Here is a 72,089-nt window from a genome sequence, read left to right as displayed (position 1 = left end):
TTTTGAACATTTGTTTTGCACTGGACAAATTACAGTACAGGAGATATCCACAGGAGCAGCCGTTGATTATGAACTTGGTCCCATGCATGGCTCTAAAACATGCCACGTGAATTTAGAGGTTGTTGGGTATAATATCATGGATAGCCTACCCGAGTGTTGAATCATCCTGATTTTTGGGATAAAGGCTAAACAACGGGTTATGCACCAATGGTTGGGTTGATTTTTAAAATTCCACAAATATCCTGTATTTATATTAAAAATATTATTTAATGTATCATAAATGTCAAATGCCATGTGATGTAGGGAAGGACGTGAGGTCGAGCACTGTCTTCCTCATGAGGATAACTGTTCCGAATCCACGGAACTTCTCTAGACTCATTGGGAAACCTCGACGAGGAAAAGAAAATAGAAATAATTTTAAGAAATTCGAAATAATTTGATTGATGATGAAAAATGAGATTACACCCCTTTCAATAGGGATACTAAGCTATGGAAGAAGTTTCGGAATTAAACTACAACTAAAACTCTTAGAATTCGCGACTTACTATAAATAGGAAACTTACTATATATAGACGGTCATGATTCCTACTAGTGCGCATGGGTTTCGGCCAAAAATAGTAAGTGTCCTATTTGACCAAATCATGAAGTTCCCCTAATTATTCTAAGCATTTTTCATGTTAGACGCAACTTCTAAAGCCCAACGGATGAAGAGTTATACTCAAACTAAAACTTCCTATAAATAGTAAAAACGAAATTAAAACATGAATTTGACCTTTGATCTGATGGTATTTCGCAAATTTGGCATAGGCAACCCGACGTAGCGGGATTGGGTAGCTAAAGTATCTCTTCCTACCCCAAAATCATATACGGGACGTCTGATAGCTCATTCTAGTTTGCGAGATACATCCGTTTTAAGTTTTGACGATCAAGTTCACTTCTGTCGTCGACCGAGCCTTTTCTGATATATCTTGGCTATGAAATTGTCTGTGACTAGCTCTACATCACCATGACACCTTGAAACTAATCAAAGGGCAAAATTGTTCGCTTGCCCTATTATAATGAGATTACTTACAGATGTCTCTATGTTCTCTACTAGTAGAGATTATAGTAGGGCACTACTCAAAGATCACTTAACTAATGACTCCTAATCTTGAACTTTCATGATAGTCCACACGTGGCACTCTCATGTAAGGCTGGCACTCATTATATGGTAAATCAAACAATCTAAATTGTGAGCTAGATTGTGAATGACACAAATCTCTAAAATCTCGGCGATCAAGTAATACTTGATTAAAAGTAAAATAGTGAGTTATCCAAATTCTAAGAGCAAAATCAATGTTTGTTGATATACCAGACAATAGAAATATTAAAGGCAAGAATTATAATTATTATCTTAAAGATAAATCTGCGGGCCAGAGGCAAGATCTTCAAGGCACCAGGACTCGGTAACTCCATTCTCGGAATACAAAAAATCTCCTCAATGATAGATGGCTAGGATTAGGTTCACGCATGATCATAGCCACAAAAACTCGAGTTATCTCTTCTAACTTTCCAACAAAAGAAGAACAATAAAACAATAGTACAGAGAAAAAAAAAAGAATTTAACATGGTGTGCCTGATGGGTCTCTGCACACACGTGTCAACTTTTTTATATGCACGTGACATGAGTCAAAGACACTACACCACATTATATCACCCTGCACCTCACCATAAGAAAATGAATCTAAGATTTTCTTAAGCCACTTTCTATCCCATGTCAAATTAAAACCAACACTATATATAGGACAAAATGCGATAACCAACGCTACATAATGGAAAGGGAAAAATTAAGTTTTTTCTTAATTTTTTCAAACCTACTTATTATAGATTTGGGGTTATGCTTCCATCCATAATTGGGTTAGTGATTTAGATGGTTTAGATTGCTTTACAACTATGCCATGCGCCTCAGTGAAACATTGCTGCCATTTTAAAATGGTGGCAAACTCTCATTCCCTAGGATCCTACTTCGGACTCTTGACTTAGGAGGAAAGGCTAATATTATAGTTTAACAGGTGAATAATTTTCACTGTGTGGGGCACTGATGGACCGTTATCAATGCCTTTCAAATTTGAGGAGTACAAGTATATTGGTAAATTAACATTACGCAATCTACCCATTAAATAGACTTACAAGTTAGCTGGTAATCAACACCCAGATCCATAGCTCAGGTGCCAGACTGAGTGAAAGATACCTCGTTTCAACACTGAGGTCTTGGCATCGATTCCCTAGTGGGGGTGGCTAACAGTGAAGTGTGATCTGACAATGGATGTACTAACAAGCTAACAAGAAGAAGGAAAAAAAAGTTAGCATAAATAATCCGAATTTTATGTTGAAAAATTTTTCATAAAAAAACAATGGCACAAAGTGACGAGTAATACACTATGAAAATAAAAATTATGAGAGAGAGATTACCAGTTTGACAAGCCCAAGTTATGCCTTTGAAATCCTTAGGAACAAATTAGAAAGCCTAGAACACCTTTTCTACTCCACAAATTTCAATTACACTTGATATATATAGCATCATATAGAATCACAATCGATGGAACTTTGATGGCATCGGCAATCTATCGAATAAAATACCAAAATATTCCAGCAACAAAGCATGAATTTTTTAGATAGCATCGAACATCTGTCGATGGCATCGAGTGGTCTATCAATGGCATCGACAAACCCTATTATTTACAGATTTATGACATCAACAACAGATGCTTACTCTCTCATTTTCTCAATTTAAATTTTCTGTTATATGCTCCATTAAAAAGGGATTTGGATGGTCTGGATTGTTGTACAACTGTGTTGTTTCCAAGCTAGAAGGGTCACAGCTATTTTTAAATGGAAGAATATTACATCTTGTCTCACCTGGACGGGAATAGGTCCAGGTAGGGACTCTATGGGGCCCACTGTGATGTATGGGTTTTATCATGCTATTTATCTACTCTGGAAGATCATTTTAGGGTATGAGCACATAAATAAAGCAGATCCAAAAATTAAGTGGATCACACCACCGGAAGCAGCAGTTGTGATAATGATGCCACAATAAAAACTTTCCTAAAAACCAATGTTACATTTATTGGCTATAGAATCAGTTTTAAGGTCCTGTAGGTTTAGATAAGATAAAATAAAATATGAGTTATATCTAAAACTTTTACTACCTGGCCAATTCTTAAGAACATAAGCTAATGGCTCCCATACTACTGCTTTGATCTGGAACCTACATGGTGAAAACTTCTACGGCTCCTGTGAAGTGTTTTATGAATTGTTTTTTTTTTTTGGTTCGTTCTTCAATCCACACAGTGTGGTCCACTTGAGCCTTGTATTTACCTTCTTTTAGGCTCACACCCTAAAGTGATCTGCCAAAATGGATAGACGATGTGGATAAAACCCGTACATCACAATGGGCCCCACTAAGCCATGCCTGGACCGATTCAGCGGCGGCAGGATACGAGGAGTATTCCCTTATAATCCCTATGGAAGGATCACAGGAATCTTCCCTTATAATTTTCAGCCCTCCTAACCTCCATTTCCTTCTCATTTCTCTCTAACTCTTTCTTCTCTCCTCTTCCTAGCAACCCTCCACCATCCCCACCCCTCCAAAATTTTCAGCCCTCCTACCTCAAATCCTCTCCCAATCTAACCCTTCCTAGTTCATCTCACCCATAGATTCATCTCCCTTGGAGCTTCTAGTTGATGGTGGTGTAGATTTCAAGCTTGATCCTTAGTTGGGTGTGTATGTAAATTTCAATTTTAGATTTCTTTAGACTCTTATTTGTTCTTCATTCTTTCTTCATGCTGGACCTTGTGGGGCCCATCAAGTGATGGTGGTATCCCCAAAACTCCATGGATGTGGCTCATAGCCCATCCTACATTGCATGCAATGGACCATTCTCCATTGATCTTTTCATGGCCTTTTCTTTCCTTGATCAGGGATCTTTGGGTCATCTAGACCCTTAATCCTTGGTAGAGATTGCATCTCCACCATAGATCCTAAGTACAAATCCTATGATCATGTAGATCTTTGTATATCATGTGATAGTGGAATGTGTATGCATGTGTGATGAGGGGAAGGGCCTCAATGTGGCGGAGACCCTTCCATTGTGGCTGATCTTCCTTCTTTTCTTGTTTGACATCTCTGATCATGAGTGTGTGGCCCACCTTGTGACCCAAAACCATCCAGGCCATCCAAAGTGGATGAACGTCAATGATAGTCCACCCTTGGACGTGTGGCCCCAAAATGCACTGAAAATAGGTACATGCAAAGGTGTTTTGATGGTGGGGATGGTCTGAATGTTTGTGGGGCCCACTAGGGTGGTCCATACCATAATTTTCTGGGATTAAATCCTCTTTTAAATAGTGTTTATATTTTATTATTTTTAGTTATATGTTGCTGTCCAGAACTGTCTGGACAGATTTTTGGGTCTTCTTGAGGCCTAATTTTGGACATTTAGTGGGGAGATTGGTACCATGTAATGTATGTTTCTTGAAGGTGTGTACCCTACCTATTAATATGCCAAATTTCAGCCTCAACTGACCCCATTTGGGCATCCAAAAGGGTGGGCCAAGATGGTTGGTAAGCCTGATTTTCTGCTATGTAGTCCAGCAATATAGACTGTTGTAAACTGAAATTCATAAATTATTTTGATGATGGTGGGCTGCCTTTCTAGGATCTATCTTGTTATATACATGATGAGGGATCTTGGCCTTCAATTTCAAGAATTTTAGAGGCCCTGGACCCACTCCATTGGAGTGCCCAAATTCAGGACAGCAACATGCATTGCTGAATTTTCTTCCAACCTTGCTGTCCTCTTTGTGTTTACAGCAGTTTTGGGCCCAGCCCAATGGGGCTTTGTGCATGATTTTTTTGGGGCCCACTTTATGATATTATGGAGGCCCATTGGGCCATGTTAGTAGGGCTAACAAGCTGGACCAAAGAGCCTTGCTGGACGTCCAACTGGTGGACGTCCAACCTGGCTGGCCGTCCCTAGCCCATAGGCCCACCATGTGTATGTGTTTTATCCCAGCCATCCCATCCATGGGTGGCCCACGTGGGGAGGGTCCACCCTAGGTGGACGTCCCCTGTGGGGCCCACTTAGGACATGAGGAGCCCACCTTGTTGTATGTGTATGGCCCAGGCCGTCCATGGCCTTGGACCGCCCAGGCTTGGGACGCCCCTACCCTTTTGGGTTGCTGCTGGACCTGCAATCTAGCAACAGGTCCACTTAGTTTTATGGCAAAACCCCTATTTCTAATCTGGTGGGGCCCCCTATGAATGTTGTTGGCCCTTATGGGATTAATTCCCCACCTATTTAGACGAGTTTTGGATTTCAGCAGGCCCAAGAAGTTGGGTGGGGTAAAAGTTCAGTAAGGGTCTCAAATAAACACTGTTTTTGGGTTGAAATTGTATTAGATGTGGGGCCCACCATATTGAGGAAATTTGGGTAATTATTGCTCCCTTATATTTAGTATATTCTTAGGCTTAATTAATGCATGTTTGGGTCACCATTGATGATCATTTGTGGGATCCAAACTTAGACTGGATTTTGGGAGTTCCTAGTGGGCCCAAATTGGGCTGGAACGTCCCAACTTGGTCAGCCATGTGTTTGGGCTGACTTCCACCATTTTGATGGACTTATGGACTGAGATAAGGGTGGTATTGGGCCCTTGGTTACTTACTTAAATTGCTAGTTATTGGGCTGATATAGTGGGGCTCATTTCACCCAACTTAGACTTATTTTTGGGCCATGTTTTTGTGCTCATGGGCTGCCCATTTAGTCCAACTAAATGCATAGATTTGATGGCCATTGGAACTTGGGATTTGGGACTTGATTCCCTTCCTTTGACCTATGTTGTTATAGATGGATTGGACCCGTAGTTTTTAATGCTTTATATGGGACTTATGTACATGGATTGGATGTGGGCCTTAGGCCTTGTAGCTTATGGTTTGCGGTTGGATACCTTGGGGCAATGGTGGTTGAATGTCCCCATTTGGACCCCTCTAGACCCATTTGTATCTAAGTATGCCCACCTTAGTCTCTTGCCATGCCTATCTTTATATTGTTTAGACCCATAGCCTGTATGCTTAGTCTCGTGGGCTACCCCAGGTAAATGGGCCCCCATTAAAGATTATGTTCCTTATGAGAAATTGACTAAGTACTTAGACCATTCCTGGGTAGGTAAAGAGTACATCTTCTCATTCACCTCATCGGCACCTTTATTCATCTTCATGGCTCACTCCCATACGCATCATATGCATGCTTAGTTGAGGTATGATTGGTCATGGTTGTGCCACTGTGTAGGACATTTTAGTATTCCCCTAAGGGACGGAGTATTCCCCTCTTAAGCACGATGAATGCTTGGGATCGATGCATGGGTGATTGTGTGATTCATGCATCTAGCATTGCATAGCATGTGAATATTCGCCCTTGTTTTCTCAGGGTCGTAGCCACCATAAGTTTATTCGTAGATGGCCGTGTATGGACACCGAAAATGATACTTGAGCATTTGAGGTGCATAGAATATCCCTGCGTGAAAGCCCTTAAACTTTCACGGTACCGAGAAGACACCTCAACGTCGAGACCGAGTGGAAATCATGAGCACCCGAGTGCCTTATACCGTTAGGCCGCGACTCTCACTGTTGCGAGGTCGATTGAGATGGGGTTTGGCCTTATCCACCTGAGTGAGGGGGTATAGCTAGGCTGAATCTGACCAGCTCGTAAATGGGTCTGCTACCATTGAGCCTCGTTGGTGATTGGTTGTCCACAGGAGGGTAGTGAGGTCTCTTACGCTCGTTTGACTATACGGGTCTTGGAGAGCGGCAGTCATCCTGCAGTGTACTTGACCCTGGTGGATTCCTTATGATGGAACTATACTTGATGTGTGGATTAGTTATGAGAACTGACATTACTTCACATTGCATTGGCAATGGCTGTATAAGCCTTACGTTACATCGCTTTGGTATAGCGTCCAGTACTCATGTATTACATTACATAGCCTTGGTACGGCTTACTGCATTCATAGCTTAGCTTCGGTACGGCTAGTGGCATTGGTATCATTCATGGTTTCCTTTGCATCCTCATATTTCTTCTGAGTACCATTGTCACATACTTACACTGCCCTTTAAGCTTTCTATAAGCTTATACACGATTGATGCGTGTAGAAGATCCTAGGTCGGCGCAATAGCGGTGGAGCATTGGATTGGCGCGAGCTAAGGACCTGTTGCAGACCTTTCATTTCCCTTCTTTCATTACGTATTTCCTTTTAGGCCTTTGTACCTGTAAAGTTTTAATTCTTAGTGGATTTTTCAATGTGTTTCCTGTGGTTATATTCCTGAGATTTACTTGTTATGATCTTGGGTATGCTCGATTTGGATTAGATTTATGCTATGGAAATCCTCCTTATAGGATCCCAGGATCGAAATCTATGCTAGGAGCCGAGAATGAGATACTACGGAGGCTGTTGCGGCCAAAACCGGCTATCGAGTTCCTTGCGAGTCCGGGGCATGACACTTTCCACAACACATTCATCCATGCCCTCATTATCGAAGTCCTTATACACGCATGCCTCTGCCCGAGCACTTTCACCCCAGACAGTCCTCATCGTCCCTACACCAAGTGACTCTTGAGTCTTGTAACCATCAACTATCCTCCTAATCGGTCCATGGTCGACGGTGGCCTACATGATACAAAAAGAAATCACATGTTCAATTGTTACCAGGTAATTATAGTCGTAATATGCTTAGGGAGAATGAAAGTAATGCAGGAAACATAATAGTCAAGGAACCTTGTACTTCTTCCACGCATATTCAGCCTCATCGTAAGTCCTGAAGGATTAGTGTCTACAACCACTGAATTGGTATACTTATGCGTTGCACTCCTCCCAATTGTGATATATCCCTGGGACTCTTCCCACAAACACCACGTAAAACTTTTACTTCATTTTCCTGCATTTGGCAAAGAAACTAAATTACATACTTCCTTATCAAATAGAGAAACCATTGTTGCTGTTAAGGCATACAATTAATAGCCGCATATACAAAAACATATATGTCCACCGATTGTAACACTACTAATGAAATGAAATTCGACCCAGAACTTGTAACTATAGTGTAATCACACTTCAAATAACATTCCTGTTCGAGGGAGTTTGTAGCAGATAACTCCCTACTGAGATATTTCAAATTTGCCCTGTAAAATAAAGTTATTTGATTAGTATCATAAATCGAGCAGGCATGGTTTAATGATCACACATCATTACCACAAATGCATGAGCCATAAACCATACACAACGTCCATCCCTCGTTTCAGTGCACATATTGTTACCCTGATGGAAACTGTCCCCTATTCAAGCAATTTTACTCACTGACACCTGCTATAAACCTGCAACAGTTTCTGGAAAAAAAAACTACCATCTTCAAATAAAAATGTCAACATAAGAAGTTACAATTGCTATTCCAATAGCAATTGTAACATGAAATATTCAGTAGCATCCCTAATCGCGCACAAAAAATCACACAGATAACAGTCCCTAAACATTAAAAAAAAAAGAAAGAGAGATAAAATTTGTCAAAAAATAGAAAGTCAGCAGCCAGAAAGCTAGTCCATTTTCATTTAGGGTCATTGCGATCGTGTACAAGTTTCTGTATCCACTCATTCCTCCTCTCGTGGCCCATTTTCATAAAAAAAAAATTGCACTGACTAAATCAGATTGCAAAACCCTTACAGCCCGAAGTTGGTCCTCATGACTTAGTCCCTCTACTTCTTTAAGAATCCCCAGCAACCGTTGCAGATGGCTCATACTCTTGCCCTGCATCATTGTTATTGTCAGGGACTTCGCCGCTTCAGCCATCTCTCCCATCTTGTCACCTATGTGATCACTCGGCTTACCCTTCCGCTGTTGGCTCATGTCGCTTGCTGTTGAGTGACTGTTTCGGGACCCTATTGTCGTCTCCATCAGGCTCTTGTTATAACGCTTTACCCGATGAGTAGATCCCTCGCCATAGTGAATGCGAGGAGCAAGGACCTGATCATGGTCATTATCGAATGAGAGACGAATAGTCTCAAAAGCCTCATCTTCCGAACCATCATCTGAATTTAGTTCACGTCAGGTGCAGCGTCTCCCCGAAATGGGTGACGAGTAAGCCGTATTGGTAAAGGAACTATGTGCACACTCATTGCCAAAGATAAACACCAAATCATCATATCTTTCGATGTGCTTCCCGCGCACTCTTTCAGCATATGGGTGAGACTGTAGACAGAGTGAAGAGATATTTATCAATGCGTATTATATTCAACATGTGTAAACAGACCTGAATACTCTCACAAAACTGAAATACAAAATTTACCCAAACTTATCGCAATATAACCTTCCCAAACATCGTCGATAGGTACAACCATCTTCTCATCTAGGTCCCAACCAAAACCACTTGCACTAAGCATGTCCTTGATTGCCCAGTAAAGCCTCTTCAAAGTGCAAAGACGATTTGAAATATGACGATTTTTCAAGAGAATTTGACATCTTTCATGGATTTCTTTGATAGTTTCCTTGTGTGCTTTAGGTTTAAATCCAATGTCACTCTTGAAGCCAACGTTAACTTGATCCACCAACGCATTAACCAGGGAATTGTCCATTGGATCAGACCATTGTATCCTAGGAATTTTTCTACTGGTAGATATCCTTCGATTCAGGTTTGTTTGACTTTTAGGTAAAGGACCTTTGTGTGAAGGCATCGAAGTTTCTTAGAGGGTGTTACAACTTGATCGGTAGGTGAAGCTAGACTCTTACATGATGAACCAGCCCCCTTCGCAGGCGACGATCTCTCATTTATATTTATAGAAACCTTCAATGAGCTCTGTAGGAAATTCATTACACCTACGCCACAATAACAGTTAATAGAAACATGACAGTGATGTCAAAAGTAGGCAGCAATATAGTCATGCATAATTGAATATTATAATTGTATGATGCTAATTTAATAATGTGCTTAACATAGGAAATATTTGTCTAAAAATTTTTGCTTTCATCAAAGCAGATCATTACATAAACCAACAAAATTATTAAAAGTGTTGTCATGTGCGTGAAAGACAATCATTCCACATTCTCTCAGCAATCTCATCTTTCTTACTCACTCATCTCTTGCACAACATGTCACCCAAGATAACACTCGACCTTCTTCTGTATTATGGAAAAACTGGCACTGGTATTGGTCATTTCATCTCGACGACTACGGCCATACTTTCAGGCCCATACCATCATTGTTCTGACTAATCAACATCTCCGCCAAGTGCTGCAGAAGCTTAAAGCATCAGGAAGGCTGACAAAATGGGCGATCGAACTCAGCGAATTCGACATCAAGTACCACCCCCTACAACAATCAAAGGCCAAGCAGTGGCCGATTTTATTGTCGAACTGGTTCTCGGAAGAGATCAAGGGTTCGATTCGAGCATTCAGTCCAGACTAACGTCCAATCCAACCAATTCCTCTGTGTCGATCTCAGTTGAGTCTGACCATTTAACATGGACGTTGTATGTTGATGGCTCATCCAATTCTAAAGCCAGCGGGGCCAATATACTTCTGGAAGCTCCAGATCACACATGTGTAGAGTATGCCTTAAGATTTGGATTCCAAGCCTCCAACAACGTAGCAGAGTATGAAGCACTGCTAGCTGGGCTTAGATTAGCAGTAGCCATGGGAGCCCAACACCTTAAAGTAGACAAAAACTCACAACTCATCGTCAATCAGATAGCCGATGAGTACCGGGCCAAAAAGGAACACATGAAAGCATATCTACTAAAAGCTAGAGAACTGATCGGTAAATTCCAGAAATGCAATGTCGGTCTAATTCCACGGGCAAAAAAACTCTAAAGCGGATATGTTGGCAAAGTTAGCTACCGCAGCCGAAGACAATATTCCAAGATCGATCCCGATTGAATTCCTTTTCAAACCAAGTGTCAACGAACTTGACCCAGTTGCCGCTCTTCCGATAGGCTTAGAGTCAACCTGGATGGATTTGATTCTCAAATTTCTTAAGGAAGGCAAGCTACCTCAGGATCAGTCGGAAGCACACGGGCTGCGGACCAGGGCAGCTCGCTACACTATGGTCAGTGACGTCTTATACAAAAAGGGGTTCTATTTTCTTTACCTTAGATGCCTCCAACCCGATGAAGCCAAATACGTCCTTAGAGAAATCCATGAAGGAATTTGTGCGAATCATTTTGACGGTTAAGCCTTACTTCACAAGGTCATTCGACAGGGGTATTAGTGGCTGACCATCCAGGCAGACGCTCAGCAGTATAGCCGAAAATGCGACAAATGTCAATGCTTCGTAGCTATACCTCAACAGCTACCTGAAGAACTAACCCCTATGATAGGGCCATGGCTATTCGCCCAATGGGGGATTGATATTATCGGTCCCCTGCCGATCGAAAAAGGACAGACCAAGTTTGCAGTAGTCGCAGTCGATTATTTCACAAAACGGGCTGAGGCCGAGCCTCTGGCGAAGATCACTGAGCTAAAGATCACAAATTTTGTTTGGAAGAATATCATTTGTAGATATGAGATCCCTCACGCGATCGTTTTTTTAATAATGGAAAGTAGTTTGATAACAAACAGTTCCGAGGAATGTGTGAAAACCTCTGGATTTAGAACGTTTACTAGTCGCCACGCCATTTACAGGCTAACGAACAAGTTGAGGTGGTCAACAAGATCATTAAAAATCATTTTCGGACCAAGCTCGAGAAAGCCAAAGGATCATGGGCTGAAGAGCTCCCCAACGTTCTCTGGGCATACCGAATTACCACCCGAACGACTACAGGGAAGACTCCCTTTTTCTTAGCTTTCGGTGCTGAAGTTATCACTCCAATCGAAATCGGACTTCCAACTGCCCCAACCAGCTCCTATGACGAATAAAAGAATGTCGAGCTAATGGCATTAGATCTTGATCTTCTTAAGGAAAGAAGAGAACAAGCGCAAGTCAGGACCGCAATCTGGCAACAACAAGTTGCCCGTTTTTACAATTCCAGAGTGAATGTTAGAAGGTTTCGAGTTGGAGACTTAGTTCTCTGCAGAACCTTCCAAAATACTAAGCTTGGCTTGGGAACCCTAGGGCCGAATTGGGAAGGGCCTTAGATGGTAACAAGCATGAGCCGACCTGGGTCATATCGAATTGAAGACCTGAAAGGCTGGCTCCTTTCACATCCATGGAATGCCAAGCATCTCAAAATCTACTATTCCTAGACGACAAACCTGCTTCGTATGCAAAATCTACCATGTATAGCCCTCGTCCAAGTTATTACAATAAAATCTTAGATTTTGTTTTCTATTTCCATGTCTACAAATGATCACCTACTAAGCCCCTGCAGGGGGTATCCCATCGCATTTGGGAAGAACAACCTCCATTAACGAGCCAACCCCTCAAGAGGAGGCTGGATTCCACACCACTGACATTCATATGCTCGACTTGCAAAAAACTACTAATGGCTCCCCTTGATTCAAGGAAAAAAGAGCTCTAACTGACTCTGGAAAGAATGGTCAGACCTTCGATGACTATCACGACAAAGGCATAAACGGACTGACCTTCCTTTCAAGTCAGACCTTTCAACTTAGAAAATTTTGCATACAAACACTATATTGGGCCCAAAATACAAAAAGGAGGGTAAAAAATAAAAAAGTTGGTGCTTAAGCCTCGAGGGGCTGCTCGGTAGGCGCATCCTTAGGAGAGGCCTCAGAGTCAGAGCTGGCTTCCTCGAAGGCCAAGAGGTCCAGCTCGGGATTAGTTCCCTTGATCTCTACGAGACACTTCTCGAATGCAGCACGGTACAAAGTGTCCTTGACTTCCAAGTACTTCTCGGAAGACTTGAACTCTTCGACAATGGCTACCCAAGCCAAGGATATAGCTGCTTGGGCCTCTGCTTGGGCCTCCTTATGCTTCACCTCCATGGTGCACTGCAGCCCCACATTATCATCATTCTATCGAGTCGCCCTTTCAGAAGTGTCGGCAAGCAACTTCTTCTTCGCCTCCAGCTCGGCTCTCGACTCAATCGCTCGGGCCTCCATGGCAGAGCGAAGTTGTTCAGCCATGGCTCGAGCTTGGTCAGCCTCAAGGCGGAATTGCTCAACCTCAACTCCTTTCTACAGCAACCCTACCTTTGCCTCCTTTGTTCTTTCTCGCAAACTCGAGAATTCGCGATGTACGCTCAGTAAACTATTAAGGAAGAAAGAAGAATGTCAGAATGAGCTGAAAGAAAAACAACAAGCGTCTAAAAGACTAACTAACCCCAAGAAAGGTCTTCGTTAGTGACCCGAGGATCACATCTAGAGGTGAGTCTAATACATGGACGAACTCGACATTAGACATATGCCGATCCGCCCAAGGCAGAAGGCCCTCCAGAGCCCTTCGTACTGTTTTGGGAGGGTGTTGGCCCTCCTCCGTTTGAGGTACGAAAGGCTCAACCGAAGGCCCGACAGTTCCTTGGGCCTCAATAGGGCGAGCCTCCTTAGGCAAGGTCATCCCGGTTGGACGAGCCTCCTTAAGTAAGGTCGTCTCAGCCACTACTTCGGCAGTAGTGGAAGCAGGCTCTGCAGCCGTTGTCTCATCGTCGATCTCCATGATCGTGGGAGCTGAGGGACCGACCCTCCCTTTGCTTTTGGAGGTCGTTTTCTTCTTCTTCTTTTTCGAAGCTAACTCCCCAGGAAGGGGTACCTTGCACTTCGAAATAGGCTTTGGGGAGGGTCGAGCTTCAGGCATGTCTACATCACCAAGAATGAGGAGGAAGTCATTGACAAACTTACGAATCTTCTAAGTCCTAAGGTCATCCAGGATTTGTACCTGTTAACTCGGAGTCAAGGCCCGATTTAAGCAGAAGCTCGGACTGTAGAAGCCTTCTCTAAGATCTTTCTTCAGCCTTTACCGACCTTGTTTCCTTGATCCGAGCAAGAGAAGCAGCCTCAAGCACATGAGGGTACTTTGGAACGGCTGCGAAAAGAGGCATGCACGAACAAGTTAGAATGTTGAAGATGACCAAGCAAAAAATGAAGGAAAAAATCCGAATAATACCAACCTGGAATAAAAAAGGCAGTGGGGACCCAACTGCGGTGTAGGGTCACTATTGGCACTTCCCAACTTCCTGAGGCTCAAAACTATTTGTCCTTCCAGTTCTTGCTAGAAGTCGGGACGTCCATAATCAAGGCCTTCCTGGTCCCCCTCCAAGCAGAGAAGTACCACCAGCCTTCATTGAGTGGGCTAGACTTTACTTGGTACAGATAGAAGAACTCGCTCACGGCAAGGTCGAGCTGGCGAAGCTCGGACCAAAGGACATAGCAACCAATCCATTCTTTGGGAATCAGCTGTCCTGGAGCCAACTCCAGATGCGCGAGCACCTGCCTTACTATCTTTTGCAGAGAGAGCCTTAGGCCGCACTGTAGGGCGACCTGGTAGATGGCCACAGCTCCCTCAGGAGGATTGTTAGGAAGCTTGTCACGCCCCAAACTCAGAAATCGGATTCACAGGAATCCCGATCGCCAAATCCGGTGTCGACAACCTCCGTGTACCCATTCTTAGCTCCTAACGTTCATATGCTAGATTCCGATCCTGGGATTCTACAAGAAGGATTTTTTTTTGTACAATTAACTCATAATAAGCATAACCACAAGATTACCCAATTCACAAAGGCAACATCATCATCACATATCCACTAATATAATCATTTGAGTACAATGCTGAAAGGGAAATACATAAATCGAAAATCAAGCTCCAGAAAACTGTTATATACTCCAAGTTCAACACTGCTGCAACCTAACATCACCTGCATGCATCTATCGTGCATAAGCTTATAGAAACTTAGAGGGTGGTGTAAGTGTATGCACAAGGTAAGTGCCAAGTATTCAATACAATGTCATAATCATACAATATTGAAAATACTGGTAATCCATAAATCGTATAATGTCGGAATAAGTAGAAATACTATTAAGATCATGAATTATCAGAGTAAACAGAAGTACTGACAAGATCATAAATCATACGATAACAAACTAAGCGGAAATACTAACAAGTCCGTGAGTCATACAACATTAGAATATGCAATACAAATCAACAAGGAAAATGAGGAATCATAGAGCCAATATCGGATGCAGAGGATGCAACGCGATATACATTTCTGATGAGTAACGTAAATAGTGTCAGCCATACCTAGACCATGTAAATGCAGAAACACAATAACCCAAATTGCCATATGCCGTGGATGTAACGCAGCATGCAGTGTAAATGGAATGTGCTAGGGTGTGAAGTCGGAATGGTAGTATGTAGTATCGCAGGCTATGGGATCCATCACAAAGACTTCTATCCAAATTACTCATATACCTAATTTGGATAGTCAGACTCAATGTGGTAAACTCCTGATCTCAGGTTAGTCGCGCTCCCTAACCGAAATCTTGGCCATTGCAAAGTTACACGTAACAAATCGTTGCGCACCACCAGCCCGAGTGGATAGTGAATGAATGAGCATGTAACTCCTGCTCAATACGTCCACATATCAGTACAGTTCATCTCTGGGATCATCACCGGGGTCTAGTACACTCTCCACCAGCTTGCCGCCCCATCAAGTGCACAACTGGATAAGTGGAATAGACCTCACTATCCGCCTGGCTAGTAGTCAGTCAATATCTTCTTGGCACGTCGATAACGGACCCATTCACGAGCTGGTCAAATTCAGCCTAGCTATGCCTACTCCCTCAGGTGGGTAAGGCCACACCCCCTCCCAACCGACCACGACACAGTGAGAGATGCGGCCTACTGGTATACAGCCCTCATGCGCTCATATATATCCACTCGGTCTCGACGTTGAGGCATCCTCTGGTACCAAGAGGGTTTAGGAATTTTCACCTAAGGCCAATATGGCAGCCTGATGTTAGTAACAGATTTTCGGTGTCCCATCTGGCCATCCACGATATGCCTATGGAGGCTACGACCTTGACGTCGCAAGGGCCTACAGTAATCATAACACACAATGAAAGATGCATGAGTCATACAATTCAGTTATGCATCAATCCTGTATATTGAATGCTCATGTGAGATAACCTCCGCCTATTAGGGAGTCTCATATCATCCTGCCTAATGACATATGCAATGGTCAATCACATCTCATAACAAACATATAGATGATGCGTATGGACATGTATCATGATGCTATGCTGTCACATACTCATAATCGGTATCAATGATCGACCTCGACAATGTGGACCTTTAACCAACATTGCCCCCAAGGAATGAGCCACATAGAGTCAAACATATAATGGGCCCACACCTCACACAAGGGCCTAATATACAATATGATGGGCCTCACTCAAGAGTTTAATATACATCACGATGAGCCTCTCACATGGGCCTAATATACATTACAATGGACTCTATCGCCTGACCCTCAATGCATCACAATGGGCCTCATCACATAGGCCTCATATACATCACATTGGGCCTTAAACACGGGCTAAATGTATATCACAATGGGCCTCAAATATGGGCTGCATATACATCATATTGGGCCTCGACAATTGGCCTCGATATGTGACCTCGACAATCAGAATCGGTAATTGATCACGATAATCAACCTCTATCGCTAATCGGCGATCGGCCACGACAATCGGAATCGATCAATAATCAGCCTTAATAATAGGAATCGGCAATCAGTCACGATAATCAACCTCGATTGCTAATCGACGATCGGCCACGACAATCGAAATCGATCGATAATTAGCCTCAATAATCAAAATCGGCCTCGACCAAACGGAATCGCCCTCGACCAAACAGAATCACCCTCGATAATCTAAATCAGCCTAACAAAGGGCCTAAGGGAAGGTCACAATGTGGACATCTAACCATCATCACCCATCAATGTGGTCATTTAACCAACATTGCTCTCGTGGAATGACGCTCATAGGGCCAATCGAATAAGGGCCCACGGCCTAGCACAAGGGCCTAATATACATCATCATGGGCCTCAGTTACATCAAATGGGTCGAATCAATCAAATGGGCCGAATACAGTGGGCCGATCAAATGGGCCGATGCAGATGGGCAGAATCAAATGAGCCGAATCAAGTGGGCTGATCAAATGGGCCGATACAGATGGGCCGAATCAACTGGACTGATACAAACGGGCCGAATCGAGTGAGCCGAGTCAAATAGGTCGAGTCAAATGGGCCGAGTCAAATGGCCGAGTCGAATAGGCCGAGTTGAATGGGCCGAGTCAAATGGGCCAAATCAAATGGGTCAGTCAAATGGGCCAGGTTGAATGGGCCGAGTTGAATGAGTCGATCAAATGGGCCCAATCAAATGGGTCTGTCAAATGGGCCAGGTTGAATGGGCCGATTCAAATACCCCGTTCATCTATAGTTAGAGATCATTTTAGAGCATTATATAAAAAATGAATCATATCTGAAGGATCATCTGGACCATACTTCACTTAACGGTGGCGATATAATTCCCACTATTAGAAATTTAGAGGGCCCACCATGTCATTCATTTCCCGTCCAGACTGTACATAAGGTCACAAGGACCTAAACAGGGAGGAAAACAAATATTATATTGATTCAAAACCGCTGCCCAAAGGGGGTCTCAATGGTAGATGTTCAAGTCCACTGTTTTATGTAGTGTGGTCCATTGATACTCGATTTGTCTCATTTTTCTTCTAACACAAGCTTAAGGCGAGCTTGCAAAAAGGGTTGAAGGGTTTGGATGCAACACATGCATCATGGTGGTTCCCATAGGGATGGACAGCATGGGTAAAGTACATATCTCATGGTGGAGCCACACTAAGGTATGGAGCACATACATCGGGTCCCACGTGGGGCCCACCATAACGTTTATTTTCCACCCAATCTGTTAATAAGGGCACACGGAACCGGATAGAGTGGAAAAACAAATTTCATACGTGTCCAAAACTCAGGTGAAATCCAAAGGATTTGGATGGTAGATGTTTAATTCTCACTATTTCTGATAGTGCAGGCCACCTGAGTACCACCTACGGCTGATTTTTGGAGGGGGCTCACTGCCCTAAAGGGCCCATCAGATGCACGGTGTTGATGTTCAACTCACATCATGGTGGGGGCCTGAGATGGGGCCCACTTTCCAGCGTCATCCAAAGTAGCGGACGTTGCTTGCTGCAGCGTCCAGAGACGCTGACAGCAACAGCGTCAGTGTTGCATTTTATTTTATTTTATTTTATTTTATTTTGAAGTTCTTCATAGGTGGGGCCCATATCAAGGGGATCCAGTCCGTCGGCTGGGTCCCTGGGGTTGGGACGAGCTTAACAAGTCCAATATTGGGTATGTTTTGGCGTATAGGAATCTCAAGTTGAATTTTAATGGTCAAAACAACTATTTTCTATGCTATGGCCCACCAGATAGTTGGATTGGCCTCATCTTTCGGCTCAACGCGTAAAATAAATTAGGAAATAGGATGGACGGCTTGGATTATTCTCATACCTCATGGTGGGGCCTGCATGAGCAGTCCACACTTCAATGTTAACCACCCACCACCAATGTCAGTTCACACCTCACTGTTACCACACAGGCATCATGGTGGGTCCCACATGGTCGTGGTCCACCATGGGATTTATTATTTTAATATAATATAATATATTATATAATATTTTATATCATACATATATTTGTATACGTGTGTGCACGTGTGTGTATGAGGGTGAAGGGTTAGCTTGTTAGTATACACCCATGTCAGTACACACACTCCATGTTAGCCACCCTTACTAGGGATCGTTACCAAGACCTCAAGTGTTGAAACGAGGTATCTCCACTCAGTCGGCAAGTTAAGCTATGGATCTGGGTGTGTCCAGACCCTCCAACAGCCCAGAGGTAGGTGCATTTATGGTGGACGATGCGGATGAAATACAAATTAGTGGGGCTCACTCCATCAAAATGGATAGAAAGAGGGAGGGAGGGAGAAAGAGATGGTGATTGAGGGACCCCACCATTATGGGTCCCTCATGATTACAACATATACATCATAATGGGTCCCACCTACAAGTGGACCCTCAAATGCAAATCGACGGTAGAGCACCCACCTTATTGGCCTCCTTCTTGCTCCCTTAGGCTTGTATGCACCTATGCTCAATGTTTAACGGTGGATGATGAAGTCTTGATGGTGGGGAAGAGAGATGAGAGGGTGGGCCACACTTATTGATTTGGGAAAGCTTAGGAGGGCTTAGACGTTTGATGCTTTGTTGCTTGGGAGAGAGTTTTTTAAGAAATGAGAGAAATGGAGAATTAATGGATGAAAGGGATGGATGGAGTGGTGGGTGTAAGGAAAGGTGATGGGAGATATGGGTGAGTTAGATTTTTTTGTAAAAGAGGAATGGTGAGGGGAGAGAGAGGGTTGACTTTTGGAAAATGGAGGAATGGATTGTTGTACTTGGGGTATGGTTTGTACTTGACATTAATTAATGGGACATATCGTAGAGATTCCCTCAAAATTCGCAATGCGCAGCGTTTCTTCGAAATGAACGTGGACCCTCATCTCCTGGCCTGGGTATCGGTTCGGTGTGTGAGTCGCGGCGACGGCGTGGTCGCTAAGGTACAAGTTTCGGATCGAGCCGACTTCAGTATGCAGGAACCGGTTTAGGCTCACCCGTAAATGTCGAATACAGGTCGAGGGTTGCCGGAATTCAACCAAGAGGACCACGGAAGCCTACGGAATGGTACAGACTAGGACACGGGTCTTATAAAGCTCACCTGGCAAGGGAGCTTGGAGTACCACGGAATCAGGTATGTAGTATCCTGACCTGATCCTCACCAAGTTCTATGCAGTCGACCTCATGGGAACTTCCCATGAGGTCGAGCTGTGTGGGCCCCACTGTGATGCGTGTCGAACATCTACCCCATCAGTTAGATGTGCACCATTCTATGGTTGGCCTCGGGATTAAAAATCAAGTCAATCCATGACTTGTGTTGGCCACACTACATACAAAAGTTGAGAGGGGTTACCCTCCCATTAAAACATTCATAATCATTTGTTGGGCCCACAGAGATGTGGCTCACAAATCCGGCCCATCCATTATGTGGGTTAAACTAAGTTTCAGGAGCATCCAAATTTCAGGTGGGCCCCACCAAGTGATTTTATATGTTTTAGGCATGTCTTCACATGATTTTAGATGGCATAGCCCACCTGAGTTCCATATTCAGCTGATTTTTGGGATATCTCATAATTTAAAGGGGACCCCATTTCCTATATATATATAGAGAGAGAGAGAGAGAGAGAGAGAGAGAGAGAGAGAGAGAGAGAGCAAACTTACAAGACAATGGATATTTTTGCATGTTTATTTATTTTTAATTTTTTTGATTTAGTACTATTTTGTTTTGCCAGGAGTGAGTAGAGCAGAACAATAATCACATACAGGGTCCATCCCACCAACGTGTGCACGTACATCCCAACCGTTTAAAAGATGGACCACACTAGGGGGGTCATGCAGTAAATTGAGTCCAACCATTGATTGTGAAAGAACCTAATTTTCTTGAGCTAACCATTGACTTTGGTCTGACGCAACCTGATTTTCTCTGAGATCTTGATGTTGCACTTGACCTTTTGCTCAATTCAAATGTTCCACAAAAGTGACAAATTGGTAGGAAAGACCGGCTACATGTGAAATTTCACTTGCCATGATTCACGTTTATTTGGCACTACTGTCATGGCCCATACTTTGTAGGGCTTACCAAATATATGATCTATTTTAATGGGTCATTGTTAATATATATATATATATAGAGGTGAATGCTAAAGATTATCATTGATTACTTGATTTAGATTTATTTATTTTTTATAATATGAATCAACTCGACACTACAAGAAAAACAGCCTTTACCGGTGGCCAAAACCGCCCCTAAAAGTCCCAAAAACTGCTGGTATAAGAATTACCAGCGGTCGGACATGTGCCGCTAAAGGGGGCATCGCTAGGGGTGCACATTTAACCGTTGGAACCGTGTAACCGGACCGGAACCATTGGATTGGTCTGGTTTGGTCCGGTTTCAGGGTGTTAACGGTCCGTTCCAGTTCCCAAATTTTCTGAACCGTTGATTACGGATCGGTTCCGGTTTAGCGTCCTGTAGAACCGAACCGAACCGTTAACCGAACGGTATATCTGAACCGTAGAACCGATCCATGATAGGAACCGTGGATCCAAACCGTCGATCAGATGTATTTAAAACCAAAAAAAAAAAAAACCTTAATGCCTAAGTCGTTTAACGCCCTGCCCTCTGCCCTCTCTCTCGCTGCACTCCCTCTACCCTCTGTTAGTCTCTCTCTCTCTCTCTCTCTCTCTCTCTCTCTATCTCTCTCTCTCTCTCTCTCTCTCTCTCTCTCTCTCTCTCCGTCCCAGTCCCAGACACCGGCACCCCCCTAGCCGGCCGTGCGGCGCATCTGAGCTCTAATTATCAGAAACTAAAGGGGAGTTGAAAGGGGATTGAATCCCCATGATACATCAATGAGCAGACAGCTCCTTCCATTACAAGCTAAGCAGGAAGGTTTTCCAAGCAGAAAAATGAGATTTTTTCCTCTTCGTTATATCGTCCCTGAGCTCATTTCATGCAAATGTTTAACTTCTATGGTTTATGATCTTTACTGTTTAGCCATGCATGAAGATTTCTCATATCACCTTTGGCTCAAAAATTTCTGCAAGTCTGGGAACAGTCTGATACCTTCCCTAAGGCTTTTGTTTCTGTGTCATATGTGTCCTTTGCCTTGACGCTCTGGAAAATACTGCTATAATTTTATCCTTGTCATCCAAAGAGCGCCACCGATACTGAAGCAGCTTGAAGACCTGTCCAACTGGCCGTTCAAAACTTGAGCTTTCACATGTTGTTAGTCAACGTTTTCACCAAGAAGTGATTTTTATTTTTATTTTCAAGCTTTTGGCAGACATGTTCAAGATCCATAAGCTCAGAACCGTTGGATCAAAGCTCGCTGTAATTCCATAAGCTGGGCTGGATTTTTAAAAGCCCAGAACAGTGGATCTGATTCGGGACCAAACCGTTCTTCACGGTCCGGTTCCGGTTCCAATAGTTGCAGAACCGTTAGGAGTGGTTCGGTTCCGGTTTCACCCCAAAACCGGACTGAACCGACCCGTGTGCACCCCTAGGTGTCGCTGTATGATTTACCGGCGGTTGTTCCCTTTAAGCGGCGTTTTTGATGGCCGCCGCTAAAAGTTCGCGCCTATTTATCGGCGCTTCTTTAACTGCCGGTATATAAAAGCGCCGGTAAAATAAAAACGCCGCTAAAAGATATGAGAAACGCCGGTTAAAAGCTATGAGAAACGGCGGTAAAAACTGTAAAAAAACGCAGCTAAAGTTGTAACAAATGCTGATAAGAGATTTAAAAAACGCCATTAAAAGTGCCGATATTAGAAATTCCTACTAATTCTTTACTAATCCTTTCACACAAATTCCTATTGATTCTGACTAATTATTTCCTATAACTGTTGTCCTACAATCAAATCTCCATCGGTCTAACTATCAAATCTCTATCTGCGTAACTATCAAAACCCTATAACTAAATGACAAGAATTTGGATTACCCAATAATCCGATTTCATATAACTAAAATGAGAATAGAGATGAAAAGACGGTGAACCAGACGAGTAACCCAGCCCAAAATTCAACAGACTCCTATTTGGATCATTAAAGCAAGTCTTCAAACTACAAGATAGATAGCTTCAAATGTTTTCAATTAAAAATATTTATCAATATACAAAACTTGTGTGACAAGCCCCTGTTTGGTAACAAGACTAACAAATATCAAGTAATATGCATATAAGGAACACCTATTACTCAAGGCAAAGAAATACTATTGGCGGATACCAAAAAAATTCTACCATACTTGTGTGGCCCACCTAATGAGTTGATGGACAGCATCATGTAATTTTTAAATAGGGAGAGAAACCTGATGCACTGCTTACTCATCCATGTATAGAAGTGACTGTGGGATTAGAAAAAGTCATCAAACAAAAGCTTCACTTGTATAACTGCACATTCTTATGGTTTTTCACAAGCAGACTTGGCTACATACTGAGAAATCCATGCCACCGAAGTCCATGTCATCTCCAGCTGTGAGATACAGAAATAATCAGATATCTAGCACAGAACAACGAATAAAAATGCAACCTGGCATACAAAAAAATACATAAAAGGTTAAGTGTTCAAGATTTTTTTTAAAAAAAGGGGGGGTGGACAACTTACATTTGTGTTCTTGCTCTTCATCTTCATCGACCCATTGGTTCCAGTCTACTTTCAAAAACACATGAGGCTTCCCTTCCTGCTTTAACAGCCTACTCCACCATTTCTTCTCTGCTTTTTTCACAAGGTAACATATATTCCTCATCCCAAAAGAAGGGCCTGTAGCATTTATCTCATCACTAACCACAACTCCTTCACAAAAAATCAGAATAATAACAGATCTTGGACGTGACAAGCATGAGAATCAGTCACCTGCAATTTCACTAGGCCCGCTTGAAGTGGCGAGGCATAGCCAAGCTTCTTTGCAAAAGCATTAGCCTGCAATAAAAAGAATAATTCTGCTTAGTGGTTTGCATTGAAACTACACCCCAATAACTATGCTTGCTCACCCTTTGGGGTGTGCATCTGATAGTTGGCTTGGGGGTCAATATTGGGTGGAATCATGCTTGCATGTGAGTGGTGTCAATGTTAGCCTCTGTCATGGCAAGTTCAGTAAAAGAGAGGGTTGATGTCCAGTGGACAGCCAACTATAGAACTTTTGCCAATATATCATTTGAAACCGAACCATGAATTGGAGAAAATTGAGATGATGATGATGACAGGAGACAAATTGCAGATACAGATGTGCACAGTCCCAACACAGATCCTACAGATATGGATTTTAGGGTACATTGCTTTGTTAAGTTACATGTTTACATACCTGAAATTTGAAAGTTCGGCTAACAAGGTTAAGACCAAAGCTTACGAGGTGCTGAAGAGGTATAACAGTGTGCTGCAACAAATGAGAACGCTTACAAATCAATGCTTTCAAGAAAAGAATAGAAAAATGAAAAAAAGAAAAGAAAAAAAAAAGCTGGAGATTAAACTGTTCACCTTGCAATTTCAACCAACAGCTTGAACTGTGATATCATCCCCATGTCCATAGATTTACATGTGTTTACATATGTAATTATGGTAAAACCTAACAGTTGATATGTGTTCAACTGCAGTTTGTACAACTTTTTAGTGGTTCAACAGACAGCTCACAATGGTTCAGACAGTTTTTGAGTTCAAGTGGTTTGGATCGAACTTGTGAAGCAGGCCATACACATCCACCACCTGACAAAGGGCCACAATAACTTATCTCCAAACCCACTTCATTTATACATCATACAGCCTAGCCTGCGATGAGCTCAACTACAAGCCACATCCAACAGAAAACTTGTAACCGCAGCAGCTACTGACCCGATTCATCAATATTTATATTTTACATAACTAACCAAGATTGGTCACTTCTCAATGGAACCTGCAAGGGAGACATTATTAAGTGATTGCAACCATACCAAAGTTCAATCCCATAATTAATGAACCTGAATAAAAGGAAACCAACTCAACTCTCGCAAGACATTGGCTCATTTGATTTTCTCAAAACAAAAACAACCAGATCTCTGGAAGAACAAATGCAACCAATATATTCAAGTACGTTGGTAGAGTAAGGGTAAAACCAAGATTGGTCACTTCTCAAGTCCACACATATAAAATCATGTTAAACTACTTCTAATGAGATCATGCGCTAAATTTACTGCCCAATTGGCATAACTAACAAACATCTCTATTTCTCTACTATATATAGCACGAGTAGCTTTGGACAATTTTACCAATGCAATTACTCCTCTGAGAGTCGTGACTCGTGAACCTTGGGTTTTAAAAGGACATTGGAAGTAATTTTGAGCATAGAAGAGGGTATTTAGCTCATTGGCACAGTTTTTTTTTGGGGTTAGCTTGTTAGTACACACCCCACTGTCAGTACACACTCCACTGTTAGCCACCCCCACAAGCATCATAACACTTATCATAGAGATCCGCTGTGGTGAATATTATTTTCAGAAATAAGGTTGCTTACATGAATTAAGATTTTCATATTGTAGGCCTCATTGAGACAACTAGCCCTTCATCAGATTGTAGGCCTCATTGAGACAACCAGCCCGCCCAAGGAGATCAACCATGCTAATGCTCAACCCTTCTTTGTCTAGAATCTGGAATCTGGATTGCTCCGAAAACTATTGTTTCCTATCATATGTAATTACCAAATGCTTGACTACACAAACTTGGTGAAATTCAAGACCAATGAATTATGAGACAAAACTCAAATTTCCAATGATTTGGAGATCTCCTGCAAACATAACTATAAGCATGAAAAGTTACCGTAAGGATGCAGAAAAAGCGATCTCTGATATCGTCACCTTTAAGTAGCCCACTTTGCTACAATTGTGAAATATAATGGGCATAAGATGCATCATTCATACCAGGAAGTTCACAAATCTGACACCATTCAGCGAACGGATGAGAAACCTGCAGCATTTTAATGGACATCATTGAGAAAAGTAACAAATATAACTATCTACCAGCTGCTTAGTGATTGTGCCCATAACAGATCGTTTTGCAAATAAATGGACTGATTATATCTTTTCCCTAATCAAGCACCAAAATTTTCATGTGTGGCATGATGAACTTCTTTAACAGTTTAGGATGTGTTTTTTTTTTTTTTTGCTACCAGCAAAAACATCTAGTTTACCAAAACATTTAGAAATCGGGTCATATGCGTACCATTACTCCCTCAGACTACAAAACAGAACCTAAAACTGAAACACAACAATCTGACAAATCTCAATAACGTATTTACTTCACTCCATGGAACCTAAAATGACATCAACCATTCTGCGACATTTTCTGTTCTCCCTAGCGGTGCTGGGAATAATCAAAGCTTAAGGGTTGCTGATAGAAGGGCGCCTGAAAAACAGCTTGTCTGAAATGCTCACAGGATTGTGCGTACATCATAGCAGGGCTCGGCCAGTGAAGATAGACAGGATCCCTTGGAGGCTGGTTCGATCCAATGGTACAGAAGGGGTTCATGACTGTATTCGAGGGCCTGTGGTTCATGGAAGCTTGGGTCCCTGGCAACTGACCCAACTGGGGATAACCAGTTTTATATTGAACAAAAGGGGGATGGAGCATGGTAAATGGACCTGAGCTGAAATTCTGATTGTGCACGAGGCTCCTAGCATACCTATAGCTTACACAAGAGTTCTACATTGAAATCCTACACTAGCAGTGCTATTTACAAGTAAACTCGGCACATTCAAATCGTTGGCAAGACAAGAAGGGCTCATTTCCATTCCTTAGTTGTGATTTAGATTCTGCTTACAAGGTGGATTGGTTGTGCTGGAAAAAAAAAAAAAAACACTAAAACTAGAACTAGATTTTGGGTCTCCCAAATGGGACTTAAATGATGTTTGGTTCCATAAGGGTAATTATCAAATTTTCCATAATCAGGCCAGCTATAGTAATTTTTAATTGTGGGAATACAGAGTCTTAAGGATTAAGAAATTCTAGTTGTGTCCGTCTCTCAATCGGATTAGAATCAAGATCGTTTACAGTTTGGAACGATGCATCTAAATGCACAACTGAATTACAAACTCGATGCGTCCCATCTAATCAGGAGGAGGAATGAAGATTAGTGATGATTACTAGCATTCAAATGAGGAAGTAGCCTATTATGTTCAATCAAAGTCTGGAGGCTGGTTCCTCTACAACAATCATAGAAAATTTCTTGCAACTAGCTACATATGGGGCCCATCATGCTGTTTGTATGGAAACCAATTATCCAGCAGGCTCACCTACCATTAAAATGGGGCAACACAATAATCAAGCCAATCCAAGCATCAGATGGGCCACACAATAGAAAACAATGAATAACCTCCAAAAACATCAAATTCAAAAATTGACTCACCTGATGATTAGATCACCTAATTTTGAGTTTTCCCATTCTCACTCGTGGGGTGATCTGGCTGGACTGATTGATGTGTAAATACTGGCAAGGAATTCTCCTAAAAGAGAACCTCAATGTAGTGCTAACAAAAAATATCAAATTCATCATATCCGCATTATTTAGAATGATAATGTCAATTCAATTCTTTTTTCTTTTTCTTTTTTTCCATTTGTCATTAGAAACAACCATGGTAGAGGGAGACCAAGAACTCTATTCTCTCAGCAACACATGCTGGAGTGTATAGTAATGCTGGTTTTAAAATAGTGTTTGGCCGTGTTTGGATGGACAAGTGATGACGAATAGAGTTTAATCAAAGGGAAAATTACCCAAAAGTAGTTTTGGTGCATTTTCTTATTTTGCAATTCAATTCAATAGTGCATCTAAGTAGAAAGTTCTTAAGGTAGTTGCCTTATGATGTCACTAAGCAGTTCTGTTTAAATGGGCGCAGAGCTGTGCTAACATTTGGATTGAATGCACTCATTGGGAGAAAGAAGGCAAATCAAGATCCAAAAGATACTCTTTCCATAGGCAATTGGAACCCATCAAACACTCGTGCTTTCATGCAGTACATCCTCTCAAAGGGGCAACAGATCGACTCATGGGAATTCGGTAATCATAATCACAATCTCAGCTCTTAAATTGAACAGCTCATGTCTTAATTTTTTAAAATTAAGTTCTCTCTACTTTCACCTGTCTTCCTCACTATGATTCCGCTTCCAAAACTATCTATGCCATTGTCTGCTACAGTTGATTATAGGCAATAGTGTTGGGCAACACAGTGAGCTGCAGGCCGAAGATTCGAAGTTGGAAAATGTGGGAACTCGAATAGAAGCTAATCAGGGTTCTGCATGAACCTTTGAATATCCAACCCCATCCGCAGAACAACAGGCAAGTCACTGCGTATGAGAACAACAGGCAGTTCAATATGGCCATTGAGTTATGTCCCATTTGCATATATCATCACCAGCATATCTTCTGTTGTAGGCAGAAGGATTATTTTACAGCTAAAGTGAACTTCATTTTCTACTTTAAAGCAATGAACACAATAAAGAACTTCATTATGTGAAGTGTAGAACGTGAGGGAGAACTTCGATGTGTGTCCATTAGCATTCAAAGCAAAACATTGTCTAGCAATTGTCTTACAATATTACAAGTTACTATGACAGTCAAATGAAAATGGTACGTACCAAACTTCAACAAAATCAGGATGCAACAATTTAATCATGCATAGACATTTATGACCATTCATTTCCAAAGTTACCACATATAAGATGCAATAACGGCACAACCAAGATTTGCAATAAAGGAAATAAAGTATGAAACATGGATTCGCTTGTGTATGACAGTTACACTTATACACTTACGCATATGGGTACATGGGAAAGTGTCAACTAATTAGATGGAGAAATATTGTATAAAAGATATTTAAGGAACATTCAAACCCAGCTTACGTACATTCCTAACCTGCTCAAATTTGAAACCCCACTCAAACTCTAAGTATCATTTATAAGACATTTTAACCATCATATAAAAGACATTCAAAGGACATTCAAACCATCACAATGATAACCATCATATTGCATAAGTAACCATAATGTGCTCTAAAATCACATGACTATCAGGTCTCAGAACCAGCTATAATGTACTAAACAACCATCAATTCATCATTGATATCATCAACTGCACAAATATCTGCTACCATCTTCAGAATCTCTCTTCTCAGTGGCTGCAACGTCTAAGATTGCTTTACACTCAAGCACAATCATTACAGCCATTTCAAAACCTGCCAACAGGTAAGAAGCTATGTGAAGCATATAAAGTAAGAAAGTTATAGAGAATTAGAGTAGTAAATATAAACGAGCCCTTGAGATGAGATTGAGCAAGATCTCACTGTTGAATTAACTCTTTTATTTCTTTCTACATCTTCACAACAAAAGGTCAGGTCATCCATGTTTAGGCCATAGAAACTTTGGCTCTCTAAATGCCAAATAATTTTGAATCCAAAAATCCAAAAATTGGATTTGAATTTGAATTCTGCAGTTGAGGCCTTAGGAATTTAAAAACCCAAAATGAAAGTTACCATTTTCTAGCATTGGAGAGCCAAATTCAAAGAAACAAAAACAACCAAATGCCATTTCAGAGTCGTCTTCCAGAAAGAAAGGAAAAAAAGGAAAAGAAAAGAAAAACCCACTTGAGTTCTTTGAAATATGCCAAAATAATTATCTAAAAAGAAAAAAGAAAACTGTCAATATCCAAATAGAAGAAACAAAAGAAAACAAGACCTTCATTCGATCAGCATCAGACAATGGTCTGGCTAAGACATCTTTGTTCGAGAGTTGAGTTACAAAATCAATGACTAGAAGTGGCTCGATAAAAGCAGTCGACGACATATCTGCAACAGAGACAATTTCTTGGTAACAAGAAAATTTTACAGCATGCATTATAATATGTGGGTATTATATAATGCAGTACTTTAAAAGTATGTATCCATATTGCAAATTACATATTATACAACAAGCAAGGCAGCAATATAAAGTGCAGTACATATTGCACATGGTGACCCAGACTATTATGTGGACCTAATCATAGATACACCATAGTGCCCGATCATGGGCCTCAATGCTTAGTCCAAACACAACTAAAAACAGGATGCACTCGAGATAAGCCATCTTACAAAGTGTTTCTTAACTCAAACTAATTCTCATTCCTAGTCCTCCCAAAATGCAGTTTTTGTAGCACAGCCATAGGACCACATGAAACAACTGGTGGACTCCATTATGCAGAAACTGCTTCACTATTGCGGTATTATAATATGATTACTATGCACTGTCCAGAGGACTCTTAAGTCTTAATTAGAGAACTCTTAACGGCAAGCCAAAGCCTCATAATATTTATTAAAAGACTCAGTCATCCAAAAGCAATTTAGTGGACTGAATTGTTGGAAATGCAATAAAAGAAAAAGGCATGGGTAGCCAAGACAACATTTAGTCCTAAAAACATTAAGTAGATAATACTTTCTATTTGAAGCAATCAGATGCATGTGGGAGACGTGATAAAGAACCACAAGGGTAGTGGAGGGGTGACATACAATTAAAAAGAAAAGAAATATGACTTGTGTCTCATTCCATGTGCTTGTGCCTAAATGTGTTTAATGTTGAAATCATCATCATTCCCACCACTGCAGACACACCATGAAAAAGAAAAGGAATATGACTTGTCACTCATTCCATGTGTCCAAATGCATTTAATGCTGAAATCATTATCATTGCCACCACTTATCCAGTGTTATTCTACAGCATCAAGTTTAAAAAAAAAGAAGGAATTACATTGAGATCACCTCCAACACACCATGAAAAATTGGCAACAAAATCAGAAAAAAGCACCATAGAGAGGGAGAGCTAGATGAGGGATGTTCATTTAAAAAAAAATAAATCAGAATTAAGGTCCATAGAAAATGTAATATAACCAAATGTGAGCTGAATTGCTTTTAGAGAAATCATGTTTCAACCATACTCAGAAAATCTAAAAGGGAAAATAGATTAGAGGCAGATAGATAACGGATTGTCAAGGATACATCTACATCTATAAACAACAATCTTATATCACACATACACACATGATAAATACTTGAGTCTGCATCTATAAACAGCAAGTAAGTGCAAGCTCCTCCAAGGATTCTTCAATCTATAACCGAGGCAAAACAAAATTCATTTCTAATGATGAATCAAGTTATTGTTTCAAGGTGATATTACCATGGAGGACAAGTTCATCGATGAGATTGTTGTAATACTGCAGGCCTTTTGGGTTGACAACTCTCCGTCCATCTGTGTGTAAATGGCCACAAGAACCAAACAGGAAGTTTCAGCGATGCATCCAGGAAATTGAAAATTGAATCAAACTAATAGTTTACATACCAAGAATTAGCGTAGCCTAGGATATAAAAAAATTTGTAGGCATCTAGGCCCATCTCATGCATTAGGTTCACAACTTTATTGCACCTGATTTTCTTCCTGCTTATGAAATGGGTTGGCCTCTAGTTTAGGTTTTGAAACATTGGTTTGTATATGGTGCAGATGTTGTGTTAGTGAGTCTAGTTTGAGATCATAAGAATGTTGTCCATTGTGTAAGACCCGTATCCTAGTCCGTACTGTTCCGTCGAATCCCGCGATCCTTCCTGTAGAATTCAGGCAACCTGTGACCGATAATCAATGTTTGCACACGACCCTAAGTCGTATCCTGTAGAATTGAGTCGGCTTTATTCGAGACTTGTACCATTGCGACCGCACCGTTGCCGCGGTTCCAACGCGGTGACTCGTGCACCAATCCGATACCCTGCAGGGAGATGTGGGCCGGCGTTTAGTTCAGGAAAATACCGCGCGTTTGCAATCCCAAGAGAATCTCTACGACATGTCCCATCAATCAATTACTCCATCAATCAATCAATCCCATCAAGGGTCAAGTACACCATCACCTCACACCCATCCCCAAGCAACCCATAAGTCAAAAGTTTCTTACACATCCCATACCCTTCTTACATCATCTACCCCTAAAGTCAACAAAATCCTTACACACCCATCCCTCTCTCCCATCTATTACTCCATCACCCATCACTCTCTCTCCTTACATCCCATTCTCTCTCTCATTTCTCAAAACACAAAATCCCAAGCAAAAGAGTGTGGACGTCCAACACTTCTAAGGAGAGAAAAGTGAGTTGTGTGGCCCACTTTTCCATCCCAAAATCTCTCATCCTAGCCATTCATTTCCCATCTTCTACCGTTAAAGTGAAGCACAAGGAGACCGGCGTTCCAACGGACCGAGAAGATCGAACGGTGGGTGTTTATTAGGATAAATTTTTCATGTTGTGATGATGGGCCAAGTGAGGCTTACCGATTGATGGTGTGGATGTCACTTTAGACCCTTGATGTGGCCGATGGACCACCTTGATCCTCATGATCATTCCATGATGGGGCTATTTTCCATGGACCCCATCATGATGTTTATTTCCATGTATGGATAGGGTCATCTAGACCTTACATTTGGTGGAGAAGGATCTCCACCGTTGATTTTCGATTTGATGGGCCCACGTGTAATGGGACCCACTTGATGTATGATTGAATGCAAGGGAGGGCTCATAGTGGCGGAGCCCTCCATCATGCGTGTCTCGTCTCTCTCTCTCTCTCTCTCTCTCTCTCTCTCTCTCTCTCTCTCTCTTTCTCTCTTTTTCTTTTATGTGATGATATGTCCCTGTGGCCCACCCGAATGGACCCCACTATAAGGCATGTATTTTATCCCAAGCCATCTATAGGTGGGGCCCACTTTATATGTATTGTGTCCACACCATCCATCATTTGGTGGCCCACCTGAGAAAGCCCACCATGTTACGTGTGTTATGTACAGACCGTCCCTGGACGTGAAATGAAAACACAAATATGAGCTTGTTTCAAGCTCTTGGGAAGGGCCACTCATGTAAGCCCCACCTTAATGTATATTTTTAATCCAAGCTGTCCATTCCATTCCTTAGACCATTTTAGGCGTTGAGCCGAAAAATGAAGTTGATCCGAATTTCTGGTGGGCCATAGCATAGCAAACAATATTTTATATCGTTGAAATCCACCCTATTGTTTTTGTATGCCAAAATATATTGCATATTGGGCTTGTTTGGCTTGTCTTGAGCCATGGGATGCAATGGCTAGGTTGGATTCACTTGGATCCGACCCCACGTATGAAAAACCTCCCAATCTCAGTTTTTTTTAAAATAAAATAAAATGAAATCAACAACAGCAGCATTGCTGCTGCTGCTATCAGAGAGAGAGGACGCATAGGCGTCCTGCATGTTGGCGGACGACTAGGGACCCACGGTCCCAGCCGTGGGCCTCACCATGATGTATGTTGTGTATCCACATCGTTCATTTGGTGGGCCCCATTTAGACAGCGGCCCCCCCTCAAAATCAGCCTGATTCGAAGCTCAGGTGGCCCACATCATAGGAAGCAGTGTGGATTAAACGTCAGCTGTTGAAACCCTTTTTCTGGGTTGCAGAAGTTTTGGAATCAATATGAAATTTGTTTTTACTCTTCATCCAGGTTTGAGGACCTTATCAACGGGTTGGATGACGTATGTTAAATGACGTATAAACATTATGGTGGGCCCACGTGGGACCCACAGTGATGTACGTGTCCCCCCCCCCTTATGTGTTCTATCCACACCGTCCAGGGGACGGTGTGTGTGTGTGTGCATGTGTGTATGTATGTATGTATGTATATATATAATATTGTATGTATATACTATATATAAATTATATATTATATTATATATAATATACATGATGGTGGGCCTTCATGTGGACCCCCACCATGATACTTGTGTTGCATCCAAATTGTCCAACCATTTTGAAAGCTCATTTTACAGACTTGAGACTAAAAATAAGACAGATCTATAGTCCAAGTGGACCCCACCTTGGTATATATATAAGGCCATAGGATTAGGCCCGTCTTGATGTATTATGGCCCGTTGTTGGGGCCCACTTGAGTATAGACATGGGGCCCAATTGGTGTGGCCCATCTGATGTACATAAGGCCCATGTGATTAGGCCCATTCGATGTATTTGTGACCGTTGTTGAGGCCCACCTTGATATGAATGTAAGGCCCATGTTATAAGGTCCATTTTGATGTATTCAAGGCCCAGGGGTTATGGCCCATTGCAATGTACATAAGGCCCATTGATGCAGCCCACTTCATTTATATAAGGCCCATATGAGACGGCCCATTTGATGTATCTAAGGCCTATGGGTCGAGGCCTAATGAGATGTATGTAGGTCCATTGCAATGTGTGATTCCCTACAGTTTATGTAATGATATTTTATGGCAGGCCATGCCTTGGGAACAATGTTGGTTTGACGTCCACATTGTAAGTACAATGTTGGTTAAATGTCTGCGTTGTAACTCTTCTTAGGGCCCATTGATAGGCCCATACTTGTTGATGGTTCACCACTTTGTAACATGCTTAGTATATCTCTACGATCCATGCCCATACGCATCATATGTATGCTTGATATGAGGAATGTTTGATCATAGCATAAGCCGTTGGGCTGAGACATTTACGGGACTCCTTATAAGATGGAGTGCCCCACATGAGCGCGTGGCACGCGCAAGATTGCTACATGACTGACGGTGTGACTCATGCATTTCGTATTGTGTGTCGTGATTCACTGCATGCCCTAGCGACATCAGGGCGGTGGCCTCCACAGGCACATCGTGGATGGTCGTATGGGATACCAGAAATATTGGCTCTAGCATTGTGGGCACTTAGGATGTCCTTCGGTGAAAATCCCAGAACCTTTTTGATACCAGGAGATGCTCCAACGTCTAAATCGAGTGGATACATGAGCGCCCGAGTGCCGAATACCAGTAGGCCGCATCTCCCACTGTGTCATGGTCGGTTGGAAGGGGGTGTGGCCTTATCCGCCGGGTAGGTATTGGCAGACTACTGGTCAGGCGGATAGTGTAGTCTCTTCCACTTGCTTGACTGTGCAGCTAGGGAGGAGGCAGTCAGTGTGAGGTGTATTAGACCCTGGTGATATACAGAGAGGAACTGTACTGATATGTGTACTTGATGAGTATTGGCACGCTTGCTTTGTATCTCGCATATGACAGTTGGCTAAATAGGCCTCGCATCGCATGGCCTTGGTATGGCCGATAGCATTCATGCCTTGCATCACATAGCTTTGGTATAGTTGATAGCATTCATGGACTTACCGCGTATTTCCACATTACTCTGATATTGTACACTTGACACTCGCCTTACACACACTTTCACCACCCTCTAAGCTTTTTATAAGCTTATGCACGATAGATGCGTGCAGGTGGCGTTAGGTTGTAGCAGCGTTGAGCTTTGAGCGTGCAACCGAGCTTCTGGAGTTTCTGTTACTTTCATTATATTATATTTCTCTTTCATACACATTGTACTTAAAGTTTTTGATATAGTGGATATGTGGTAATGTTGTTTTGTGACTTGGTTATGCTTGTAGTTATGCTCCATTACAAAAAAAAAAAGAAGTCATACTCAAAATCCTCCTAATAGGATCCTAGGATCGGAATCTGGCGTATGGGCGCTCGGAGCTGAGAATGGGGTACTACGGAGGCTGTCGGCAACGGATTCGGCGATCGGGAATTTTGTGAGCCCGTTTTCCGAGTTTGGGGCATGACAATCTGCATTAACACCTACCCTTTGACTGGTTCCAATCAACAAGCCTTCTCATATCCTAGATTGTTTGGGACAGAGAAAGGAACAACATTAAGCAAATTTCAGTTTCATATAATGGTTGTGATTTGCACAGAGTGCATCCAATCCACTTCTTTTTGGATAACTTCCAAGCATACAAAATACATATAAATGATTGTTTAACCAATAATTGCAAGAATTATTTGCTGAAGAAAAATTCAGTAGATCTTTAAAAGAATGAAAAAAAAAAAAAAAAAAAAAAAAGAAGAAGAAGAAAAGAAAAGAAAAGAAAAAAAAAAAGAAAAAAAAAAAAAAAGAAAGAAAGAAAGAGAAAAAAGAAAGAAAGAAAGAAGAAACTCCTGAAGAAAGGTCAAAGATATTTGCAAGCATGCACCCTACCTTGTTGTTGATCATATTGAAGGACCTCAATGTTGAAAAATGGCATCTTAACATTCAGCAGTTTGAGATTATTCTTTCCATTGATAATTTCTATAATAATAAATATTATTATTATTATTTTGATAGGTAAGTTGGTTTTGAACCTGAGACCTCAATGTTGAAAAATGACATCTCTATCATTGAGCTTAAAGCTCAAACACATCTTGCCTAGCAAGAAAAGCATCAATCACCATCAAAGCTCTCCTATAAACAAAAAATAAAAATAGGGTTGATACCTGCTATAGTTGTAATGGGTTTTCTTCCTCGACCATATAGTAATGGTCATCTATTACACTAGGATTAGATTCAGATGACTGTGGTCATGCTTTTTTATGCCATTTTCGTTTAGCTGCAACCCAAAGCCTCTCCTCTCTTCTTCTTCGATATTGGTCGTCATTGCAGCAGGGGCATGGGCTGCCATTAATGTTGGCATAAAACCTCAAAAAAAGAAAAGAAAGTAGTCGACCACTACCGGTCTTCAATACCAGCGACAATAGCCTCCGGATGGTGTCCCCTATTGAAAGCCTTGTCATTCTTTCATCGCTATGAGTAGATGCGACCATGGTCGATGACTCCATTCAATGGGTTTTATAGAACCCTTTTCTTCTCACCTACTCTTTAATGTCCTTCACACCAGGATCAAATTCAGATGACCGTGGCCGTGCATTTTTTACGCCTGCTAAGGTTGATACCTGCCATTTTTTATTCCCTTCATAAGAATCAAGAAAGAAATCTCACCTCTGTGGTACAAGACACACAAGGATCTGTCATTGAGCCATAGATCTGGATTTTGGGGAGAAACCCTCTGTGATATGGGGAAGAAACCCTCTGTTTCACTAGTGGATTTTCACCAGACGGGTGATGGTTGCATAGCCACAAGGAAGATAGTTGCACGACCACAGAGAGAGAGAGAGAGAGAGAGAGAGAGAGAGAGAGAGAGATGGGATGCGTGTGCTGTAGGAATGAGAGGGATGGAGAGAGAGAGAGAGACTTTCGATAGGTTATTGCAAGGGAGGAGACAAGAGGGGAGAGGGTTCTAGTACAAAAGAGGTGGGAGAAGAAGGCGCGATGGATTTGGGGATAGGTGCGCATTTTGGACATTTGGGGAAAGGGCGCGCGTTTTGGATTCGGGGATAGGGGCTTTTGGGTTTTTTTTTTTTAAAAAAATAAAAAAATAAAATTTGAAATCAACGGCGATGGCCCGTTTTGTACACGGGCAGCCACGTAAAAACGCCCCTCATTTCATCTACAGTGGCGGTTTGTTGTGGCCGCCTGTGATAAAAACGCCCCTAATGGCTATATTTTTTGTAGTGCGACCTGAGTTCTCATGACTCGGTGGATCGGCCCAGTCATTGTTAAATTGGGCTAAGTTACCTAAGTTTAGGCAAGTTTTGTGTAGAAATTATATTAAGTCTCTAGTTGACTCACTGAGTTTTCAACTAATGCCTACGAGTCTTTCTTAGTACTTTGAATACTTTCAAGGAAGACTCAAAGGCAGGACAGATTTAAAGTGTGTCCATTATGTTTAGTATATGATATTAAGAGATTATCAATTGTTGCGCTCTAGCAATGGATTAGGACCATTTAATTAATGGGACATCTTTTGGATGAACCTTATGTTGGGGACTCTTGGAAGCACGTACTGAGAGCAATCAAACAAGAAAATCACAATCGTACAAACAAGCTCAACAAGAAGGCAATTCAAATTTACATGAAAATTTCTTTCAAGAAAAAACTACAGTACAAAGCCATAGCCGATAATGCACTATGAAAACAAGGTTACAAGAGATGAAAATTTTACCATCAAAGCTCCAAGAAGAAAATCCCAAGCCCTTTAAAATCTCTCTCAAATCCTTAGAGATGTTTAGAGAACCCTAATTCCTTCCCTAATTCTGATTACACCCCATATATATACTACCACAACCAAAATAAGAAATAAATCGTGCTCTTTCGCAAATTTGCATGCACCTTCGATGGTACCTTTGATGGCATCGGTAGACACCGAAGACAGTCGATGATCGACATCAAAGAACTCTCGATGCCATTGAGTAACAACCTCTAAACTATCCATCAATCACTACAACAAACAAGAACTTACCCAGCACTTTGGGTGTACCTTTCACCAGCACTAGGTAAAACAGGGCGCCGATAAACCTCTCTCTCTCTCTCTCTCTCTCTCTCTCTCTCTCTCTCTCTCTATATATATATATATATATATATATAAACCCTACAACCTCATTTCGATCCCAGCCTCGACTCTCTCCTTCTACCTGCCCCTCTCTCTCTCTCTCTCTCTCTCTCTCTCTCTCTCTCTCTCTCTCTCTCTCCTCGAATCTCGACCCTTGATCTCTATAGATCCATGTCCTCAGATCTCTAGATCAGAACCCTGGGGCCCATTCTACAATTCGTAATTGGAATTCGCTAGTTTTCGTGAAATGGGATAATCGGTTTTTGATGTTTGGATGCAGTTTGCAATTTGTTAGGGGTTTGAGAGAGCAAGAGAGACGAAGAATGCTCACGAAATTCGAGACAGAGTAATAGGGTAAAGGGGCTGAGCTTCCACAGTAAGAGGCCATGGATCCTAGTGAGCCTCCATAGTGGTGTCATCCAACTCTGGGATTACAAGATGGGGACCCTCATCGACAGATTTGACGAGCACGATGGCCCTGTACATGGGATCCACTTCCGCAAATCTCAACCACTCTTCATCTCTAGAGGTATATCAATCATCTCTTGCACTCTCTCTGTGCTGCCCTTTTCCTTTTTAATCAGCGTTTCATTTCATGGTTTCTGGAGGTCATTTCCTGATGAACAATGCTAAGAGAATTTTTGGCGCACATGCGATATTTGGGTCACCGTCATGTCATGATCACGGTGGACTTTCCCTAAACTAGAGACCTAGATGGTCCACCTTTCATGTGAACAATAAGTATACAGAATGTAGACCATTGGTCATCTTTTTGTAATTATTATTTTCCATCCATCCGCTTTCTTGTGCATTTGTGGTCCCTCCTGATGAATGAGTAATCATAATTTTTGGGCCGGTGCATGTTCATGGTGGGACCCACCTGATGAGTGCCCCCTATTTCGCACTCATGTGCATCTTAGCACATTGCCTACAAAGTGCCTTTTCAATCCCTTGCACGGATTGTTGTCTTAGAACTCCTCTCTCTTTTATAATTTGATGTAAAATGTTTATATGTTGAATTCCTAATTAGGGATTTACAATGTTAAAACCCTAATTAGGGATTTACTATGTTAAAACCCTAATTAGGGAACATATCAACTTGTTGCATGGTAGCTTATCATCCAATTGGCTAGGCATGACTATTTCCTATTTCCAAAACTGATTCCCAACATACCATGCTAATGTGAAATTTCAGAAGATGCAACTACGCCAAAATCGCAAATTTGCGACGGACCAGATCCGTTGCAAAATGAAATAAACGACGGATTTCGTCGCTCGCTTGGCCCATGGCTGTTTACGGATAAAAGCCGTCCATTGTAAATAAAAAAATCCGTCGCTAAAAATAGATCGTCATTAAATTATTGGCGACGGGTATGATCCGTCGTTAAGACACCGTTTTGGTCTGCCAAGACAATCGTCAGATTCGTTTTTCTTTTTTTTCTTTTTTTTCTTTTTTTTGAATCTTACACCTGATAGTTATTCAAAAAATAATTCACAATATTTAATAAGAATCCTATTCACAAAATTGCTCACAACATTAAATAGCTTTGGATACAAACCTTTTTTTTTTTTCGAGTGCAATTCACCATTTTAAGAATAGCTTTGGATACACGAGTTCAATTGCATTGATTTATCATCATCATAATTATGATAGCCTTGTCCCACTTAATTTGGGGGGTCTGCATAGCAAGGTGGCAAGACTAAATCCGATAACATAAGAGGGACAAGGTCTCAAATTGCAGTTGCATTACTTTCAAGTTGGACTTGAGAAGAATGTTACCGCAAGTTGAAGGCAGATTCATCATTTTGAATACTAAAGATTTCCTTTAAATTTTGCATATTTCCTCTTTGATTGAACAAACGCATGCAATTCAATCAAGCTTGGCATCCAAACACAGCCTAAAACACCAAGATGTTCAATCCAACCAAATCACGAGGAAACAGAAAAGTTGAAGATTGGTTAAAAGGAGTGACACGAGTTGCCAAGAAAAATCCGCTGAAATAAAGGCAAAACTCTATGAACATTAGCTACCAAGACAAGAAAAGACTAGCGTATCTTTCTGTAGAAGAAACTCATGTATGATTTACAATATAATCTTCCAATTGTATCCTGACCGGTTCAAATGAGGAATTCGTACTGTTGGATCACCATAGGTCATCTGTAAATAGAAAATGACACTGCTATCTCAGAAAATTAATTAAACACAGCCCTTTAAAAAGAAATATTTTCAGCACAAGTGTGTACCAACATATAGATCCCTCCAGGTTTAAGAAGCCAACATGGAAGAAGAAAATGCTTGTTAGTAATGGAAATTTCAGTAACAATCAAGTATCAATCTGAACAACTAGAATTCCCACATAACCACAGATGAGAAATCCTACAACACATCAGTAATTACAAATCAGATTCGACTCCTGAGGTGGATGAAGCCTAAACCTGCTCACTTCTGCTAACATTTGGCAAGTACCAATCGGAGCATTGGTGCCACACTATAATCCAAAAGCATAACACGATTGAATTATAATATGCCTATAAGTCAATTGGAGGCGTCATGACAACATCCCAAGTATAAGTCTTACCATCAAGGAATCAAGAGTTCCTACAAGGAAAATCAACATGATCATGAGCAGATTGAGCAGAAGGAACAGAACAGCAACAGCTTTGTAGCATATTAATTTAGTGGAAATATTATACAGAGCTCAAGCCAAGAGTTTGCACACTATGCTCAGTTTTTCTGTTTGTACAAGTGGCATCCATGTCTCAGTGATATCTCTCAAAAAAAAAAAAAAAAAACCCATGGCTCAGTGATCCGAACGATTGACACCATGAGAGCCACAATGTGGATGCCCATGTATCAAAAGCCTCTCAAAAGGGAGAGACCTAATCCTTCAATTGGTTGCCAGCAAAATAGGCAGTTATGAAATAATATACAGCAATCGCTCAAAATTCAACAAAAAAGGCCCAGTATGTCATAAGCAGGGTATCCCAAATCGGTTACGTATCGGCCGTAACGGCCGATACGTAACGGTAACGGTGGGACCCGTTACGCGATACGGGGTCGAAACGGCCGTTATGGAATTCTGTGACCGTAACGGCCGTTACGGGGACGTTACGGGCCATAACGGCCGTTACAGACCCGTAACGGCTGTTACGGGCCCTGAAAAAAAAAAAAACAAAAAACAAAAAACAAAAAAAAAAAAACCTTACCTTTTTTTTCCTTTCTTTTCTTCTTCTCTTTCTTCTTCTTCTTCTTCTTCTCGAGCAGCTGCGGCTGCTTCCTGTTCTTCTTCTCCTTCTTCCTCTCTCTCTCACTCTCTCTCTGTCTCTCTCAATCTCTTCTTTCCCGTTTCCCTCTTTTTTTCTTTTCTTTCTTTCCCTCTTTTTTTCTTTTCGTTTCCCTCTCTCTACGTTTTTTTTTTATTTGCCGCAGCTGACTGCGGTACGTGTCACGCAAAGACGAGCACTGACACTCCTCGAGTTCCGAGTTGTATGAACGGTTCAAAGGAGATCAAAGTTATATGGGCTCCACGGTGATGTATTTATTACATCTACACCGTTCACCTATTTTCAGAGATCATTTTAGAGCACCAGCCAAAAAATGAATTATATCCAGAGATCATCTGGACCACACCAAAAATAGCAGCAGGGATAATGATTTTCATGGTTAAATAATTTTTAGGGCGCACGTAACGTTTATTTTCCATCCAATCATATCGGACCCGAGTGGGCCTCACCATAATGTATATATTTTATCCATATCGTCCATCCATTTCGCAACGTCATTTTAAGTCAGGATTCAAAAAATTAGTAATATCCAAATCTCAGGTGGACCACACCATAGGAAATAGTGGTTATAGAATGCTCACCATTAAAAATTTCCTAAAGTCCACTGTAATGTTTATTTTCAATCTAACCTGTTAATTGGGTCACATTGACGTGGATGAAGGGAAAACACCCATGTCAGCTTGATCTAAAACTTTTCTAGCCCTCAATAAATTTTTAATGGTGAACGTTTAATTATTATTGTTTCTTATGGTGCAATCCACCCGAGCTTTGGATGTGCCTCATTTTTGGGCTCATGCCCTAAAATTATTTGGCAAAATGGATGAATGGTGTAGATATAACACATTCATCACGGGTGAGGCCCAAAAAACTTTGACACGTGTGCTGCACTTTACATCCGAGTCCCTCCTAATTCAAACCTTAAAAAATTGTACACGAGACATATTAACTTGAAATTTGACAATTAAATTATGGACTGCAATTGCTAACTCACAATGCCAAAATCAAATTATTTAAATAGTTTTAATTGTTAATTTGTGAACTTTTATTTTTTAAAATAGGGCCTTTTGATTTTTTATGTTTATTTTTATGATTCACTATCCAATAAATGTCCACCAATTTATAAGTGGGATAATGACAATAAATGGCATGAATTTGAGGCTGATTTGGAGAATAAATTGGTCCTCCAAGTCAGCCCCAAATTGGCAACGCCATCTACCTGAATTTAATTTTATTTTTTTAAAGAACTATTGGGAGAAATGATATCAAGATGTTAAGTATATAAATTACATATTTAAAAAATTAAATATATGAATTTTGTAGTCAAATTCAAGTTACCTGGTTAAAAAATTAATCAGATAGTCCGATACAACTTCTCACCAAAGAGTGGACCGTTACACCACCATAAACATGTTCCAATTTATAAATGAATGCATATTTGGAATGCTTAGAATATTCTGGATTTAATCCATATTTTTTCATATTTTTTTGGCAAAAAAAAAAAAAATTGCGCCGTTACGGGCCGTTACGCCCCCGTATCGCCGTTACGCCCCCGTATCTGTATCGGTTTCGGAGAGCACCGTTACGCCAACCGATACCGATACGGGACACCTTGGTCATAAGATAAGGGAAAGTAGACTTTAAAAGTGCAAGGGGAAGGTCCAGAAGGATGTGGGTGGAGATAGTAAGAAAAGTCTTAATGAACTATGGTCTAACTAAAGTTATGGTCCTTCAAAGAATGGATGACGAAAAAGGATTCATGCAGCTGACCCCAGTTAGTTGGGATAAGACTTAGATGATGTTGACGATGATGCTCACCTTCAACATAAAGAAGGCCAATCATTTGATGGTTAGGATCTTTCAATCTGGTGGCATTTTGGTGCGTGGCCATACACAGTGACACCGATAGCATCAATGGTTCAGACAACTGGACAATAGGGCCCCATTTGTACAAATTGAAAACCCAACCATCGTATAATACCTCAATTTAGTGGGGGACCTTTTCTAGTTTTGACGAATCATTGGCATTTGCAATGAGTAAGAACTGGTGAATACCTTCATCGATGACACCATCAAACGTTTCATCCTGGAAGAAGCTCATATCTCTGACATCAATTTGCAAGTCTATAAGATGCAGGATATCTGAAGCAGACAAAGGGCATTCTAGTTACATATAAGAACTAAGAACTTTTGAAATTGTTAAGAAAAGTTTCATTTGACAAGGATACATTTCAGCTGCAGGAGATACTCATATTTCTTTCTCATCATATCAATGACAACTGAAGAGATGTCAACGTTCACTATGTCTTCATACCCATCCTTTGCCATGTCCTCGGACATAACTACAAAACAGAACCCTTCAATATGATAATGACACCTAGAGCCGGGCCAAAAAAGGCAGCAACAGATGTAAAACCTTTACACAATTTTGGATGTGTTTAGATGCTCAGTTGAATTGAATTGCAATAATTCAATTACAATTACAAGAATGAAATGACAGATATAAAGCCTTTACAATTTCGAAGTCTTATAGTTGCAAATGCATAAAATGGTAAAATGCAATATGACATGCAATAGACCTGATCTTTTTATGCTTTTTCCTTCTTCTTCTTCTTCTTTGGTATTTTCACAGCAATTTTTTGTGATTTTTGAAAAATACAAAAAAAATAATAATAAATAAAAAATAATAAATAAAGAAAGAAAGAAAGAAAAAGAACAAGAGAGCTTGTTTTTTTTTCTGATTTCGAAGTCTTATAGTTGCAAATGCATATAATGGTAGAATGCAACATAACATGCAATAGATCTGATCTTTTTATGCTTTCTCCAATTTTTTATTATTTTTATTATTTATTATTTTTTTGTATTTTCAATTTCTTGTGCAGGACTAGGATTGTATTGTAAAGTGTAACTTGTCCATTGGTCATTTAGGTTGGGACTTGGGGTTGTAAGTTGGAATTTGTACTTGTAACGGTTGTTTAAGTATTGCAAATATGTAAAGTGCAAGTGTGTAACTTGTAGTACTTTTGCCGAGTAGTTTGGGGATTGTATTTTGTGACTTTTATTTTTTTAGAAGACGGTGTAAGGGGCTGGCCAAAGGGAAAGTGATGATATTGGATGGCAGTATTGTGAGAAAGTAGATAGAGGTAAGTACACCATGAAGCGCAACTACTATAACCGATTAATAACTAGAGGAATCACGCAAGTGAAGTAGCATTTGGCACATCAAAAGGGATAGGTTTTGGGGTGCCCTAGTATGCCAAAATAAATAATGTTAATGATGCAACAAAATTTGTAAAAGTCGAAGCAAAAAGAAAGTGGTGTAGAAAAGAAGACAGGATGCTCTTGATGCGGCTTGACAGAAGGTGTTCGGTCCTAGACTTGACTATATGGGCATTAATCCGAACGATATTGTTAAGTCCGATGATGATTCTGATTGAGAGGTCGCACTAATGAGGAGAAAGAGTGTGCGCACCGCTTAAGAAGATGAAGAGCGTCGACACATGTTTGGTGATAAGAGTTTGTATGTGATTTAGGGGGAGGTGGTGGGACTGGGAGTGTGAGTGCGAGGGGCCGTGGTAGTGGTGGTAGTGGTTTACAGCGTGCCTTTAGTCGACAAGATATATCACGATGTGTTCCTGTGGAAGATGTGGATGATGACGTGATAAAGCCCAAGAGGCCCTCATGTAATCCAATTTTATTTAGAAAGGAGATGATAAAACAGAAAAAGATCAAACAAATGTGGACAAAAAATGCAATTGAGAAGCTTGGGAGGGCAGTGGCCAAGCTATTTATATATGGAAACATACCTCCAAATGTTGCCAACTCCCCATACTGGCAAGTGGTGATTGATACAACGACAAAGGCAAACGAAAAAGAGAAGGCACCCGCAGCTCGTCACATTAGGGGAAAGTGGACACACCTCATGGTCGTAAGCTTTCTCTAGATCTAGCTTGCAGAGGATGCCCTGTCTACCAGCCCAATAACAGGAGTCACTCCATTCATGAGCCACGAGCGCACTATCACTCCATTCATGTTATGTGATGTGTCATATTCTGTTCCCATAATATAAAGGGTAGATCTGATTCGAGGGTCAATGGAAATTAGAATGATATGTAAATTTGTCTTCCCTTCAAAATCCTAGATTTACAACAAGCCCAACATCATGCAATTCCTAAATCATTTGAACAAGATAAAACCAATATATGGTCATGTTATCATAAATGGCAGAATTTTAAGATACAGGGCAATGATGTGGAATACATGGGTCCCACGTCTCACTGGTCCATCAGCAGAATAATTCAGCTTTTAGACTCTTAGGAAATTTTATAAATTCAAGTTTATCATGTCCCATTTGAAATCTTGTTGAGTTAGCTTCCTAACAAGTCCAAGATCATGCAGTTCCAACATCATTTGAATAAGATAAGACTGGAATATTGTCATGTTTTTGGGGGGCATGTTGGAATCTTCATCTTACCATTGCTGTTGAAGACAAGTGTTGGTAAGGTTTTCAGATGTAGTACTAGAAAAGCTGACAGTGAAAGAGTTCAAAATCTCTTTAAGACAAAGTGTTTATCTAAGCTATTGCTGGGCATGTACTCATGGATCACCAAAAAGGATTTTCTAACAAAATGGATAAATAGACAATCTCTAGCCCATGCTGCATCCACAGTAGTAAAGCCATTCATGAACAGCAAGGGAAACAACAAAACTTTTCTTAGGTCAATTCTAACTACTCTAGTATTGGATCCAACATCTAGAAGTCACCTAGTCGAAGCCTTCTACCAATTCCTGCAAAGATAAATAAGTCTGCATATTAGTGGAACTCTCCTGCACTCATACATGAAGAAAAATGGCTATGTTCACAGACAGATCCATATCAGATTTCACTATATCAATCTTGTGCACTCATACATGAAGAAAAAAATGAGCATGTTCTAAGGACCATCTCTGTTTTCAAAGCTAAAGTGGGCCACACCACAGCTAAAAGTTAGGAAGGGGGTGTCACTGACACCTTCTTGAGGCAACCATAATTTTGGACCACCAAAAGAAATCAGGCCCACCAAACCACAGCTTATGACATGTCAGATGGCATATAAATATCATAATGGCCCAAGGAAAATTTAATGGAGAGATGAGCCTATCCTCATCATTTCTATGAGGTGGCCCACTTGAGCTTTTGAAGCATCTTAATTTTTGAGCTCTAGTCCTAACATGAGCTAACACATGGACGGAGTGAATGGCCTGCACAAACAACATCAGGGCCCAGTAGAGCTATTTATTTGAGTTGTAGCCTAAGTTGTACCTTTGCAATTGATCCATACCATTATTTTTGAGTTTTCTCTTGCTAAAAAAGTGGAGCTTCAGATCTATATACTCTCTCAAACTCTGCTAATCCACACCTACACATCAACTCTGCTAACCCACTCCCGCCAGACAGTCCCAATCACCATACATGTTCTCCATGTGTATAGTGATGAGGGAACTGCATATTGCTTCAATCATTCACTCACCATAATAGAATTCCTCAAGGACTCCAACATATCTAATGTCAACAGGAATTATATGATCCTCTGCCAAGGATGCATATAACGTCCACACACCCGAGTTTCTATACAAGTTGATTGCATGTTGTCGTAATCCATACCATTAATCTAAAGGGTCCCACAATGGATGATACCCAAAAAGAGTTCCTGATGAAGAAAATCTAACCCTTCAATTAGTGGCCTCAGAATAGCTGGTTGAGGAACGGAATCGATCCACATTAATGGATGATACCCAAAAAGTGTTCCTGGATGGCAAACACTCCCCTTACATTGGTTGCACCACATTTGTAGCACAAAAATGAAAAGTTTGCAAAGAAAATAACTATTGATTGACATTCAATGTAAGCTTGTCGCTTACCTGATATGCAAGCCGGCGTGATTTTTAGTTCAACAACCAGCTGCCCTTTGCTTGTTTTCCTACAACTATACAAGGATAGCACATGTGCTGCTAGGCCCCTTCTCCATCTCATTTGTTTGAGTCCCACTTGCATTCCTTGATGAAATTATGGTCTTTAAATGTTCTGTTTGCCAAATAAATCTCTCAAATTCATACTCAAAAGAAAATCAGGGAGGGGATAACTAGTTTTATGGGAACAGAAAAAAAAAAAGAAAAAGAATCTAACTAGAGACAAAGAAGCTAACGAAATGTTCAAAACAAAAATAAAAACAAAAACAATCCACACACATATACATATTAAATCAGTCAAGTATTTCTTTCTCCAAGCTTTCAAAATGAATTAAATGGATCTATTAACTGCTATATTAACAAAGCTGGGAAGACTAGCTACTCGAATTAAATGTCTATATGAAACTAAAGCCGACCAATTAAAATTCACAAACTACAAAGTCAAAATCCGCAATGTGGTCCAATAGAATTATACCTGTCTCCAAATATAAGGTTTATTTCACAGAAGTGGTCCAATAGATCATATGCAACTAGGATGCTCTGTGCCTTAAAAGTGCTGCTCTACCTGCAGAGAATGGAGGGTTCAGTGTGCTTTACAAGACAGCAGTAAAGGTCTATATGGTAAAGAGACTTTAAAGATAGAGATGAAGAAATAATCAAGTTATAAATAAATAAATAATGAAATAGATGGAAAAACAGAAAAAAAAAAAAAATTGCCCCGAGCAGATCAAAAGGTTATATACTACATGGAAAGTGATAGAAAAATTAATTATTATAAAAAATAAAACATACAGGAAACATCCATTGCCAATCCTTCTAGATGCCTAAAGACAAAAACATGAACTCAAACATGACCCCCTTTCCTGAACTTTTTATCCACCTTGCAGACTTCCTCAATAGCCGCATCAGATATCTGTGACCTACAAAAGAAGAATCTTTACATTTTCGGCCTGGGTTGCAACAACAACAACAACACCAGAAGGATCTTTAAATATGAACCAACAACAAAAATCGACTGCACAAGCAATCCTAGTCATCAGGGCATTTTGTTGAGTGCTGCTCATAAGCACTTCCTAGCCATATGCATTGACAAATCCACCCTAAAATCCCCAAATTCCTATTTTGGACAATCCTAAAATCCCCTAATCCCTAAATCGTCATTGAGATTGAGAGAGAGAGAGAGAGAGAGAGAGAGAGAGAGAGAGAGAGAGAGAGAGAGAGGGCGTGCGTGGGTAGGGCTTCGGCAACAAGAGCGTGGGTGGAGAGAGTGGGTAGGGCTTCGGCAACAAGAGCGTGGGTGGAGAGAGAGAGAGAGAGAGAGAGAGAGAGAGAGAGAGAGAGAGGAGAGGGAAGAGGGGAGGGGCGAGAGAGGGTTTTGGAGAGGGCCGAGAGATGGATCTGGTGTGTGGGTACGAGAGAGACAGAGAGAGGAGAACGGGCGAAGAAGATCTCCAGCGGAGCCGCGAAAGCCTTGCGCAGGAAGTTCATGCGCTGGCTCAAGTGGGCCGCACGGGATGAAATGTTTCATATCAGACAAGGTTTTTGGTGTTTTCGCTTCATCCCAGTGGTAATGGCCTTATAAACGGTTTGGAAACGTCAAGGTGGAGCCTAGGAAGATTTCAACGATAAGAAACTCATTCCACGGTTTTCCCTCTCGTATGGTTCACTAAAATTTTGGATCCACCTCATTTTTTGTCAAATGACCTAAAATTAGCTCTCAAACGGATGGACGGTGTGGATATCTCACAAACATCACATTGGACACCACCTAGCATTCTAGCGCATGAAGGCTTCCGCAGGAAATCCGCGTCCAGAAATTGGATTGCATACGGAGTTACTCAGTACGCTCTTATCGTACTGAGTAAACTCAGGTGGGCCCACTTTGAATGTATGTAGTCTATCCATGCTGTCCATCCATTTTTACATCTAATTTAAAGAATTGAACCCAAAATTTGAAGCGTATCCAATGATCAAGTGGATCATACCACAGGAAATAGGTGGGGATAATGATTTCCAACGTTGAAACCTTGCTAGGCCCCACAGTGATGTTTATTTGTCATCTAACCTGTTCATAAGATCATACGGAAATGGATGAAGTGAAAACAGAAAAGTAAGCTTGATCCAAAACTTCTGAGGCTCCCAATAAAATTTCAATAGTAAACGCTCAATTCAACTGTTACCTGTGGTGTGGTCCATTTGAACATTTTATATCCTTCATTTTTGGTTTCAAGTGATAAAATTATATTTTAATATGGATGGACGGAGCGGATAGAATCTATAAATCATGGTGAACCTCACAGAGTTTACTTAGTACCATAAGCACAGTGAGTTACTAAGCAATCTGCTGAGCATCTGGCATGCGTACCCGGCCTCTAGGCATGCATAGCATATGAGTAAACTTTGTGGGGTCCACCGTGTATGCTTTGGGTTTATCCACTCCATCCATCTATTTTACCATAAAATTTCAGAGCATGAGCCAAAATGTGAGGTTGATCCAAAGTTCGAGTGGACCCTACCACAGAAAACAGTGAGGATTGTAGGCCTACCATTAAAAACTTTTTTGGGCCATCGAAGTTTTCAATCACTATCCCACTCTTTTCTATGGTGGGGTCCACTTGAACTTCGTATCTTCCCCATCAGTTAGATGTACCATTCCATGGTGGGCAATGGGCTTAAAAATAAAGTCAATCCAAGACTTGAGTGGGCTACACCACATACTATAGTTGAGAGGGGTTACCCTCCCATTAAAACATTCATGATCATATATTGGCCCCACCTAGATGTGATTCAAAGATCCAGCCAATTCATTATGTGTGTCCCACTTAGATGAGAGGTCAAACTAAGTTTTGGCTACATCCAAAACTCATGTGGGCCCCACCAAGTGCCTTTATATGTTTTAGTATGTCTTCACATAGTTTTAGACGTTATGGCCCACTTGAGTTTCACGTACAGTTGATTTTTGGGATATCCCATGATCTAAAGGGGACACATCAACTGCACGGTATTGATGTTCTACACACATCACGATGAGGCCCACTATAATGTTTATTTTAGATATGAACAGGTTATAAGTTAACAAATACATGGAAAACACAAATAAAACTTAAGCCACCCATGAGAAATTTATAATGGCAGGTCTTCAATTTAGAAACATGATCCATTCACTCTATTATATTAATCAAGAGCTTTGATTTGACCAGTTACTGGCCTTGATTAGGCTTAAGATGAGAAAGATATTGGGCCAAAGATATTAGGCAAACAAGATTGATTAATAATATAATGAGCCATATCTTGCAATCCGACATCCAATTTTAGTGAAATGTATTCTAAACATCTGAAGTTATATTTACTCATTAATTTGGATCGACCAGATTGACCAAAATCAGCTTAAATCTAGGCAAATTGAGCATGCCTATTTAAAGAGTGTTTTAGATGGATCTAATTCATTTAAGGTCATATTGAGCCAATTTTCGCCCTCTATCCTAATTAGCACATTTTGAACATATCTGACTGTTCAGATCAACCTTAGGATGACTTGATCATAGAATCTATCAATCTCATCATTACAAGTTATTCTTGCAATTACACTTCATTATACTTGGACTATCATTTTTTTTCACAAGTGAATGTTTTTATAAACTATTAGAGGTTCAATTAGTAGATGTCCCTGGTAATTTAGTAAAAAAATATTATTTTTCACAGATAAATAGCAATTTCTTTTTTAAAAATCTCATTTTTTTTCTTTAAAATGCCCATTTTTTAAACCTTAATTTTTTTTTTCCCCAAAACTTATAACAAAATCTCATTTTTGTTATCAAACTTTTCAAATTTTTTTTTTTCAAAATACAAATTCTGAAATTTTATTTTCAAAATTTCCCAAAATCTAATTCTTTTTTTTTATTATTATCAAACTTTACAATTTATTCAAACTTCTAAAAAATTTCAAGATGCCATTTTTTTTTTTCAAAAGCACCATTTTGTTTTCAACTTTTCAATTTTCTTTTTCAAAATGACAATTTTTTGTAAAAATCTCAATGTTTTCTTTTTTTAATCTCTTTTTTAATATGTCAATATTTCTAGAACATTTTTTTTTCAAATTCATAATTTTTTTAACTTCTCAATTTTCCTTTTCAAAATGTCAGTTTTTTTGTCAAAATGTGGATATTTTAATTTCATTTTTTATCTTCAAAATTTCTATTCTTTGAGCTTCTCCATTTTCTTTTAAAAAATATTTTATTTGGAACTTCTCAATTTACTTTTTTTTTTCAAAACACATTCTCAAATTCTTTTTCAAAATATTTTATTTTTTTCAAAGTTGTCAAATTTTTCACAAATTTTTTTAATCTTTTCAATTTTATTTTTTCAAAATTATTCAATTTTCTTAATTTTTTTTTTCAAAATCTTCATTTTTATTAAATCGCAATTATTTTTTTTTCAAAATCTCAATTTTTCTCAAACGTTGTTAATTTTTATTTATTTATTAATTAATTATTATTATTATTATTTTTTAATTTCTCGATGAATGTTTTCAAAATCATAATTTTTTTAAACCTCACAATTTTCTTTTTCAAAATGTCAATTATATATCAAAATATTGATTCTTTTTAATCATAATTTTTTACCAACTTTATTTCCTAAAATACAAAGGATATATAGTCGGATTTTTTGAGTGATATTGCAAAGCATTTAAATATCATTTTTAAAGCAAATAATAATAATAATAGTTTCCACTCAATTGATATATATATATATATATATATATATATATATATATATATATATATATATATATATATATATATATATATAAACACGTCTGAGATATGAGCTTTCCATAAGCTTGGAAATCATGGTTGGATCTTCTTCCGAAAAAGCAGATGAAAAACACTTTTTTACGCTACAACAAAGAAATTTACTACCATATTCTATAAAGGAAAAAAAAAAAAGGTGCAAATTCAATTTACGATAGACTATCAACCGCTGCAAACACATAAAATCCATCGTTAGGGGTGGTATACGATGGAACAAAATCCGTCGCAGATTTATGACGAACCAAATCCGTCGCAAATGTCAGCGTAGCGATCAATATTGGTCCATCACTAAATCCCACCAATTTTTACTGCCAATTTGTAGAGTCGGTGCGATGGACATTTTCCCTTAGCAACGGACTAAGTCTGTCGTTAAACCAAACCTTTTTTGCGACGGACCAAATCTGTCGCAAAATCGTAAATTTGGTGTAATGAATATTCAATGTTAATTTAGGATGAGAGGATAATGAATAAAATCAGAACACAGAAAACAACTAAAAAGACTATTCTGATTTGTGATTAATTAGGATTTCAGTGGCCGTGTAGGAACTCGACCTCTAATTTTCTAGGTGCCCTAAGGGTTGGGTTTTTACTATACTAGCCCTATGGGAGGGTTTTTCTAATCTCTAGGACCTACTATGGGGTGTACATATTGATATATGTCGTAGGATAGTTAGCCCTAATGATGATCTATGTATGGACATGATTAACCTGCCATTTGGATGCGTCGATCGACAGAAATGATTAGAAGTTTGTTCAACAGTCACCGATGGTCGATCGGGGCCGCGACTATATGGATATGAGAAGGGAAATATCCTTACTCTATGTGTGAAGTTTGGTCGTAAACCGACGATCCGAAATTCTCAACTTTGTATAAGAGTGGATGACCCAATTCACTTAAGTTTCAGCTTCTTCCTTTAGGGTATTTGCACTTCTCATGCACTCGTTTCTCGGCTCAAGTTGAGCGGTTCTGGACACTACCCAGATCCGACTCCCTCTATAGACGTCAAGCCCAGTAAGATGGACATTATTTTATAATTTTGGAACTAATGACCCACTAGCGAGCGATATAAAGCTTATTCATAAAATCAGGACATTTTTTAAATGAATTAGGTATTGAGATTTCTCGTGGGCAATGATTAGGGTTTGGATTAACTATATTCATAGTGAGGCCTATTTATAATTAGTGAAAGTGGAGATTTGCTCATGATTATTCTAAACAGTCGGTTTTAAGATAAAAAAGTAACGGGGTTGATTTAGTCTATTAGTCAAGATCTAGGCCTTATCTGACTCGGCTTCGGTTAGATATTTAATTTAGTTATAATTGTCTTACTTAGTTAGCGATGGGTCGGTTAGATTTGGGCCCTATATGAATAAATCATGTAGTTAAACTTGATGTTCAAGTGATCAGTTGGGTTCATTGGTTTTCTATGGTTAATCAATCTTATTTGTACGGTTCTTTATCGGTACCAGCCGCGTATAAGCTCACCTCAAGCGTCAATGGTCTGTAAGTGATGATGTGACTAGTTATTAAAAAAATTTAAAGGATTTTTGGCAATACCCATGTAACGCCCTGAAAATTGGGGGTCGAGTAGAAGCCCAATTCTCGAGTACCAAAACATCACTTATGCAACATATATGATAATGATTGAATGTTGTCTGATTAGTGCATTAAACATGAGTGAGATTATACCAAATCAGTATATCATACTCCAGAGGCAGTTAAATAACGCAAGCGAAAGACTGAGAGGTGTATATAAGCATATATGGAACATATAGACCATTGCCGATCTCCAGAGTATGAATACATTGCCAGGTCAAATAATTACATGTATTAGTTTAAAATACAAAATATCAAAGATAGTCTAACTACAAATGATAAGCCCTGTAGCCCCCGTCGATCAGGACGATCTAAGTAAACCCGCCTGATAACTGCATATAAGAGAACTCTTCGTAGTCGTAGAAGTCAGGCTCCGCATTATACGTCGCGTCGCCATCTGCAACTAAGATAGAGTCTGGTTGGTGTTTAAAACACCATCCCAGAACGTGGGAGTGAGTGATCAACTCGGTGGAGCTATAAGGCAAAGGTTAATATGTTATCAATTCAATCAAGTAGAAATGATAAAGCAGTACAACAATCAAGCTCTAAATACTCTTGTTAATGTAAAGATGGTATGATATGATGCATGCCCTTACCTACACTCCCTCTGCGAACTTCATCTCACGGTCGCAGCATGCACCACTCCAGACACATGCTACTTCCTCGCTAAAGCACCATGCAATGCAATGTTATGATTGTGTTAACCAAGTTCTTACTTAGGTTTATTCATACAACAGGGTTGAGAAGCTAGGGTACCTCCCTTATATCAATTCCCAAACAATGATCCATTCTAGGGTTGTCAGTCCTAGTAAATCTCATACGATGTTGCGGTTCTAGGTCACTACAAAAGGCTCATCACCTGATCAGTGTAAGCCTAGTTTATACTCTAGTTGCTATAGAAAGACTCATCGCCTCAACGCAGTTTCAGAGTATGCTCGAGGTCACTACAAAGGGCTCGTCACCTGATCAGTGTAGGCCGACAGCTCGAATATAGTATCCCATACCACCGTATTCGGCTCACGAGACGGTGTTGCTCACTGGTCATTACGGGGAGGCTCGTCGCCCCAGCGTAGGCCGACAGCTCGACCGCAGTGTCCCATACCACCATGTTCGGCTCATGAGTCTTAGCGGATCGAGATACCAAAGTTAAACGGGTTTTCCACTGGTGAGTTTGGTACCTTAAATTTAAGCAGTAATATCCATACATGGTGAATATACGTCGGACTAATTGGGTTACTTGACAAGCTCAACTGGTACGAGCATACGTCGAGCCGATCGACATGGAGTGCGTAAGCACTCCGCGTGGCCTAACCATTGTCGACTAGCAGCGTATGACTCGGTTTCCTTGAACGTATCTGGTGTGGCGAAACAACCTCGACCGCCAAACCAGGACGTGTTACCGATTGCTTGGACTATTTCATAGTCCCCACCACACTCAATTCCAACAAGTAATCACATGAAGTATTAAATGCAGTATTGAACAAATAATTTAGATCCTAAAACCATTTAGCATTTTATGAAATACAACAAAAACATGGATTCCCACATACGCATTCCATAAGTAAAACAGACAATATAGTGCAGGTTGCATGGAGAGATTTATACACACAGTTAAGGTAGTTGAGAATCTTATCTCGACACCTATGTAAAGTACAATGCACCAAATACTTACTTATACCGACATTTTTACAAACACTTAGACTACATATATCAACATACATAACATATGTTGATTATAACATATACTTGGACAGATCCTTCCAACAAGGAGTTGTCACATACATAATAATCATGTATTTGCATTCCATAGACACGGCAGACACAAATCATAATCCCATATTCATACAGTCATTTCAACAAACACTTAGAGTACACACTATAACATACATGACGTATGTTGGCCATAACATGTATTAGGGCAAATCCTTTCACCAAGGGGCTGTCGCACATACATCAACCCTATATCCATGATGGATAATCATGTCAAACACGAGTCCAAATTCTATACGCATTCAATCATTTCAACTAACACATGGAGTACACTACACTCAACATAGTTCATATATATGTGTAAAGCGTAAGAAACATCGTATCTAAGCATGTGATAGCATTCAAGTCAATCATAAATCATTAACTGACATTAAAAGCCTTGAAAACCATAACTTAAACATTTATAGTCCGCACCTTACGCTGGTAGACTCGTAAAGAACTCAATTTAAACACTAAGCCTTTGTCTACGGCACAACGACAACCTATAACATGAAATAGGTTAGCTATTTCATCTAATACACTATTTGGAAACCTAAAACAGATTAAGGTTAGGATTTCTTACCTAAGAACTGAATCAAAATCACCGGTATAGTGACACGGTAGCGATGTTTAGATACTTAGAGCGGTAGGGAACGATCTCTGTAGCAAAACCCTAACTTCCCTCACTCTTTCTCTCTCTTTCCTTCTCTTTCTTTTCTCTTCTCTCACCTAGGTTAGCAAATTCGTATGGAGTGAGAGAGAGGGGGTTTTAAGCCTTTATATAGGCCCAGGAATGATGGAAATCGCCCCAGGGCCAAGGTATACTTAGGTTATATCTGAAGGCGTCTGTTTCAGTCCAACGGAGCACTTCTGGTGGCCTCCCTTCAGCATGCGGTCGGACTTAAGCTCCCTGACATTGGATCTAGGTCAAGCTGAGTTTTTGGTCCGATCGGATTTATAAATCGACCATAGCAGACCAGTTTCAGTTCAACGGTCACCGGTACTCGATCAGGGTCATAAGTACACCAACATAAGTTGAAAATTTTTCCTGATCTGAGGGTGTAATTGGGTCAGATTCTGACGGTCTGAATCTTTAAATTTAGCCTGTAAGCGAATGACTCAATTCACTTAAATCTGGGTTCGTTTTGTAAAGATATTCGCGTTTCTCACACACTTCGCTCCGGGCTCAAGTTGTGCGTTTCTGAACACTGTTAGGACTTGATTTCCGAGATGGTTGTCAAGCCCAGTAAAGCGGTCATATTCGTATAGTTTCATGGTCATCAAACTTTCGACGTGCGGTCCGGGTCTGATACGGAGTTTCAAGGTGCTCCTGAGAGCAACCGAGTCTAGAGATTGATTCTAGATTTTAGGGTAAAGTAGTGCTAATGATTCTGCACGTTTTGGGTCTTGCAGATCATATTTAAAGTGATTAGTGCTAATTTTACAGGTACTCTAGTGTAGCACTAGTTAATTCTCGTCTAATTTCTAAAGGATTTGGTCCTGAGTGATTTCTGTCTGAGGTGATACTCGGGTCCTTGTACGAATTTTTTCGAAACGTTATAACTCAAAATAGCAAAAATTTGGGGTGTTACAATCTTCCCCCCTTAAAAATAATTTTTCCCTCGAAATTGCATAAGGTAATTAGGTAAAGGTATTTTAATTATGTATGCCTAAGTTCCGTTGATTTCACGTCCATGCACATGGTAGGGTGTATACTATCTGTGCTAGTCTGGCTTTTGTAGTCTTACCCTCTTCAAACTTTTTCACCCCAATAGTTTGCTACAAATTTTATTTTATTTATATATAATTTTTTTTGTAAGATTTAGATTCATGACGACGGTTCCCCTCTATCTAGAGTAAAATATGTGTTTTTAATGTTCGGTAAATACAGAGAGACGGTTGTATTGGGCTTGAACCCAATACGTCGATCATCTACCTGACCAGGGTAGAAGGTTCATTGTATCCTTTCTTAGTCCTGGTGGATCCTGGTCTTCTGCTTGGTCAAAGCAGTAAGTCCATTGGTAGTCACATAGGATTGGGAATTGGGTCAAGCCGCGAATGCTTCGCAGGTGTGTACTTCCGTAATTCTATAGTCCGACTCGTTTATTGTTTGTAACATTCTCGTCTCCTTTAGTTACTTAATCAGATATTATTATTATTATTATTTGTTATTAAGTTGACCTTTTATTTCACAAATTTTCATTTCATTTGAAGTTCCTTATTATTATATTTTATTCTGAATTATTATTATATATATTTTGATGGTTTAACATCGAGTTTAAAGTCATCTCATAAAATTTCATTTCATTTGGATTCGTAGAAAAATTATTACAATTCTAAGGGTGACCTGCAATTTTAAGCAACTCTATATATATTCTCATTATAGCAAAAATGTCATTCAAGCATGCGTTGTTACATCATTTGTATAGGAAATATGAGAGTTACTATTCACTTAGATATAAGAAAATTATAGCCTAGTCAAAACAAAACTAACCATTACATGTCAAGCAAAAAGAAGCAAATCCTAACTACTTCAGGCAACAAGTAAATAATTAACGTTGGCACTAAACTATCAAAATTTTTTTTTGAGTCGGGAGAGGGAGGGGGTGCTCCCTCCTCCTAGACGCTGCACAATATTGCCTTCATTGTGTGAGATAGTTTCTTATTCCTTCTTTCCAGGCTCCCCTGGTTTTCTTCCACCCTGGCCATTTGATCGTTGAGCTCATCCAGGTGCTCATGCATGCCTTGAGCGGTGAGTGGCTTTACGCCAATTTCCTTAGCTCCCTCTTCACTACCGTGCTCATCATTTTCATCATCTTCTTCTTCATCGTCTCGATCCCCAAATTCTCCTATATGGGCATGTCGTTGTTTGGGGCCCATTCCCATACGATTCATTGTCTCATCGCCAAGAATTTTTTTTTTTGGTCGGCACGGGGTTTCCCTTTGATCCGTCGATTCCATGTTGGCGGGCCAACCTACAGACTTGACGACCAAAAGGGAGGCCTATGCCCTTATGAGTCGCCCTTACAACCCTCACAATCTGGCGGAGCACCATACTGGGAAGGCACAAGCGTTTTATGCCTGAATATATGCCCTTGGGTTTTGAGGAATAGTTGGAATGGAGTAATGTGATTAGGAGGAAGAAGAGGATTGATTGTTGAAAGGTGGGTTTGGGGATTGAATGTTTAAGGATGAGTTGTTGAGGGTAGAGGCTTGAAGTGAGAGAGTGAATGTGAAGAAGAAGGGATGGGTTTAAGGGTTTGGTGAGGGAGAGAGTTTCCTTTGGTTTAGAAAATGATGGAGTGTAATGAGAGGGAAAGGAATAGGGTTTAGGGCTTTAAAGAGGTAAAGAAAGTGGGTTGCACATGTATTTGGATCCCAGAAGGGACCCCCATTCGTCAGCCCGGCGAGGGACCCTCCGGCCGGGGAGGGGCCCCTCCGAAGTTTGGCTCCTTGGCGGCAAGAACTTCCAACACACATATCTCATAAGCCAAAATGAGTTATTCGACATGCCATATATGAATTTGGGGTAGGAGAAGCTACTCTATTTAAATAACATGGTTATTTCACAAGATTTCATCAGGTTAATGGTCAAAAGTTTATTTTACTTATATTTTTACTATTTATAGTAAATTTTTGTTTAATTATAGTTCTTCATCCTTGAGCTTTAGGATTTGTGTCTAAAATGAAAGTACATAGAAAAATTAGAAGAATAAAGTGGTGGAAGGTGAGATTTTTGAAGAAGATGGGTTGGAAAGGGAGATTCTAAAAGTTAATGGGCCTGAGAGGAAATGAGATTTGAAAGATTAGCTTAGAGAGGGGACTTCTTGTGGAAAAAGAATGGATTTGGAAGAGAGAGTTGACGACACATTGACGATGACCCCGAGTTGGTTGTACTTTTGGGTCTATTTGTTGGGTAGTACTCCTCGCATTGTGGGGGTCGGTTGTCCCTTGATAACCTTGTCATTCATCGGGAGTGGGAGGATCCCTCTCGACTAGGCCGCCATGGGGTAGGCGGTCAAAGCGGCCCTCTCCCCGGTTTCCTCCTCATTTTCATCATCCCCCCTTCTCTTCTTGTCTTGAATCCCAAAAGGGCTGCCGTTTACTTGATGGTCTAAGTAGGCCAGAAGTATCTCAAGCTCAAGGCGGAGACGATTCGGCCCATTAAAATCGAAATGGGAGTATGTCCTACCTCGGATCGGATTGTCAGAAGTGCAATGCATGTGTCTGGGGCAACACGTGTTACTTTAGCCACTTGACTCCTTGACATTGGGTCGTATTGCCTCCAATCTTTAAATTCCTAACTATAAGTGATTTAGATCATTGCTTATGACCTAAGTCCTTTCTATACTTGAACCCTAGGCTAAGACTTCAGTGCTCTGATTAGCTGGATGGCTTGGTGTAATGCCCCGAAAATCAAGGGTCGAGCAGAAGCTCAACTCTGGAGTTTCAACGCATCACTTATGCAACATAAATAATGATGATTAAATGTTGTCCATATTAGCACATTAAACATGAATGAGATTACACTAAATCAGCATATCATACCCTAAAGATGATTAAATTAAGCAAGCGGAAGACTGTGATAGATATATAAAGCATATAAGCGGTTATAAACCCCAGAGTATGATCATGTCACCAGGATGAATATATACAAGTTTGTTCCAAAATATACAAAATGACAAAATGTAATGTCTAACTAATCCGTATCCCTGTAATCCCGACGATCAGTACATGGTCTACAAAGACTCACCTGATAGCTGCATATAGGAGAACTCCTTATCATCGTGGAAGTCAGGCTCTGCTTCATAAGCATCGCCATCATCTGCAGCTAAAACAGAGTCTAGTTGGTGTTTTAAAACACCGTCCCAGAGTGGGAGAGAGTGATCAACTCAGTGGAGCTATAAGGCAAAGGTTAACATGTTATCAATTCAGTCAAGCAGTAATGTTAAAGCAGTATAACAATCATGTCATAAGTATTCTTGTTAATGAAGAAATGATATGCTATAATGATGCATGCCCTTACCTGCACTCCCTCAGTGACACCATCTGACGGTCGCACATGCTACTCCCACTGTGCTCTTCCTTGCCAAAGGCACATGCAATGCGTTACATGCACATGTTACCCGAGTTCTTGATTAGGCTTATTTATACATTAGATTTAGGAAGCTAAGGTATCTCCATTTATATCATTTACCCAAACAATGATCCATCTAGGGTCGTCAATTCTAGTTGTTCACATACGATAGACAGGTTATAGGGCAACATCACTCCTGATTTAAAAAGCAGTGGATTAGCAAGTTCAGGTCACTACGAGAGACTCGTCACGTCAGCATAGGCCTCGTTTATACTCAAGGTCACTACGGGAAGGCTCGTCACCTTAGCGTAGGCCGACAGCTTAAATACAGTGTCTCATACACCACTATATTCGGCTCACGAGTTTGGGTTGCTCACTAGTCACTACGGGGAGTCTTGTCACCCCAGCGTAGGCCGACAGCTCGACCACGGTGTCCCATACACTACCATGTCCGGCTCATAAGTGTTAGCGGATCTTGGTATCAAGGTTGAAATGGGTTTTACGTTGGTAAGTGGTATCTTAGATTCAAGCAGTAGCATCCATATATGGTAAACACACATTAGGCCAATCGGGTTACTTGACAAGTTCGATTAGTACGAGTGCACGCTAAATTTATTGACATGGAGCGCATACACACTCCTCGTGGCCTAACCACTGTCGATAATTACTGCACGACTCGAATTCATCGAACGTATTCGTTGTGGCCAGACTAGTTTGGCCACTCGATCGGAAACGGTTACTGATTGCCTGGACTACGCATTAGTCCTAATCATGCGCAAATACAATAGGCATTCATATATGATAGTCAAACAGCACTTAACATCCAATTCAAATATAAATCTCATTTGAGCACTTTAACAAACACATAATGCACATGTTATCATACATAGGTATTTTATTCATAAATCACGTAGTAGCAAGATAGGTTACATGAAGGAAATTATAACTATAGATAAGGTAATTAAGAATCCTGTCTCAACACCCTCATTAAATACACTCCAACAAGTAATTTCTCATTCAGACATTTTATCAAACACTTAGACTATACATTTCAACATACACATAATAAAATTAGTTATAACATATATTGTGGCAAATCCTTTCACAAAGGAGTTGTCATACATACAACAAATATGAATATTAGATTAATAGTCATGGCAAGCACAAATTAAAATTTTCTATTCATTCGAATATTTCAACAAACACATGAAATGCATTTAGTATACAACTTAGTTTACACATACATGTTATATCGAAATCGTCGTAACTAAGATCATATGGCAACAATCAAGTCAGACATAAATCATTGTTGATATTGAAAGCCTTGAAAACTATAACCTAAATGTTTATAGTCTACACCTTTTGTCGGTACGCTTGTTACGAACACGATTCGTACACCACATCCTTGTCTACAGCACAACGGCTACCTAAACATTAAAATAGGTTAGCTATTTCACCGATTCCTCTATTTGGATTTCTAAAACAGATTAGGGTTAGGATTTCTTACCCAAAAATGGATTTGGATTTGACGGTGTAGTGACATGGAAGAGGTGATTCGGCATGTGGAGTGGTGGGAGTGAATCCCAGCGACAAACCATAGGTCTGTCACACTTTTCCTCACTCTTTTGTCCTCTTTTCTCTCTTCTCTCTCCTAGGGTTAGGAAAATTCGTATGGAATGAGAAAGGGGTGGGTTAAGGGTCTTATATAGGCCCAGAAGTGATGTAAATGGCCCCAAGGCCATGATATACTTAGGGTATAGCCAAGAAGCATCTGTTTCGGGCCAACAGAGCTCATCTGAAGGTCTATTGCCTGCATACAGTCCAAAGAAAGTTCCCTGACAATGGATCTACGCCAGGTTAAGATTTCAGTCCGATCGGATTAGTGGATCGATCGTGGAGGACCAGTTCCAATTCAACGACTATCGTCACTCGATCAGGGCCATAAGTACATTGACATGTGTAGGGAAATTTCCTTGATCCTAGGGTATAGTTGGGTAAGAATCTGACGGTCTGAAACCTTAAAATTCACCTATAAGTGAATAGCCCAAATCACTTAAGTTTGAGTTCATTTTCTGAAGGTATTCGCGTTTCTCACATACTTCGCTCCAGGCTCAAGTTGTGCATTTCTGGATACTATTTGGACTTGATTCTCATAATGGTTGTCAAGCCCAGTAAGGTGGTCATAACCGTATAGTTTCACGGTAGTCGGACTTTCGACACGCGGTCCAGGTCCGATACGGAGTTTCAATGTGCTCCCGAGAGCAACTGGGTTTTGAGATTTCTCCTAGGTTTTTAGGTAATATAAAGTTAGCGATTGTACTGGTTTTGGGTCATGCAGTTCGTATAGAAAGCAGTTCAAGCTAATCTACTAATTAATTCAGTTTAGTACTTAATTAATTTTCGTCTAATTTGTACATAATTTGATCCTTAGTGATTTCTGCCTGAGGTGATACTCGGATCTTTGTACGGATTTTTTTTGAGATGTTACACTTGGTCCTAGGGTATTATAAGTGTCGCTAAGTTTGATCGCTTATTCCTACGTCAGCGAATGCATTATGACGAGTTCATAATCCATAACCCAATTGATTTAAACCATTGCTCTGATACCATCTGTAACACCCCGGGTTTTCAGGGGCCATGTAGGAACTCGGCCTCCAATTTCACGGGTATTGCTTATATCTTAATTATGGTGATTTGTATATAAATTAGTTTAAATGGGCAATAAAGGAATTGGCTGGAACATAAACCATAACTACAACTGATTTATTGAAATAAATGCGACTAAGAAATACAAGTCTATAGGAATATCATACGGGTCGCACAAGGCGTCACTCAAAAAAATTTATAAAATAAATGTCAAAAAGAAATGGTGCACTAGATCCACAATTCAACAACCCATAATTAACATGCACAGTCTAAGGTGATCTGCCCATAAACTGAAAGTAGGAAGCTCCTCTTCCTCATTTATGCTCACCCCACTCAGCTCGTCGAGTTCCGCCTCACCTGCATCCAATGATATATCTGGTTGGTGTTTTAAAACATCGTCTCAGAGTGGGAGTGAGTAGCTAACTCAGTGAGTGCTATTAGCCATAAGTTACATCAAATAACAATTCCATGATGAATTTAATGAAAAGCATAAATTCACACATTTTTAACTAATTTTGTTAAATGCGTATGCTTAAATTATGGTATGATGCATGACCTCACCCATAACACTCCCTCGAGCGACTTCGTCTCACAGTCGCGCATGACCAACACTCCCTCATTATGACCTCAATTGCCGAGTCGCCAAATCCTACCTAATGCGATGCATAAATAATGTTATCCGAGCATTTAATTAATTCCGTTCATCCAGCATGTTGGGAAAATTGGTACACCCTGACGATATCAATGCCCTCATCAATTTGCGGGGCTAAGACCCTTAAATGTGCGAGGCCAAGACCCCGCGATCCTTGATCTCATTCGAAGTCTCCACCCCCGATTGTAAGCATGTGGGGAGTGCTGGGAAGCGGGATCGGTTGCGGTCACTACAGAGAGGCTCGTCACCTTAGTATAGGCCAACAGCTCGGATATAATGTCCCATTTCACCATGCCCGGTTCACGAGACTGTGGATCAGTTTCTAACTGTTGTCAGTGGGCGAGAGGTGTTTCATGTTCTAAACAGGCGTGAGCAAACATGGTTAACAAACATGGTTGGTTAGTCGGTGGACTAGACCGCCCAAGTTCAGGCGAGCGCGTAACGCATGACATCGGGTGCAAGCAACCCATGTAGTCCTACTACCATCGCCCGTTCGCGTCCTCCCAAATCAGTCGAACTAGTCACAGGACGGACCAAGCAATGGAACCACCCTCATAATTCTCAGTTTCTTGACTAACCCAGAAAATGGGTTGTACTCAGTATCACACCTAAGTAGCTAAGAAGTTCATCTTCAAGTATGGATGAAATTATGCGTACAATGCATCAAGCATAAAAATTTCAGAATATTAGAATGAATGCAACTACTCTTAATAGCATAAGTTAGATGTGTGTGCATATGGTGTCGAATTTCCTAAGAGGAAAAAATAACACATCATCCATAGTGCAGAAAATTATATAGCAAGAAAAGTACAATTATGCATATAACAAGGAAGAACATGCAAATTTTAAATGTAAGAATGGACAGGCAACACACATTTCATGTTCAAACAAATTGAAGACCATACAAACATCAATTTATCATCGCATGCGTGTTGTGTTGGGTAGACCTAGCATGTAGGTTCCTAGCTAGTTTTTCTCTAAATTACTCATGTGTATCAATCTATTATCTACTATCATTAAATTTATCTTAAAATTGGCACATGAGCACCTAGGGATAATGGTCCGCACCTTAAGAGGAGATTTCTATTATTTGAGATCTTAGGATTTGAAAATTTGGGTAAAACCACCAATTTCTAAATCAAAATCAAGAAAAACAACATTAATGACTAGAAATCTATACTAGGTTGCTTAATTGAAGGAAAAATATATTTTTCTTATTGAAGGGGAAATATATTATTCTTACCTCCGATTCTTGACATGAGTGGATTTGGTGGAGGTTTTGTAGTAGCCACCGATTTGGTTTAGGAAATATCAACCGTACAAGCATCAAGATTCCCCTCACGCACGCAAACACTCTCTCCCTTATCTTTCTCTTCATTTTCTTTCCATCTCTCTTTCTTTTTCTCTTTTCCTTCACCCAAGGTAGGGCGTGAAATTTGTATGGGAAAAGGGGGTGCCCAAATGAGTCCCTTTTATAGTGCCAGATTTGGTGTAAATGACCTTAAGGGTTGAGTTTTTAGTATACTAGCCCTATGGGAGGGTTTTTTCAACCTCTAGGGCCCACTATGGGGTGTACATATTAATATACACTATAGGATAGTTAGCTCTAATGATGATCTACGTATGGACATGATTGGCCCGCCATTTGGATGCGCCGATCGACAGACATGATTAGAAGTCTATTCAATGGTCACCGAAGGTCGATCGGGGCCGCGGCTATACGGATATGAGAAGGGAAATATCCTTACTCTACGTGTGAAGTTTGATCATAAACTAACAGTTTGAAATTCTCAACTTTGCATAAAGTGGATGACCCAATTCACTTAAGTTTTAGCTTCTTCCTTTAAGGTTTTTGCACTTATCATGCACTCGTCCCTTGGCTCAAGTTGAGCGGTTCTGGACACTACCCAGGTCTGACTCCCATGATAGACGTCGAGCCCAGTAAGGCGGATATTATTTTATAATTTTCGAACTAGTGGCCCATTAACGAGCGGTGTAGAGCTTATTCAAAAAATCGGAGCATTTCTGGAATGAATTAGGTATTGAGATTTTTCGTGGGCAATGATTAGGGCTTGTATTAACTCTGTTCATAGTGTGATCTATTTATAATTAATGAAAGTGGAGATTTGGTCATGATTACTCTAAACCGTCGATTTTAGGCTAAAAGAGTAATGGGGTTGATTTAGTTTATTAGTCAAGATTCAGGCCTTATCTGACTCGGCTTCGGTTAGATCTTTAATTTAGTTATGATTGTCTTGATTAGTTAGCGATGGGTCGGTTAGATTGGTGAATAAATCATGAGGTTAAACTTGATGTTCAAGTGATTGGTTAGGTTCATTGGTTTTCTACGGCTGATCAATTTTATTTGTACGGTTCTTTATTGGTATCAGTCGCGTATAAGCTCACCTTGAGTGTCAATGGTCCGTAAGTGATGACATGGCCAGTTATTAAAAAAAAAAAAATTTAAAGAATTTTTGGCAATACCCAAAATAGCGAAAATTCGGGGTGTTACGGATTTGTGATTAATTATGTGTGAAATACGAAAAACGATGAGTCATAACCAACTGATTACAAAACCATTTGCAATACGATCTCTATTGATCCATCCACTTCCCTAACTATTGTGTACTCTTAAGGTTATCAGATGAAAGTGACTTTTATAATGACGGACAATCAAGGGTGTGATCATATGATGGATGGTCATCATGATCACTCCGTGATCATAAATGGTTGTAGAGGCAATCGAGATTATAGGGTCTGTTTGATTCCTATTTTGCAATTTAAGTAGTCATCATTATTTACACTCATTTCTCTTATATCAAAGTTGCCATTAACAGTTTAAAAGTTGAGCCCCAAAAACTGTGGGGCTCACCATGACATATAGATATGATCTATACGGTCTATCCAGCTACGATGTATGATCTTGTGAATTGGTATTACAGAATGCCCACAAAGGGGGAGGCAGCCATAGTATTACAGAACCAACCAGCTACGATGTACTTGGAGAATAAGCATATACACGTATAAATTAGAACTGATCACCTACAACCAGCTGTGGGTAATTTAACATATGGCCTATTTTTCCAGGCATTTTGCTCAAAATATTTGATCTTACAGACAAAAGAGAAAACAAAACTTCAGAATGTTCATAAAAAGGTGGACTGGGAGTGTAAAGCTTGTTGTACGTGATCAGTTCCCTACATAAATAGCAACACATTTCCCCCACCGTCGAAATAATGTACTCTTCAAAAGTTTTCCGATATTTGTCATATAACTGCTGTGAATAGTCGTGAGGGGGTTTCTGAGTACAAATATTGTAGATAGTTCTGTTCATGAAGTAAAGGAAACAAACCCACAAAAATGCTGCCCCTTTTTCATCTAAACCAAATAACCAATGCATATTTTCGTCAGAGCCATTACTTGCCTTCTTAAAGATAATACAGCAAAACCCATAAAATGCAATGCATCATTTCATCTAAACAAATACATTTCTTAATCAAATGTTATTAATTTTGAGGCCAATTCCAAAAGTTTTCTAACCTTTTTGAAATTTCTTTTCTTGCATACCCAATTTTATGCTTAATGCGAAGGACAAAAGCATACAAAAATTCTGTATACTTCTCCATCAAAACCAATGCGTTTTTCAATTGCAACACGAACAGAGCACATCTATGAACAGAGCTAGTCCTAATGACAATAACTTGGGCATGCTTGAATTTGAACAGAGCACATCTTGTTCAAATCTCCTCTGTTTATGTGAATACATTGCTACTGCTACATATCTCAAGGAATTTGGATATAAACATGAAAAGGTCTACATAGTATTCTACCAGTTAACTTGATGAGTGAACCCACCAATGTTTTTGCTTTCTTTCGTAACTATGGCATCTTGAAAAATCTGATCTATATCTTGGGCATTAGAAAATCAGGAGAAAATGGCAACCATAGTTATATGAGTTGTTTGTGATAATTTTGCTTATGATGTTCTTGGCTTGTTTGGATGCTCTTTTGAAATCTAATATGAAACCACCTTTTTTATTATTATTATAGATTCACCCATTTTTTTTCTCTACTTTTGGTAGTTCATTGTACAATGTTTTACTTTTGAATTTTCAAATTGCAAACACAGTAATACAAGTTGTTTAGATGATTTTTCTCCGGATTATCTCAGCTTGTTTTGATGCTCTCTTCAAATATAATTTGAAACCACCTTTTTTTATTTATAGATTGACCCTTCATTTTTCTTTCTTTTTGTAGTTTATAGTACAAAGTTGTACTGTTGAATTTCAAATGACAGTAGTTTGAGTTGTTTGTGATAATTTTGCTTCTAATGTTCTTGGCTTGTTTGGATGCTCTTCTCAAATCTAATTTGAAACTACCATTTTTAATAGATTGACCTTTATTTTTTCTACTTATTGTAGTTCATAGTATAGATACTTTTAAATTTTCCCTCTGAGCAGCAAAAGGGCAAAGCCTGCTGTAAGAAAATATAGAGATCCTATCCTTGGATATTTTTCTTTTTTAATGTTTATGGTTGTGTATCATCTTATGGATTCGTCACTGGACTTGGTATTAAAGAGGGAAACTACTTATGACCTTACTTTATATACGTATTTCATATAGTTCTACCATGTTTAGATGTTGAATTGCTCATCCACCGGGTTTAATCTGATTGAATGAGCTTTAACGAGTTATGGCTATGATTGGATGAAAGTTGATTTTGAAGACAACCAAGAGTGTCTCAATCTCTTTGATAAGGTTTGTTTCTTGCAACTTATCTTTCTACTTTTTGGTATCCAGTTCCCATCCTTCATAATAATCAGTAATTTATAATTGTTTTCTTGCTGCTTAATGCTTAGGATTATATTGTTGCAAACCAGAATAAAGAGATGTCTTATTTGTGACTGACGGTTAGTGTCTCGTTTTTGTCTGAATACTTTTGTGTCTTTGAAGCAATCAATTCTGTAGAATACTGGTAATGCGGTTTTATCTTATACTTCTTTAACTAAAATAAAATATTAGTAAAAATTCATTACTGCCATTTAATATTCATTTGATGTTTGGAAAACACTACTACCGTTTGGCTGGGAATCTTCCAATCTGGGAGATTTCTTGGGCATCCCAAATTCATGGTAGTGCCAATCAGATTGATAATCTGGAAAACCTGAAGATGGGTCCCACCTGCACGGGATCGTGGGCAACAACAAACTGTATGACTTTTGCAGCACAGGAACCTATAAATCCTCATCAGATGATAGTTAGTGATCTCATGAAAAATAAAAATTACAAATGATGGAAATTTCAGATTTTGTTCTGTAAAGTCATTTCTATCCAATAAATCAGTGAAGAGTCTGAGTAGCACTGAAAAGACTATTCTGATTTGTGATTAATTATGTGCAAAATACGAAAAACAATGAATTAGCAAAATAATTGGCCCACATTTTCAGAGACAACACATCTGATAGAACTGAATAATGGACTATACTATGCAAAAGCTTAGGTTGAGGTTCCTATAAATTCGAGTTCTTATGGTCATTTATGCTACCACTGACAGAATGCTACCTTTCTATTGATGTGCCTACATTCCTGGTGGTGAAACAAATCATACCAAACAGAGCACGGGCAAGACTATTATGTTCCATATACTCATATATGAGCAATAGTTGATTTCCTTCCATACAGCATCCATAGAGCTTTACAAGATGTGGGTGTTGCAAAGCAGAAATCATGCCTATCTCATTCACAAACTCACGGTTCCCTTGCTCTGATTTAGAAGAAAGCTGCTTCATTGAAGCTAGTTGGCAGGTATCCTTGTTAGTTCAATACCAGGGAAAAAATTAGAAAGAGAATGAAACCCATTTATTATAAATTTTGAATTATATCATTATCAGTCCAACACTATGAAAAATAAATAAATAAATAACCCCATTTGAAGCTGGTTGGCATGTATCCAGATGCTTCTTTTTCCGAGTCTTTATATGAATTGTGAAGGAGGGAAGTGAAGATTTCACCTGGCAAAGATATTCCTAATGCTAACTCAGGTTATCGGCTTTGACTTTCTGGATTAGGAAGGTGTCAATAAGTTCTCTCAATTGTATTTCTGGTATAATCTTCCTTTGCTTTTAGCAACTTAAGTGTGGAACTCTGTTTAAGTATAGTCCAAGTTTATTCTCTTAGAAATGATGACATTGCCCTTATTTTCCTTCAATGCATACCATTTGACATGCTATTTGATTGAATATTTATAAATTTCTTGGATGCTTTTCTGTCAAATATGATATTTTTACATTGGAACGGGGGCATCTTTTTATTTAGAAACTACAAACTATTGGGCAGGTTATGTGTGGTGAGGAATGAAAAATATCATATCATGATCTTCATTGAGTGTATTGGTGATTGGTCTTCTAGTCAAAATTCACATTCTCGACTGTCACACAATTTCAATTTCTTTGATTTCCAGGTAGTTTGATGGCATTCTTTAGTGTTTTATTTGTTTTTTTTTTTCCTTTCCTCACTAGTTTCTGTATTCTTTAAGCTATTGAATAATGCTACTTCCCCTAAACATCTCTACTGTACACTTGGCATTTGCATATGATGATCTGGACCCTCAATTTCGTGGGCTACCACATCAATGGGTCATACTCCAAAAAAGCATGGCCATTTGACTATGGTAACCATTCCAATTAGGGGCTTGAAAGAACAAGCAATGGCTATATCAACAGGGAAAAACTCATAACAATCAAATGGTTAGAGTTATTAATTACTATGGTGTTCAGTTTATAGCCACCCATCCAACTGGTGGCCAACCAGATCAACGGTCCCAGTTGCTTAACATGTTTAAGATATGAGAGTTTTGTGTCATTGATGTGATTTGTATATCATCCATTTTCGCAGCTGATACTAGCAATGGTGGGAATATTTACATGCAAAGCTGCTTGTCTAGTTGATTGTTGAGGATCAAATATTGTATGTTAGACCCCATTTATAACTTGGTTGTATGATCATGTTAATGCTTAATGTTCTATTTTAATCATGCTTGTGTTGCAAGGTGAATTTAAGAGCTTGGATTGAAAAGGATGCTAAAAGCATGAATTTACACTCAAGAATCACCAAAGCCAAGGATGGATCTTATGAGACTAAGGATGGAGAATTCACATGCTAAAGATCCAAGAAAACCAAGTGAGGAAGGAAAAGCATTGAAGACTTAAAGTAAAGAAAAAGAATCCTAAAAATCTGCCCGCTTCGACTAGGCCAAGCCCATCCTCGACCAATCGAGGATTCCTCGACTCGAACTCCAACGACCAAATCCTCTAAAATCAGGTCATCTTCGACCCGTCGAAGGTGGCCCTTGATCAATTGAAGGTTGTCCTTGACCAATCAAGGGTTAAGCAGATGTTACACGGACTGCATAAATTTGAGACAGTTTTCAAAAATTTCCAACTTGGTGTGAAAGGAGGTGGTGCAAAACTATAAATAGGGGTCCCCATGGCATCCCTAAGGATCATCTAGGGTTTGAGGAGTGGAGCCAAAGCGTGGAGAAGCCGTCACCAAGAGTTTTTCTTCCCTTTCCTTAGTAGTTTTTATGCTTTTCTTAAGAGATTTTAGTTTAATCATGTCTATGGTTGGCTAAACCTCTTAGCTAGGGCTAAGTGGTAAAGCTTGTAGCGTGATGGGATGTTTTCTATTGCTTTGAGTTTTGCTTTAGTTGAACTATCTTTGATTCTAGTTTGATTATGAAGGAATACTTTTAGTTTTTAATGGTTTGTTGTGACTCAAATTACAATAGATTTGCGATAGCTTTGAGTATGTTCTTTTCATGTATTGAGATTGTGAAATTAGGAAATTCCGTTGTTCACCATCGTCCCATGAGCATGGTTGGGTGATGGAATCCTACCTAATCTTTTCAATTCTCTTTGATTGGTTGTGGGATTGGTAAATCTTGTTGTTTGCCTTGTCTCTTGGGTATGGTTTTGTGATGGAATCACTTCCAGTTTTCACACCTCTCATCCATTGAGAATTAGGTCAAAGGAAGTCCAGATTTGGTTTTACTGAGATATCTTCCAATTGGATAATATGGGACTCTGATTCCAGTTGTGTCCTTGAATCAAGCATAGATCTCCCTGATCTTTACAAGTAGATCCTTAGAAACCGTAGTTCCCACCTTTAAATTGACTAGTTTTAATTACTTTAATCATAATTACTCTTTCAAATACTTCCAGATTTAGGTTTTCATATTTTTCTACTTCTAGTTCTAGTTACTTTTAGAAGGCACACAAGTTCAGTCCTTGTGGATTTGACCTCGGTCTCACCAAGATTATTACTACATCGCGACCCTACACTTGGGGTTGTGAATATCGATAATGTGGTAGCTGGAAATATGTTATTAAGAATCTTGTTGTTATTGGATTG

At 39.9% G+C, this 72,089-nt stretch overlaps 1 protein-coding gene and 2 long non-coding RNA genes across 8 annotated transcripts; all 3 read right to left on the bottom strand.

Moving 5' to 3' along the window:
* Positions 1 to 22,682: 22,682 nt before the first annotated feature.
* LOC131240257 (uncharacterized) lies at positions 22,683 to 23,955 on the bottom strand. The gene is made up of 3 exons (XR_009168684.1): positions 23,516 to 23,955; positions 23,267 to 23,422; positions 22,683 to 23,134 (listed from the first exon to the last, which is right to left on the bottom strand). It is a non-coding gene; the product is annotated as an uncharacterized LOC131240257 (long non-coding RNA).
* A 1,842-nt stretch (positions 23,956 to 25,797) lies between these two features.
* On the bottom strand, positions 25,798 to 27,643 carry LOC131240256 (uncharacterized). Its single transcript, XR_009168683.1, has 2 exons — positions 27,532 to 27,643; positions 25,798 to 27,129 (listed from the first exon to the last, which is right to left on the bottom strand). It is a non-coding gene; the product is annotated as an uncharacterized LOC131240256 (long non-coding RNA).
* Positions 27,644 to 40,021: 12,378 nt separating this feature from the next.
* LOC131240255 (uncharacterized) lies at positions 40,022 to 48,268 on the bottom strand. 6 transcript variants are annotated; one of them, XR_009168680.1, is made up of 6 exons: positions 47,624 to 47,715; positions 47,101 to 47,263; positions 45,006 to 45,987; positions 43,255 to 43,541; positions 40,162 to 40,516; positions 40,022 to 40,075 (listed from the first exon to the last, which is right to left on the bottom strand). XR_009168680.1 is itself a non-coding variant. In XM_058238378.1 (3 exons), exons 1-3 carry the CDS (start codon positions 43,537 to 43,539, stop codon positions 40,467 to 40,469), a joined length of 231 nt encoding a protein of 76 aa, XP_058094361.1. In that variant the 5' UTR covers positions 43,540 to 43,846; the 3' UTR covers positions 40,084 to 40,466. The 6 variants fall into 6 exon arrangements, 1 of the variants encoding a protein (XP_058094361.1); XR_009168681.1 differs by lacking the exon at positions 40,022 to 40,075 and having other exon boundaries at positions 40,084 to 40,516; positions 45,006 to 45,251; XR_009168682.1 differs by lacking the exon at positions 40,022 to 40,075 and having other exon boundaries at positions 40,085 to 40,516; positions 45,119 to 45,987.
* Positions 48,269 to 72,089: the final 23,821 nt, after the last annotated feature.

Source organism: Magnolia sinica, chromosome 3, assembly GCF_029962835.1.
Source record: "Magnolia sinica isolate HGM2019 chromosome 3, MsV1, whole genome shotgun sequence".
NCBI lineage: Eukaryota > Viridiplantae > Streptophyta > Magnoliopsida > Magnoliales > Magnoliaceae > Magnolia > Magnolia sinica.
The sequence above is the reverse complement of the archived record's forward strand: the minus strand, read 5'-3'. Positions and strand labels throughout refer to the sequence as shown.

What these genes read in the sequence shown, in the direction of transcription:
- LOC131240255 (XM_058238378.1), bottom strand. Translation starts at nt 43,539, where the DNA reads ATGTCCGAGGACATGGCAAAGGATGGGTATGAAGACATAGTGAACGTT. An exon ending in GTATCTCCTGCAGCTGAAAT is followed by an intron (nt 43,324 to 43,427) that starts GTATCCTTGTCA and finishes TGCATCTTATAG; the next exon opens with ACTTGCAAATTGATGTCAGA. An exon ending in TGATGGTGTCATCGATGAAG is followed by an intron (nt 40,517 to 43,254) that starts GTATTCACCAGT and finishes TTTTCCTTGTAG; the next exon opens with GAACTCTTGATTCCTTGATG.